The sequence below is a fragment of the Cupressus sempervirens genome, chromosome 11 (genome assembly GCF_028749045.1).
Source record: "Cupressus sempervirens isolate cs-2001-9-10 chromosome 11, ASM2874904v1, whole genome shotgun sequence".
In the NCBI taxonomy this organism is placed as follows: Eukaryota; Viridiplantae; Streptophyta; class Pinopsida; order Cupressales; family Cupressaceae; genus Cupressus; species Cupressus sempervirens.
Genome location: NC_143128.1, coordinates 40314485 through 40386573, shown reverse-complemented (window position 1 = coordinate 40386573; position 72089 = coordinate 40314485). Strand labels below are relative to the sequence as shown.

Genomic DNA, 72089 nt, shown 5'->3' with positions numbered 1-72089 from the left:
TTTTCATGGTAGATACATTCTTCACCTACATAGAGCTAGTAGAACCTGGAATGACATACATGGAGCCACTTGGATATGAATTCACTGAAGATAAAGTTGAAGGGTATGTGTAAATGATTCTCAAATTAGCTAGAGATGAAGAATTAAATAGATTTGGAACCTATGAAGAAATAATGTAGATGACTAATCAAGCTCAACTTGAGAAGTCATCTAAAAAGAAGGTTGAAGCTACCATGAAGAAGATCATGGAAGAATCCCAAATGAATCATGAAGAGGCAATAACTATGAGACAAATAGTGGTTGGAATGAAGAGGAGTGGACAAGAAGGTGTTATATTTGTGACTACACTTGTAGTATTGGGACCCTTGCCTACAAACCCATTGATAGAGAGCATAACATTTGTAGAATCTCAAGCAACAACATTGGAAATACCATATGCAATTGTGTCTCAAGATCAACCACAGAGAGAACCCATAATTCCATTAGTGGAGTCAAGTGAAGAGGAAGAAGAAGTGAGCATTGTAGAAGTAAAGAGGAAATCAACTAGATTAGCTAAGATTAAACAAGAATCAACAGAGACTCACAAGAAAAAAGAGTGGAGATTGAATTAAGGATGTAGGTCGACCAAATACCTAGTGATCATTATAATTACAGGATGTGAAAAAGGATTCCCATGATAAAGTGCGAGCAAAGATCTAAGATGAATGGATACCAGTAGTTTTCAATGTTTGGGGATTTTGTGAATCTCGTGCAAGGCCCACAAGAGAAACGATGTACAATGTGGTGGTAGATTTAAAGTCCCACTCTCCACTACAACATCCATGTTGACCTCCTATATGTGTTGAGTAAAAATGACATGCATGTTATGTAAATGAAGAGTTTGGGTTGTCGGTAGCAAGCAGGGAAATATTTTCAGGAGGCAATCCACGGCATTGAGAAGGAGGGAGCGCCAAGTTTCACACAATCTATTTTGTTTAGAAGCTAGCATAGAGGATGCTATAATGAAATATGGAGCTGAGCTTGATGATTTTTTTTGGGACCTTAAGAATTGCTACTAAAATTAGTTGAAAGCACTAAGAATAGAGGAGACCCAAGAAGACATTTCCAGCTTGGAATCTGAAGACAACCAGTATTTTTCCCTGGCTGAAGATGAATGGTTATTGCCTGTGCATAGGTTCTTTATCCTTAGGAATATGCATAGGATTTTTAATCCCACATTGAACATAAGGTTTCATTCATTTTAATTTTTTTTAAGAAAGACTCACCTCTAACGTTTCTTAAATTAAGGCACCTTTTAGATAGAGGTAGTCACTCAAGTGTGGGACCCTGCTTGATGGAACCATAAAGGTATTTTTATGGAAAATGTAGAATGATATGATGATGTCACCAGATGACATGGCCAGATGACAAATCAAAACATGAAACATGGCAAGGGTCCTCCAGTGTGGCACAGATTATGAGGCAAGTGACATGGATAGAGGTGTCGTGTGTCACGACTCACTATATCGTGATGACATGGCAAGGTACTGAGGTGTCATGCGACATGGTGATGCAATTTGGGAGTGACACATGGCGGTCAATGTTGAAGTGGCAGTTATAGGATAGATCATTCCAAATTGTGCCATGTGGCATAAAATCAATGATTGTCGCTATCTTGTGAAGTGGAAGATGTAGGGAGCTTAATATGGTGACATGGCGACCCAATCAGAGGTCACCACGTGGCAGAGGGCATAGGTAGATGTGGCAAAATGAGGACCAATTTAGTGGTTCCATGTGGCACCCAAGTGGAAGAGGTATTGATAGGTTAGATAATATTGCAGAACCTGACCAATGGCATGTTGACATGTGTCAGGGTTGGTCAAACCTAGTTTGACCCAGATTGGTAATTGAGGGAAAATTCAAAAGTGTTAAAAATTATTTTTTAATGATTTTCTTTAAAATCATGTGCAAGAGGTTTGTCTTTAAATTAAATGGGTTTTATTTTAAAGTTTTGACTATAGAAAAGATTTTATTTTTTGCAAAAAAAAGAATTGCAGACCTAAAAGCCAATCTAGGGACCTGATGTTCAAACTAAGATTTTGGGCATCTCTGATGCACCGACATAGCATTATCATATACCATTGAAACTAGGAGAGAACGAACTTTTCATATTTGAATTATGTTTTAAAATAGGAAGCCATTGGTTTAAGTTATTCAGGGTTTTGTACTAGGTGCCTTTTTTAACCATTTTATGTTAAGGCAGATCAGATCTAATTTGTGGCAAAGTGGCGAACAAGGGGAATGCCAGAGGTAGAAAGAATACAGTTAGGGATGATATTTTCACTTCCAATTTAGTTTCAATGAATGATTTATCAGCATTTCAAATGCATATCTGATAGTTTAGTAGAATAAGGGTTTTTCATCATTTAGGAAGAGATATTTCAAAGTTTGTTACATATAATGATGAGATTCATATCAAATTTTAGTTGTAAAGAGAAGAGAGATGCTTTGCAGTAGCAAGAAATGAAGATTCGAGTGGACACATGTCATTTCTAGATCAAATCTAGGATTTCATTCCTCTTTTATATCTCTCTCTTTCTTTCTCATTATGAGGGTTGGTTGCAATTTGTTTGTGATACCACAAGCTTGGATCCAAAGCTGTATTTCCACCACTTTTCTTCAACATTTTTCTCTTTTGTGAACAACAGTGTTGTAGTTTCTTGTAAGCAATGGATTCTATAGTCATTTGTTGTGTATGTTCTGAGTTTTGGCATATACATTTGATGTATTGGTTTCAAGGAGATTAATACAAAGCTTCATTTTCTTAGTTTCATTTTGATTCTCATCTCCTTTTCTATTGTTTGCAATATTTTGTGTTTAAGAACAAAGAGCTTAAGCTCATTTTCAATCCCTTAAGGTTACATGTTTGGATAGGTTTGCTATTGGAACAAAGAGACAAGTAAATGCTTATTTACCTTGACAGGGTTGTAGGTTTCACCAGGAGGATATTACAATAAGTATGAGAGTTTTTATGAAGATAGATGTATGTTTACAAGGTGAATGGATAGATCAAATATCTGAATATATGAGTATATCTCAGGTATCCATGTGTATGTTTTGATTTAGGTTATGCCCAATGGATAAGGGACTGATCAGCTAGGAGATTGCATGTGTTTGTTGTTGCATATTTGGGTTGTGTTGATATTCAACATCATTGGTCAAAATATTTTCCCTTTCATGTTGAAGAGCTAAAAGGTGTTACTCTCACTCAACTTGTGGATTTCATAGAATTGCAATTTTTATTGCATGTCTTTGTTATTGCATAAGAATAGGAGAAAGAAGGGTTTTATCTTCTTTGTTTAGATTCAGTTGTATGTCTTTTACACTGGTACCCTATGAAAAATCTAATAGGTCCACCCACCTAGGTTTTGCAAAGCCTGAAGTAGAAGAAGGGTCTAGCCTTATAGTTGGCCCGATGTCTGAAAGGGTATGTTGTTAGGATAAACCACAGACAGAAATAAAAACTACATACAAATATAACCAATAACAAAAAAATAATAGAACACACAGAAATGAACACAAAGCACCAAGATTTAACGCGGTTCACCCAATCCCTGGGCTACGTCCACCAAACAGCAAGTTTGATCTTATTACTGTATATGAGCAATGTTAGTATGCTAATAGAAACCAAATTTAAATAAAGCTTCTACAAACTAAACAAAATTCATAAACTTCAAGATAGACTAAGATGAGCTCTCAATTGAGAATATGAGCCATTAATGGGCTCTCTCAATGAGAAGCTCTCTTGTTGAGTAGCTTTGTCTAAATAGATAGGATGTATGCTCAAGCTTATGCTTCAAAAAGGGCTTCAAATGGAGTTAAAATTTGGGTGTGAGTGTATGGTTTTGATGTAAAATGGCTTCTCAAAATGGCATTATGACTTTACTTCATAGATTGTGTTATTTTGCAAAGGGGAAGGATCCAATTTATAGGCAAGAGGCTTGAGGGATTGAGGGCTAAGATGCAAGGATGGGAAAAAGCTCATGGAGGGCTCAGATTGCATGAGAAGAGAGCACATGGATTGTGCTTCCTTATAGCCAATCAAAGAGTGACACATGTCACATGGTGAGAGGATGGAGGAAAGGGGAAGGATGAGTCAACAAAGGAGGCTCAAGGGATAAAATCTTCATAAAGACCCTCATAATGACTTGTAAGAGCAATAAAAGGGCTTGTAAGAGTCATTTATGACCTAGTGGACTTCATAAAGTTTTATGGTTGAGATATTTTGAGGGTGATGAGAGCAATTTCGACTTGGACTTGATTAGGAAGGTTTTAAGCTTGTTTAGGCTTGTGCAAATGTTTAGAGGATGGATTAGGATGGTTTAGGATTAGCTTAGGGATAGGCAAGTGGATGGCATTTAATAAGGGTGGGTGAAAGAGGAGATATTTGTTAACTTTGGCTTGGGTTAGTAAGTTTTAACCCATGTTTAGGGAATGTGACAAGGTTAGGAGGGGATTAGGATTAGGTTTAAAGACATCTTCTAGAAGAGTCTAGACTTTGGATGAGGATAAAGACTTTCTAGAATAGTCTAGAATTTCCTAGGATGAGGATGAAGACTTTCTAGAAGAGTCTAGAACTTCTTAGGATGAGGATAAATTAGATTTTTAGGAAATAAATAAAGTTTTATTTATTTCAAGGGTTTGGGTTGAGGAGATATTTATTAAAACTTTTTTAATAAACATGAGGATTAATATTTAATCTTAATTAAATATTTTGAGTTGGGATTAGGGGTAGGAAATGATGGGATTAGCCTTTAATCGAAATTAAAGAAGGATTAGAAGATTTTGGAAGAGGTTATTGGTCATAAGGAAATTGGCCAAGTTTTGGGCAAAAAATAAATTTTTTATTTATTTTAGGATTTTTGGTCAATTTATTAATTAAATAATTAATAAATAAGGAAATAATGTTTAAATAAGATTTAAACATTTTTGAGAGGGATTCCTTAATTAAATATTTTTAATTAAGATAAAGGGATTTAATGGCATAAAAATTAATTAATTAATAAATGATGATGTCATCAGGTATTTTTTCAAAAAATAAAAATACTTTATTTTTTAAAGGATTTTTAGGTGTCTACAATTACAATCCAATGATTACAACCTAATTACAATCCGTAATCCCTTACAGATCAATACCGCTGCAAGAACCAATTTCGCATCACAACATCATGAAAAATACCCAACCCTAAGCCCTTTTATACAAGTATTAAACCGCTTTAGGGTTATAACATGTCGGCCATAATATGTCAGCTACCATGTCGGCCACGGCCCAAAAAAAATTTTGGGGCGATGCCCTAAACCCCACTATTTATGAAGTATGTACAGTACTTTCCTGATCAGTCACCACAATCTAACAATCTCCCACTTGGGGACTGATCAGGCTCCACACTAAATAACATATGTTGTAGATGAGAAGTAGTTGCCCCTAGATGTATTATGTTCTCATTCAAATAATTTGAAATAATGACGTTTCAAAACACCAACATGGTCAACTTTACAAACATCCTGAAAATGTGTTTTTGGCCTGTTCCTGTGCACTTTTTACTGCAAACATGTACCTGACGACTTTTTTTTCACCAAAATTTGATGAAATGAAAAGGGTTTTTTAATAATGTTCTTATCTTTCCATAAATGTAAGGTTTTTCAAATTACAATTTTAGTAAGTAATTATTAGTTATTTTCCAATGGAGTTATGTATAAAGTGTTGATTGACACAGCTCGAAAAACAACTATAACTTTCAAATAGCAAAACATTTTTGAAATTCAAAAAATGCATCACATTTTATGCTTCTACTATAAGGCGAAAAAAAAATTTAATTATGTAGAGTTTTAAATTAGTTAAGGTGGTCACACACAAGAGTTTTTTATTTGAAAAATACTAAAGTAAGAAATTAATAATTATTTATTTATTTAGAATAAAAATACTCAAAAATATGTGTCACATCCAAACATGAGTCTATTTCTTATATCTAGAATATTACTAAAAAATATTACCATTTGATTTTGATTAAGGTGGTTAGGCATTCGTCTACTTATTTTTGTCCTGAAATTTTTGTACTATTGCATTAAAACTCAAAATTTTGACCAATCAATTTTTATTTTTTTCAAATAAGGCCTAGTATTTTAAAAACTAAATTCAATTTCATAAAGATTCTTTTCTCTCAACGTTTTTATATAAAGTTTATAACAAGTAGAAAATTGCACATCAAATTGACATAACTTTGATTTGCTAATTGTTAATTGCCACTTAAGAGCATAGTTTGGTTGACCATGATCCTGCACATACCCAAAAGTTAATTTTGTATTATGCTAGATTTTATAAAGGCATGAAGGTCAACTAAGTATATATTTGACAATTAGCAAGATATAAAGGAAGATTGCTAAATGTGAATTTATGTTGTGTAATGCAATATTGATGTAATATTTTATGATGTGAATTCTGGTGTATAATCAGAGGAATGTGAATTATGATAGTTTTGAAGAGCAACAAAGGCAACATCAGATATTAAAGATACCAACAACATTGTAAAGAGATTTTGCATCTAACTCTTTGTATTGACGAACTTCATTGTACATTGCATGTTTGGGTAGTGAGCTCATCTTGTATACATTTTGTAATTGTATATAACAACTCTTAACATGGTTGAGGCTTCTAACAAGGTCTAGTCCTCTAATAAATACTGAGACACTATACAAATGTAATAGGCTCTTAACAGGGTCAATATCTTTCACAAGATACTTTTGATTAGTGGATCATTTTGTAGGTATCATCCCCACCAAGACTTTCCCTTGGCCAGGGTTTCCCTAGTTAACAAAATATGGCATTATGAGTTTCTTAATTGTATGATTATATTTACTATTCAACATAGTTATCTTTCTTTCTTATGTAAGTTATAAATTTGTTAAAGATATCCAATTTTGGGCTAAAGTTTTTAAGATGTTGATTCACCCCCTCTCAATATTTCATATTTCTAACAATAAGAAGTGAGCATAGACATGATTAGCTGGATCGACTATGTTGCATCAATATACTTACTTCTCCATCAACACCACCTCTACTTGGATTCAATTGTACGTAAATCATACTAGGAGGGAAGGGGCTTTTGAAAAATTAAAATTAAAAAATGGGTGTCTCATTTGGTAGGATTTATGTTTTAATTTAGGATTTAGACATTTCTTACTTGGATGGTCTATTTTTAGTTAGGTTGATATTGAATTTAAAGCAAACACATTGGAATTTATAAGAAGAGGGCATGAAAAAAGTACTTTATATCTTCCTCAAATTGGAGTGTTCGATCCATGGGCTTAAACATCGCATATTGGAGTGTTAGATCCATGGGCTTAAACATCACATATTAAGGTTTGATTAATAGACTAAAAGTAATAAATAGTTGTTTTGATATTACTAGAAAAATTATTCACATAAACCAAGATGTTTCTCTACTCTTGATTAATAATTTTTAGTAAAATAATAATTAATTAATTAAAAAATAAATAAAATATTCTAGATTGATGATATTCTTAAAATCGAAGCCAGTTTCATTTATTTAAAAAATAAAATTGTAAAATATAATTAATAAAAATAATAATTTTTAAATAAATATAATTAAAATAAATTATTAAAAAATTAAATATCTTTAAAAAATTAAACTATTTAATTTATATAATTTTACATGAATCATACTTAGCAATATATTATGTTTAAATCATTTAAATTTGTTAATTAACATAATTTTCAATAAAAGAAATTTTAAACATTCTTAATGCAATTAAGAAGAATATAGAATAAATTATATCCTCCTCAAATTGGAGTGTTGGATCCATGGGCTTAAACATCGCATATTGGAGTGTTGGATCCATGAGCTTAAATGTCACATATTAAGGTTTGATTAATAGACTAAAAGTAATAAATTGTTGTTTTGATATTATTAGAATATTTATTCAAATAAACCAAGATGTTTCTCTACTCTTGATTAATAATTTTTATTAAATAATAATTATATATATATATATATATATATATATATATATATATATATATATTCTAGATTAATGATATTCTTAAAATTGAAGCCAGTATCATATATTTAAAAAATAAAATTAGAAAATTTAATTAATAAAAAAATAATTCTTAAATAAATATAATTAAAATAAATAATAATAAAATTAAATATCTTAAAAACAGTTAAATAAATTTAAACTATTTATTTTATATAATTTTACATGAATCATAGCAATATGTTAAAATTATTTAAATTTGTTAATTAACATAATTTTCAATAAAAGAAATTTTAAACATTCTTAATGCAATTAAGAAAAATAAAGAATAAATTTCTAACGGAAATTCTTTAATGGAATATTGCCAAGCTATTTACATTCTAGATGTCTCTCCATGTATGCAGAAAATGACATTCATGTAAAACCAGTAGTAATGTCTCTCCGTATATGCTGAAAATCGCACTTTAGTATAAAATTTAATCTCCAACAATAATAGTTATTTGGGGATAATTTAATCCTCAAGACCGAATGCACATTTATTTTCTCTGGATATGAGTATTGTCATATTAAGCAATAAATCATGAATTTTACAACTATTTGTTCACAGATTCAGCTTCCCATACTTCAAGCAAATAGAGAGATTGGCAAGCTGGTCTAAACAATTGCCTATCTTATCGCGCCGAATCAATTGACTGCAACTCAAAGAGCAATTGACTGCAACTCAAAGAGCAAGAATATTATTTTGCAAGAATGATATTTTTTTGATGGAGGTCATGCACAAAGACGTTTTAGGTACTCAGGCTCATGCGTGTCTGAAATCTCTTCGGCTAAGAGCCAAGGACTGAGGAGCATCCACACTGCCAAATTCGCCCAGGGCACGATCCCACCCTCATCCCTTTTTTATGTCTTTGGACGTTGCACTCAGCAAGACTTGATCCCTGGTAGGCTCTTTGTGAGCCATTCAACTTCACCAATAGACCAAGGGCCCGTTGATATTTCATGTAAGCTATTTTACAATTCTTTACTCGCAAATCCTGAAAAGAGTAAGAATATTGTGGAACATTTGCAGAAGCGAATAAACTGAGCAAGAAGAAAAGGAATAAGAATAAGGTGATTGTAGCAATTCTAAAGCTTCTTGGGCACAACATTGGGCACACCATATACCTTCTAATCTAAATTAGTTTGACAGTAAAGGAATAAAACAATCAAAACCTTGCCTTACCCAAAGTAAAGATTAGTAGATTCTTTAATGAAGAATTATAAAAGCATTGCATTGAATAAAATGGCTATGCTTTCTGTTCTTGGAGTGGCATTCCATGGCCACACCTCTCTCTTTGTACATTCACTTTTTCTTTATGCCTTCAGTTTTACATTGGCGAGTTTCTCCAATGGGTATTCTTGTTATCTATGCTGTTCTTTTTCCCTTCCTCCAAAAATATATATTCTTTTCTTTTCTGCATAATGAACAGGGTATACAACTTTAGCCCTCTTACAAAGTGCCCTCGCCTCTCTCACTTACCTATCAATCTACAAATATGTTTTTTTCATTTAATTATATATTGTAAAATTAGCAAAGTCCTTAAGGTTATGAATGCTAGAAATTTCAACACAACAGACTGGTCAGAACGATGTTTTAATGGGTGAAAAACAATGCATTTACAGTATATAAAGGTAGATGATTATTGTATATGTTGCCTCTGAAACTAGGAGGAAATTGACTAATATGCTGAATGTGGATAATATGTTGAATAAGGTAAGGGAATAATATATTTAAGGATTTATAATCTGGAGGTTTTAAGATTAAAGTTAAATTATGATATTGTTACGAAGATTTAACTGTGTAATTTTTGAGTCAAATTTATTGACCTATGATTCATTTAGTGATTCACAAGAGCTTTGGTTGAGTTGGAGTTCCTTTTTTGTGAGTGTTAGAAAGTACAGTTCAAAAGCTCTCATATTGGCATGACATAGCAATATGCTGGCAAATGTTTGATGGACCTTAATTTACAACCACCCCTTACATTTGGTTGAGAGCTTTAAAACATTTTGTAAAATCAATTTTTGCATAACTTACAAACGACATTCCAGTTTGGTAAGGCCAGAGAAGACATTGTGAACTTGCCTTGCATCTTCCAATGATTTTGTGTTGTGAGGAATGACTATAATGAGCGTGAAATTTTTGCAATGGTGTTGACATTGAGGGATGTGGGCAAATAGGTTGTCCAAAACAATGTCAAAGATTGGAGGTCAAATACTTCTAATTGGATTAAGATTCGTCATAATTTTTCTTGATTTTCATTTTGATTAATAAATAAAGAAATACTCTAAGAAACCTTTTCCACCAACAATTATGCATATTTAAAAAAATATGTAAAATATTTTAAAATAAAAAATTATTCTATTTTTTAATAAATTAATATTTAATATTTTTTTAAATAAAAAAGCATACCATTTTCTCTCTAATTCATTACCTTAATAAAAGAAAAAATATCAATATAAAAAAACTTGTAATAATTCTTTAAAAATATAAACAACTTATTCTCAAATATTTTATATTTCAATGAAGTATTTTATGTAGTTTATTAAAAATGTTTCATAATTACAATTCAGTCCATTGTAATATAATTATAATTGAATTTATTGTTTCAAAGAAGATTAAGATTATGATTATGATTAATGTCGATAGGCATTCTACAATGGCAGAATGGGTGGAGTGGGAAGGTGTGAGTGTGTTAATGTTAACATTTACTTTCTAAGTTAAATTTGACAACAATCTACATGTCAAAATCTTAATATTTATTATAAATCGTATAAAAATAATTATATTATATATAGAGATATCAAAAAGAAGGAGATACTGAGGTATCAATCGAAAGTTCAGAAAAGGAGGCGCAGCCTCATCAAAATATTACATTGAAAGAGTTCATATACAAAGATCAACAAAGAGATAATAGGTGAAGCTAATGAAGAACATCCTCAAAAGTGTCAACCCAAGCGGTCCAGCCTAAAGGCCCTTCCATCCAAACGATGTTCTTTCTATACCATGAGGATCTCATCTATGTTGGATTTGGTCTTCTTCTTGATTTCCTAGTTGAGGTGCTTGCAATCTCTCTCGAATATTTGGAAGTCATCAAAAGTCCTCCACTCGAGACCATGTTTCAACTTATAAATATATTTTTTTTAATTAATAAATATTGCACAAAATATTTTCTAAAATCATAAACTTAAGAGATATAAATAATCATTTTTAAAAAATTAAAATTAAAAACTTCAGTAAGTGCAAAAAAAATCAAAAATATTTTTTAAAAAATGAACGGAAACAAAAATGTTTTTAGATGTAATAAATTAAATTTTAATAATGTTTGATTAAGTAAAAACAGGTTTTGAAAGGACCTGAAACCTTGTACAAAGGGGCAAGAAAGATATAACAATGAGAATCTTAAAACAAATGTGGAGAACCACCCGACAAACTAGAGGGATGCACAAAGGTTCCCAACAAGAGGGCAAATAGCTCAAGAGACCATAGACCATCAAAATTTATATTTTGGTCCATTCTTTTGAGAATGTAAAGACATATCAAATGAAGGTTTGAAGGATTTGTCTTTTTTTCCTAATGTTTATAACGGAATTAAATTTTAATAATATTTATAATGGATACGATGTAACCTAATCTCGTCCAAGAATAATTTAAAAAATTGACTCAAGAAAGATGTTTCAGAATGCCATAATTCTTTATTAAAACTTTTGCAACTCTACTCTACCACTACAATGAAAACCAACCCCTACTTAATACAATTCCAAAAATTACCATATTTGGCAGTTTTTTGGGAAAAATGAATTTTTCCATTTTTGGTAATTTTTAAAACTCATCCTAAGAATCTTGATTTTTCCCAAAAAAAGCCCCCAACTAATGCAAGATGAATTGCCAACTAATCAATGAAATCAAAGATATGATTTTGGATTTATTACAAAAATAAATTTCTACAAAAATGGAAAAAACACAAAAACCCACTTTCGGAGGTCAAGATGAGATTTCAGGTTCCCGAAAAAATGTTAAAGCAGCCACCTATTGAGCTAAGCTCGATCAGCAAACCAAATAACTCCTAGTGCAACTACCTCTAAAATTTCAGCCAAAACCCACATCTGAGTCGAAAGTTATGACCCTCGGAAGTAAATCTCGACCAAAACCCACATCTAAGTCAATAGCCTTGACCCCCAAATGCCCCTGCATTAGGATATCTATTGATATTTCTTTAGATAGATTTATCTAAGAAAATATTTTGCCTTCATTAATTATTAGATATTTTTAAATAATTATCTTATCAATTAATTTCATATATATCTACTAACATTAATTCATAATAATGCTGATAGACATTCTACAATGGCAGAAAGGGTGGAGTAGGATGGTGTGTGTAAATGTTAACTTTATCTTTATAGGTTAAATTTGACAACCATCTACACGTCAAAATTATAAAGTTTATTATAAACATAATATACTTTTAAAAGTTAATTTAATAAATGGAAACAAAGAAAATATAAATAGTTTCAGGTGTAGTGAATTATATTTTAATCATTTTGTAGTGGATATCTATCGGCATTTCTTTAAAAAAAAAATTATTTTTTATATCTATACTAGTTACAAATAAATTATGATAATAACTCAATTAGAATTTAAGATTACTATGATGCTTTAAATATAAATAATATTCAAGATTTCAATTAAAATTTGATTTAATATTAAATTTAAAAGTATAATGTAAATCAAGTATAAAATTTTAATTTAATTATAATAATAACATTCAAATAAAACAATTTACATAAATATTCATATTTTTAAATTCTATATTTTTTAATAACAAATGTACCGCCTCTTTTTTTTTTCCTAATTTAGTTGTTAAGAAATACAAATAACCTCAACAAATTTACCATGGGCCAACCAAAAAATCAGAATTACATGTCAAAATTGATTTTTAAAATCAAACATCAGATAAACTTTAGATTATGATATTTGTTTTTTACATAAATTAATTAATGTGATAGAGACTACCAAAGTGATGATAGTCACAGAGGTGAAACACCTAGATCATGTTTTATTTATTCTCATGAGAGATGGATTTGTGTGAATCATTAATCATGAATCATGGGTTTGACTAAAAAACTACACAATTAAATCTTGATAGCAATATTACAATCATCTTATATTTCAAACTTCTAAAAATATGATGTTAAATGGGATGGTACCTATGAATTAGTATTTTTATAAAATGTGAAAGAAAATAGTTCCTATAAGGTTTGATACAAGAACATGGCCATGTTAAATAGGCACCAAAACAATTTCTAAAAAATAATTATTGATTACAATTTTTAAAGTTTAAGAAGGAATTAAATATTATCAAAAGCATATCATATAAGATTTTATATAATATAAAGATGACCATTTTCTAGTGATATTCAATTCCTCTACAAATAGTTCTAATGTTTTTTTCCTTATGTTTCTTTTCTAAATAATTCTAATTTTTTTCTTATGTTTCTTATGGTCAGAGTCTCAAAAATAAACATGATGTTTAACCAAATCTTTAGAAAGAAGTAAATAAGTAAGCTTTGTATTGTGACCATGCCATCTTATGTACATTCATATTCAATTGTAATTCTTGTTTCGGTATTTAGACAAATAAATTGTAATTCTTGTTTTGGTATTTAGACAAATAAAACTTACAATGAAATAGGTATTGTAGCTATAATGTTAAAAATTGTTTTTGTGGGTTGTACAATAACAAATAAATTGTAATTCTTGTTTTGGTATTTAGACAAATAAAACTTACAATGAAATAGTTATTGTAGCTATAATGTTAAAAATTGTTTTTGTGGGTTGTACAATAGCAATTAGAATATGTGCACTTTTGATACTTTGACATGACTTTCTATTATCAGTTCATGCCAAAGGCAGAATACTATTGCTTTCATGCAATTCAATTTTTCAATTAAATTGACCAATCAATTCATAGGATTTAAATATTAAAAAGAATTTCAAATGTTTATATCTTTTTCTAATTTTTCATTATTTTATAAATCATATTTTTCATTCACTCTATTGGACCATTCTATTTTTGGTAAGGAGAAAATTCAATTTTCTCTAACAAAAATACAAATATTTTCTAACAACTTTATCATGCATTAATTCTAAGTTTATCTTTTCCACATTTGTGACATGTTCATTAGATTTTCAAAAAAGTAATATTTTTATGTTCTACGTGGCACCACTTTGAACAAAAATGATGTCTAATCTACAACTTAATATTTTCCACATTTGTACCTGTTCATTAGATTTTCAAAAAATAATATTTTTATCTTCCACCTCACACCACTTTGAACAAAAATAATGTCTAATCAATATTAACTATCACAATTTATTTTTCTTATGTATAGAGTTAAATATTTCTTATTTCTTATTTTAAATATATTTATTAGTTTTACATTGATGTTTATTTTTGCCAATTGTAAAATGTTATTTCTTTAAGTTTAAACTATGTTTTACTAACTACTATTTTACAATCTTGCTCTAATTTTTTTAATATCATTTTACAAATTGTTAAACTAATACTACCTACTTACTAGATATTTTGGTAGTTTGAATTAACTAATCAACATTTTTTTAAAAAATTTAATATTTCAACTTATAATTGAATTGAATTGGTAGAAATAAGTAGTTCATTCATATAATAAAATTTCTATTGTTATTTATATATTTTTTTAAATATTATAATTATTAATATTTTTTAAGTTCCCTTCAACTCTCTCTATTATTCTACCTTTACTTGTCCTTATAATAACATATCATTCTCTCTTTTACCTCTCTCTTTCTATCCTTCCTTTCCATATATAAATCTCTATTTTCCTTCTTTTCCAATTATTGGCAAGAACTTCGACGCATTGCGTCTCTTGTTTAGTTTTTGTTTTGATCTACACTCATGATTTTAACACACACAATTTGAACACTCCAAATAAGATAGAAGATTCCAAATTCAATTTTAAAATCTAATTCAGAATTTTTGGAAAGCTCACATTAATTTGAGGTGTAGAACATTAATTTCATAAGAATATGTCATAATTAGGTGGTTGAGAGATAATTATGCTATGAGGCAAAGTCAAATGAAAACTAGGAAGATGCCAATAAACTCGATTACTTAAAAGATACAAATATTATAGCTATTTTTTATTTGAGAAGTCAAATGAAAAATAGGAAGATAATAGTGAAAGAAACTTGCTTTACTCAAATATTTAATCGATATATATTAGAAATTAGTGACATGGGAACATTAGCATTATATATTAGATAATTGTACATTGTTATTAGACCTAACAAATCAAACAACCTTGTAAGGGTTGTTATTGGATTGAGGTCCTTTCACTGTAATATCTTGTTACGAATTATTAGTAACTCCATAACAAAGTAGGTGGTTATTCTTAGTGAGATAAGCTTAGGTATTATAAAACAACCTATTGATAGCATTGAATTCATGCAAACAAATTGAGTTACATTTGTACCCTTGTTCAATTCAAACATGTATCAAGGTCGTGACTCGTATCAATGTGGTTATGTAAAGTAATATGAAATTTGTTTGAGGGTAGTTCTACATTTTACTTAATTGTGTCCTTCGGATTGTTGTGCTGGTCTATTTGAGGATGTTAGTTTGCCTTCTATATGGGCTGTTGACAGTATCCCTCATTTGACCTGATTCAAAATTTAGTTTAAGTTGCTGCATCTACCTGGTAGGGGAAATCAAACAGAATTTGTTAATGCGTGTTTTGGATAGTTAGAACTGGGGTTTTGGCTTCCAATCACAAATTGATCTTTTGAGAAAAGTTCCATCTGTGTATTATTTGCTTGATTTCTTGTTTCCATTGTGTGAGCAGTTTTTTATTGTCAATGTTTCAGATTGCATTCTATGATCTATCATCAAGATAGAAGATGATAGAAGAGGAGAAGAGTAGGGGAAAAAAAATGAAACATAATATTGTTTTCTTTCTCCTTTCTTCTCTTGCATTCTGATGTTGGATCAATGAGTGTCATCGGAAAAGTTGATGAAAAAGACAGCTCACACAATCACACAATCAAATCCAGAAAACAATCAAATAATCCCTATCAGATGAATCTAAGATCCCGAGACATCATATCTAAGGGGTAGCTTTGCTTATACCTAGATATATTTCAGGTTAGATGGGCACTTAGCAGTTTTATTTTGTATGTTAAGGCTTTAAGCCTCGGTCTTCCAGCTATCTGTTTTGGCATGGGACCCTTCAGGGCCCACGTCTTAGTTGATCCAAAACAACAAATTTAAGAAATTTTTGAAACTTTAAAAAATGCCTGCCGCTGAAAACCGAATGAATATATCTAAACGAACAAAGATTAGATGTAACCAACACATTTCAAAAACAGAAGGAAATAAGTTCCCCAAACTTACATTAGGAAACACCGAGCTATCCAAATAAGTGGTATTCAAGAAATTAAGCAGACATTTTGCCAACATCATACATCTTGCAGTTCGCAACATTCCATATACGTAAAAGGCAAACAGCGAAAATCTTCCACTCAAAACTCACTCTTTTATCAATCTTTGGTTTCCAAAGAATACAGTGTATGTACATCACCTAATGAAGCGCCGTTGTCCCAATCTTGATTAGAACTGTATCAAATACCTGCTTTTGGCACCTCTGGGATGTATGCGAAATCATAGTTGGCCAGAACAATATGAATTTCATATCGCATCTATAAATATATTTTATGCAAACATAAACTGTCAAAGATCTGACAAATGATGAAGAGCGAACTTTATAAAATAGAGGAACTTACACTTAATGAAAAATACTCAGACATTGGTGCAAATTTTTAGCATACTCGTGTACTCACTTAAGTGTCGGAATATGTAGTACGGACGAGCACACAGTGATGCTCAATCTATGTTAAATCTCATCTGTCAAGGGAGATTAGAGAAAGAAAGAATTGATTTAAACAAAATTCTTGTCTCCTTGAAAATGAACTTATAGTATTTACAAACACCGGACAAAACTTTATAGGAACACCAGATAAAAAATATGAAAATACAAAATCCAGCACCTGCTACAGTTAACCACAAGAAAATGAGGAACCCAATTGCAGCAGTCCACCATGCTAACAGTACATGCATGAAGGACATTGGAACAAACAAGAAGACCAATGCTGCAATGCTTGTGAGTTTAACCAGTTCCCAAACCTTTTGCTTGAACAACCTCTGAGATGTCATACCATCTACCCAAACAATGTTGGGAAAGGGAAATAAAATGTGCATGTGTGACAGAAAAATTGAAACCAAATCTGCCATGGATTGCCCTCTGTCTGTATCTGGAAATGAATCCAATGCATGTAGCAGTATATAGTTCTTAGGCAGCTGCTGAACACCCCTCCACACACATGGAATGCGACATTCTGGGCAACGAATCCATCTTTGTCCAAGACTGGTGTCAATTGGGAGGTATTCCAAGCAGAGCTGACATACTGTGTGCCCACAGTATAACAAACGAGGTATATGATTATTGACATCAAACCTGTCCCAACATACTGGACAATCCGGGACTTCCATTGGTGTCGCACATTCAATTTTCTCACAACACCATGATTAGTATGAACATAAATATCACATCTGCAAAAGATAGTAATGCCACACTTAAGCTCCAGAAAAATCCAAGGTTTAAAATTCGTAAGTGACAAAACAAACCTTGTAAGAATTATTTTATAATGCAAGGACTACTCAATTACAAGAGCTGAAAAAATTAATAGGCATACAATATCTTAAAGGCTTGCCCAAGTGAAAGATGAGAGATACTCATGTTTACCTACTCAAAGAAGGTGCATGATAGCATAGTTCTCCAATATCTATTTTATCATAGAATAAATAGAGCATGCAACGATTGTCCAAAAAGCATAAAGCATAATAAGGAAAAATTCAAATTACGGCTTCAGTAGATATTTTTAAGCCTCCATCTAGTAAATAGCAATTATCCATGATGTGATTGAGATTTCCAGTCAATTATAACAATGAAAGCTTCTAAGAAAAACTGTCAGATTTGTTTACATCAACAATTTAGGTCACAGGGACATTATCCTTCATCATTATCTATATAAGGCCAACAGACATGACAGCTGAAATTCCTGCACGTGAGAATAATAATATGAATATAAAATAGTGTATATAAGATTTCCAGTCCATTAGGCTAATGTACGCTTCTAAGAAAAACTGTCAGTTTTGTTTGCATCATCAATTTGGGTCACACTCCATGATCCCATAATCAAGATGATAACAAGTGTGATTTGAAATGTCCATGTAAACAAAACTGACACCGTTTTTTTATCAGAAAAAATTATTAACATTAATGTAAATTGCCCATGTATAACACTAATCAAGAATAGTAAATTCTTGCTGTTCATTCTCTGTGTTTTTCTCGGTAACATTTATTTCCTATGTACTCTGTACTAATAGTAATAATCTGTTTTAAGCTAAGTCACTGGTTCGGACATGAGTACGGATGTGGGTACATTTATTTTATTAACGTAAATGTAAATTGTCCATATACAACGCAAATCAAGAATAGTAAATTCTTGCTGCTGATTTTCATTGCATCCATTACAATTTTGTCATTCTCTGTGTTTTTCTTGGTAAGATTTATCTCCTATGTACTCAACGCACTAATATTAATAATCTGTTTTAAGCTAAGTTATTGGTTCAGATGCAGCTACAGGTGTGTATATAAAAACCCAGTATGTGGATGCATGGAATTTTTATTTTTATTTTTTGGCGGGGCGGGGGGTGGGATGTTTTATCTCTAGTCTCACTTTTAAATCACAACTATTCATTGAGCTTATGCTTTCAAATCGGTCCAATTACAACAGAATGATAGCAGGGTCCAATCAGGGGTTTGTTCCGTACGAGTCATTAGTGCACAAACATATAAATGTCAAAATCACATTGCAAATATATCGTTCCACCATTGCTGTCCACATAATGGTTGGCAGAAGCATACAGCACCTATACACGTGGCTAGCTTCGATTTGTGTTACACATACACAAGTGATTGTGTCTCATACAACTAACAAGTACACATTGGGGTTAGCTCAAGGATATGTCATCAATAATAATGGTAACTAGCTTATAGGAATTTATGATCAGAATGGACCAAATTAAGTATGCATGCAGCTGGTCTGGTTAAGAGTTGATATACATGTTGTTTATTTACTTTGCCTTCAGAACTTCAATAATTTGGGGAAAGACCTAAACTGTACGCTCTTATACAGAGGTAAAAAATAATATGCCGCTGAGATAAGATGAGGTACCTTCATAGTGTGTTGATAATATTATTGTATGCCATGTGACATTCTAATATCCACATAAGGCCCAAGTTGAGCAAAGAATTTATGACTGTGGTAAACAGAATTATTAAAAATTTATGGACAGCCACACCCAAGATCATCAAGGATGACCAAGCATGGTCGAGAGGAAAGGTGCAGGCTGATATCAATGGATTGTGGGAAAATACCTGTAAGTTGAGAAGTGAAAATCAATAACAAACTAAACATTCAAAGAAACATAAGAAACCTAAATGGTAGACTGAGTCAGCCCATGGTGGGCAATAGGGTATAGTCTTGTTTGTCAAGTCAAGCAGTGGGTGATCGGGTACAAAGTGCCCATGTAAATCCCTGGCTAGGGTAGGTTAGTGGCAAACTTGCTGTTGTGATCATTAAAGGTCAGGATAGCTTGCATTTAGATGGATAGGTTGACGGGAAGGACTCCACAGTCTAGTCGGTTGTATAGTTAACACTATAACACCAGGATACTTAGGTGGCACGATGAGGTGGTGTCTTGTGCCTGAATGTTGCTGTTGAACTGAGAAAGTTCATATCCTAAGGGGGAGAATGTTGAAGATGAGAGATGTTGTTGAAGATATAGACTGAATCACAGAGAACCTCTTGTTGAAGATAAAAGAGTTGAAAAGTTGTAATGTTGTCAATGCATACATTTGATTATCTTATGTAATGTTTTGTAATGTAAAATCATATGCTATGCTTCGCCATCAATGCCAAAGGGGGAGATTGTTAGCCCCAAGTGATAATGTAACTGATGATGCTATGAATGTATATAAAAGAGTTATATCAGTTGTTATATTTTCATTGATGTCAAGTCTTAGTTGGCTAGACATTATGCTAACTTAGATGAGTGCTATATCAATATAAATTATGAAGAGGATTTAAAGAAAGTATGTTGAAGATTTTGTTGATAAGGATGGTATTAAATGTGCACTTGACTGAGTTGGACATTGGTCATGTAATGTTGGTTTGATTGTTTTACAATCATGTAATATTTTAATGTAATAAGCAATACAAGCCATATCCTAACTTAAACAATTATTATCATTTTTTCGTTCTTTTAAATGCTAAACATATGCATGAAAACATATTATTGACAAATGAATCAACTATATTTCAGGAAACTTATATCAAAACAAAATCAAACATTGAAACTCCCAACGTGCAAAATGAGGTATCCAAATAGGTCCACTCCCAGGTTTCCATGGACCAGCTGGTCCAAGTATTACTAAACACAAACTAGAATGGAGATAATGGAAAAGAGAATGAATGAACTAGTAACCCAACTTGGGCTAGGGCGAGAAGACACTCATTCTTCACCCCATCCTAGAGCTGATCCAGAACTGTCTGCTCACAATGAACAAGAAAAGAGACCACCCTGCCCACCCACCCTCCCCCCCCTCAATATAGTAGGAAATTCACAAGAAAAAGAAAATACTCAATGAGTTGTCCACTAATATTAAGAAGATCAAGCCCCCTAGGTTTTCAGGATCTGAGTCTGGGGATGCCACTGAGGAGTGGTTGATAGAAATGGAGAAGTATTTCGATATCAAGAGTTTCTTAGGGTCCTCAAAAGCTGTTTGGGGAATCTATCATCTTAGTGGGTAAGTTGCTACATGGTGAGAAAACAGTAAAACAAAATTGAACATTAAGACCACTGACATTGCATGGCATAAGTTTGTCATCATCTTTAAGAACTGATGCTTACCTCAGGCCTTTTATGATCATAAAGTGTTAGATTCTCAAACCCTCAAGCAAGGGAACATGACAGCAAGTGGGTATTGGGAAAGGTTCGCTCGACTTCTGACGTATGTTAATGTCTATCAGCAAGATGGGAGTTTTAAGGTCAAAAACTTTATCATGGGGTTGAATAATAGGATTGGAGGAGCCATAAATGTGCTAGCACTATGAACAAAGGTAAAAAAGGATGATTCCATCCATGAAAACAAGAGGAAGGCCAATTGGAGCGCATCTAGTTCCGAACCAATAACTCATAAAAGGAACTTTAAGGACTTTAAAACCAACAAACCCAACTTCAAGGGAAATAACAGTAGAGATTCGAAGGGAACTCCAACAACAGCAATGACAACAAAGGAAATAAAAAGAAAGGGCCAGCTAAAGGCTGTTTCGTTTGTGGTGGAGACCACTATGCCAACTAGTGTCCTAGTAAGGGTACATCCAACCAGCAAACACGTCCTCCCTTTCCATCTCAGTGAACTGTCTTCCAAGAGAGGATTCATGCAGCCCTGGACAACCGTCAAGCAGAGAAGCAATTGCGCCCCATAGAAACCTTGGGTATGAAATATGGAAGCCCCATTTCTATATAAATTGACAATAGAGCCACAAAGTGTTTTATATCTCCAAAATTACTAAGTAGATTTCCAAAAAGAACTGGATTTACGGAAAATTCATGAATTGTTGAATATGCCAACCAGTTAAAGGCTCAGGTAAACCAAAATTTGTTTGAGGGTTAGGTAGACCTTCCAAACTTCTCTACTAAGGTTAAGCTCTACGTAGCACCTTTGGGGTCCTATGATATTATCATAGGGATAAATAGGCTTAGCAAGCATAAGGTGAAAGTAGACTGATTAGCAAAGACAATAGAATGCTTAGATGACCTAGGAAATCTAGTAAGCATTCAAGGAATATTACATGAAGTAAAAACATGTCAAATATCAACCATGCAACTTAAGAGATGTAGGAGAAGGGTGCGAAATCTATGCAATGAGAATAGAGGATCTAAGGGAAAACCGGGAAAGAGTAAATCAAGATGATTATGTTCTAGAAGATGGTGAGATTAGGAGAGGAACAAAAGAATCCTTTACAGAAAAGTACCCCTATCTTAGGAACTATCAGGATGTGTTTCTAGAAAAACTACCTAGCCTACCACCTTCTAGGATATCTGATTTTACCATAGACTTGGTACCAAGTGAAGAACCCATATCTAGAGCACCTTAAAGAATTACTATTACATAGTTGATGGAGTTGCAAGTTCAATTGGAGTTATTGGATGAAAAGCTCATACGTCCTAGTGTTTCTCTTTGAGGAGTCCTAGTGTTGTTTGTTAAGAAAAAGGATAGAACCATGAGACTATGCATAGACTATAGGATGCTCAACAAGGTCACCATCTAAAATATATACCCACTTCCCCGGATTGATGATTTACTCGATTAGATGAGAGGGGCTGCAATGTTTTCTAAAATTGATCTCAAATCAGGTTACCACTAAGTCTAGATTAAGGAGGAAGACATTCATAAAACTGCTTTTAGAACCTTTGCCTTCCGAGTTGACTAACACCCCTACAACCTTTATGAACCTTATGAATAGTGTATTACAAGATTGTCTTGATAAGTTTGTGTTGGTATCGTTATCTATTCTTGCAATAAGGAGCACCGCCAAAAACACTCAAGAGATAGTTCTACAAAGATTGTGTGAGCACAAGATGTACAAGAATTTGTCTAAGTGCTCTTTTTTATCAAAAGGAAATCCAGTATCTAGGGCATACTATATCGGCGAAAAGAATTGCAATAGATCCCATGGAGATCAAGGCAATCAAGGAATGCTCGGTACCTAGGAATGTGTCCGAAGTCACAAGCTTCATGGGTTTAGCTAGTTTCTATAGGACATTTGTTAGGTACTTCTCTCAGAGAGCATACCCCTTAACTACCTTGCAACAAAAGGGTAAGAAGTTTGTCTGGTCGGAGAAATGCCAAGTAGGATACAAATATTTGAAGGAGAAACTAATACTACACCAATACTCAGAATGCTAGACCTTGAGGGTCACTTTGTGGTTAATATCGACACGTCGGGAGAAGGATTAGGAGGAGTCCTGATGCAAGAAGACCAAGTCATTGCATATGAGTCTAGGAAGTTAAAGAACTATGAGCGAAATTATGCACCACATGACTTAGAATTAGCAACCACCATTTACACTCTACAAATGTGGAGACATTGCCTAATTGGAAAACAATTTGAACTCAGATCAGATCATCACGGATTGGAGTACATATTCACTCAATCGAATCTTAATGCTCACCAAAGAAGATAGATTCTTAGCAGACTGTGATTTTGAGATCCGTTATATCAAGGCAAAAGAAGACCAAGTAGCTAACGCCTTAAGTAGGTGAGGACGTATCCCCGCTATACTAAGAATAAACATCGAACTTAGAGAGAAAGTGCTTCTGAATCTACGAGGAGATGATTTCTATAATCCAATATGCCAAGCCCTCCTAAGGGACCCTCATGAAAACAGATACGAAGGTTTTCAACTCAAAATAGATGGACTCTTAAGGTATAGTGGAAGGATGTACATACTTAAGGATTCTGAAATTTGGAGAATGATTTTGAGAGTAATTCACGCTGCCCCATACTCAGGACACCCAAGAGGAACTAAAATGCTAGCTGATATGAAACCTTTATACTTTTGAAAAGGCATGAAGCAAGAAACAGTTGAGTTTGTAGCAACTTACCTCAAACGTCAGAAGGTCAAGGCTGAGCACAAGTACCCAGCCAGGTTGTTACACCCAAATGAAGTTCCAGAATGGAAATGGCAAATAATCACCATGGATTTTATCCAATGATTACCTATGACCAGAAACAAGCATAACACTATCCTCATGGTAGTAGATCAATTAACTAAGGTAGCCCATTTCATTCTAGGAAATTTAACTAATGGGGCACCAAAAATTGGCCACAAGTTCGTAAAAGAGATTTCCAAATTTCATGGAGTTCAAAAAATGATTATTTCAAGTAGAGATGCTAGAATGACATCCAAGTTTTGGCAAACCCCGTTTTCAGCATTAGGGACAAAACTAAATATTAGTTCAACTTACCATCTAGAAACTGACGGCTAGACAGAAAGAGTGAACCAAGTACTAGAAGACCTTCTAACGGTATACTGCATGGATAAACAATATTGTTGGGAGATGTATCTTCCCTTGGTTGAATCTTCTTACAATAGCTCACAGCAGTCCGCTATTAAGATGGCACCATTTGAGGCCTTGTATGGGTGTAAGTGTAGGACACCTGTAAGTTGGAACATAATTGAGGATCAAGTCATTGTCGGTCCTCAGATGCTTTTTGAAATGGAAGAAAAGGTAGTTCAATTTCATCAAAGGCTAAAAGAGAAAAACGACCGACAAAAGATTTATGTAGATGCTAAGAGGACTCCCAGAGAATTTAAAGTGGGAGAAAAGGTTCTCCTAAATGTAAAACCCAAAAAAAGTACTATCAAGTTCAGTAAGAACACCAAGCTGGCCCCAAGATATGTGGGACCCTTTGAAGTATTGGAAGACGTAAATTTTGTGGCCTACAGAATTTCCCTACCTCCAATCCTTGCCTAGGTGCATAATGTGTTTTCACATATCATATCTTAAGAAGTATATAGCCAATAATGAGCATGTTATTAACTAGAATCTCTTGCAAGTACGAGGCCCAGAGGTGGTGGAAATAGAGCCACTCAAAATACTCAAGATGCGTAAGCTCCGCTTACAAAAATGAGACGTCATGCAAGGTCCAGTGGGACCACTATGCTGAAGAAAATGCTACTTGGGAAGATTATGATGAGATCTTCCAAAAATTCTCCATCTTCTTTTTCAAGAATATGAACTATGGTTGATAATATTATTTTGTAATTTTGTGTCACTATGAAATGACGCTCTTTGGGGTTGCATAACAGCTATTTCTTCATTATGGATATCCTTGTGTATTTAATTGCAATATACATCAAGGACAATGAAACACAAAAAGGGGGGCAAGGGTATGTTACATCCCCTATTTTGTGACCTTGAAATTTTTTATCTAGCCGTTGATTTTTCACACCAACCCAAAATGGTCGGTTAAATTAGTTACTCATTTTTTATTTATGAATGGGAACATCTGTTATTTGTAATGTTCATGAGAAATGGAAGGTGTGCATTAGTTTTTATGCTACTATAAGATTTGGAAATGATTCATTAAATTGGTTATTAAGTATAATAACTAGATTTTTTTTTAACAGTATATCCTATTACCATGATAGATTTCGTCTTGCAAGAGTGCAATGAAAGGGGGAAGCATTGCCAAAGAGGGAATTGGGCACAAGGACACCAACCTATCACTGAGCCAACATGTATGAGTCCTAACCACCATGGCCGTGTGAAAATGAGCTAGGCAAGCAAGCGTATACCACGAATCCACAGATCAACAAATTTACTAAGATATATTAATTTTCACTTGAACATTAAAACAAATTAAGAACAATTTTTACCTTTAAGAAATGGGTCAATCTAAATCCTTCTTGTAATGTTAGACATGTTATAGTATAATAGTACCCATGGTACTTACATATATTTGTACTTGTACATACTGAAGAGCACACGATTATATTAGGGAGGAGTGAATCAGTATAAATAGGAAATTTGCCAATTAAAAACTTTTCTCCAAACTATTAATATCAAATGTTCAAATTAACAACTATGCACATGAACAAGTTGACACAATGTTTTGTGTGGAAACCCAATGCGGGAGAAAACCACGACAATAAATGCTTTTATATAAACTTTGTCCTTTTACAATGTATTTTAGGCTTTGACCTACTAGAGGCTCCAACCCCTATGTTTATGAGCACCGACTCACTCGAAGCTCCAACTCCCACATTTCGCAGGCTCCAACCTACTAGAAGCACCAATCCCCACTATTGTCTTCGTGAGCACCAACCTACTGCACACAACTTCTATTCCACCTCAAAAATGTTGTTTACTTAACTAATGATGGACAATTAAATAACTCCTTTATTCTCTTCTTAATATTTTTTCCTTGCACAAATCCTCTTTACATCTGTTTATACTTTATATATTTAAATTAGCATAAATATCTCCTTTTCAATATTTAAATAATCTTATATTCTCTTCTATCTCATGTTTTTTAATTTATATATATATATATATATATATATATATATATATATATATATCAAATAAATATATACAATATATTCTGCACTCTTTTACTCAAATCGTATAACTTTCACTCTCACATCTGTTCTACCTTCACACGACCACTGACAGTTATCTTCTGCTCATTACATTTCTCATTTTCTTCTTCAAAACTGATTTATTATTTGTACTCCACATATGGGTGTGACTTTTCAAACTGAAAGGTCATAGTTCTTCCAAACAAAAAAAATTAGTTTGAACTTTGATACTATCCTCTTTACACCGTTCACTTATTTTTTAATTGCATTTCTACATTGAAATAATCATGCCTTTTTTTATGATTGTATTTCTTCATAAATATAAATAATAAACATTATTTATATTACTCTATTTTGTGATTGTCTTAACCTTGTCTTTTGTATCTTATCACCGACTCGGACTTTCTAATTTGATTTCTTTCAGTTCAAGTATTTGCCGTTATTACTTGTTGTTTGATGATCATGATACCCTTTACTAATTGCTGTTGATTATCTAATGTTTCTCAATCACATCTTATGAATCTGCCAAGACTTTCTTAATTTATCAATAAATCGGACTCTGTCTTTACTATCCTGATTTTGCTTATAACATAAACTCATTCTGTTCTGGCTTTGTATATATTCAGCCAGCATTACGTGGACTTCTCTGCAGCAGTGAATGAATTATTATTAACACATTAGATGTCTTCATGCTGTAATAAGTTTCAACGCTGGGCGCACACCCTATTCAATTCAACAACTTTAGTCTCCGACGACTCCTTGTCTTTTACAGCTTAGGCATGTGATCCTTCTCAAGCATATTCTATTTCTGATTAAAAACTCTTTGAGACCATGCACAAACTCTATTAACGCTACTTCATTTCAGTTGTTGCTACTGTTTGAAACCCAGTGATGTATGTCTCCTTTTATTTTCAAACCCAATGGCATTTTGATGATGACTGTAGACTTCAAAACCCGATGGTGTTCCTGTAGCATTTGTTCGGTGCTTGTCCATATAATGTCTCTGCCAATGAATATACGTTCTGGTATAGTCGACCTTCACAACCTTACATCCAGATTTCCATCGTTGCTGGGACCACGGCTTTTGTTTCAGGATGGTTGATTATCAGTGCACAAATATTTATTATCATTTTTAATTCCTTTTGGCATGGTCATTTATGTGATAGAACCAGAATAAATTTGCTTCACTATTATTTCATTCCAAGTTGTCACAAATAGTCACTGCTAGCTTTGTTTATGATATACAACCAAGACTCCCAGTGATGTATGTCTCATTCGTAGTCTTTGATGACATGGCAGGTATGTAGGCTGCTTACAGGGTCGTTAGTAGTGTATCTGATGTCCTCTATTATTTCTGATGATTCTGCTAATAGCATTTGAACATATTAGAATCATCTTCTTATTACCGTCTTCACCTCTATACACTCATCGTTTATTTCTTACTCTGTTAAACATAATCACATTTGATAAGTTGCTGACAGAGCACTGCTTAGTCTTAAACCGCTACTTCACATATTATAAATCTCCATGTGTGATCATTGCTCTCAAGATTATCATTGCTGCACAGTCACTCCTTTATATTGAATTGTAGGTACATGTGATGACCAACGTATATGCTTGTATTAAGTATATCCATCATATTTTGTAATGATTTCATCTCTATTATTTTACTTGGTTTTTAATGTATATATGTGCAATCTTCATCTAAACTTCATTTATGACTTTATCTATATACTTCATCCAACCTATATTTAAATCTTCTTTTCTTATTTAGGATTTTCTTAGTTATCTTTTGCATTCTCAGCTCCTCTGGGCATTTATGTATGACATATATCTTTGCCAATAATAATGACTTCACTGATCAATCTTGTGCTGATCAACAATAATCTCATGCTTTCACTTTGACCTCAATGATAACTTCTTTATACCTTTGACATCAATGACAATATTTCATCACATACATGTATATGTATGTATGTGTATATTCAAATATGACGTACATGTATGTATATGTATACTAAGAATACAATGTATACACAAAAATACATATATTTGGTATATATGTATATTTGTATGTTACACACACAAATATATGTAAATATACTAAGTACCGTTATAATAAAACGTAAGGAGTAAATTATTATTTTCATCTTATGTCAATGCATCATTATTTTAGAGTTCATTGGCTTTTTATTTTTGGCCCTTGAATTTACAAATCAAGAATTTAACTTATGCCGCACCATTTCAAGTCACCTTGTACATAACTCCTCTTGGTGGATTATAATTTTAAAGCAAGCATAGCTGGAAGAGAGACTTATCGTGGCCATTCTAAGCGTTGCAACTCTTCTTTCTATCATACCTAATGAATTTAGCAGTAGCAAAGGATCAAAATATTTCAATATGAGGAGCCGCTCAAGGCTAGCTTCAGCAATTTGTATCTGATAGTCGAAATTAGATGCACTCTTGCATTTGCAGTCTGCCAGGTGATACATCTCTCAAGCACTTTTCCATTACGAATTCTTATGATTATGAAGCTCTGCGATTGAGCTAATTTTGAGTGAAAGATTTAAATATGTTTTGAAATTGTTCCAGCCGGATTAGGATCCATGAATGTATGATGTCTAAATATGCTTAAGCTTTCCAGTCTGATAGAATTTATGATCAGAATCGACCAAATTAAATATACATGCAGTCAATCTGATTAAGAGTTGATATACATATTGTTTATTTACTTTGCCTTCAGAACTTAAATAATTTGGGGAAAGACCTATACTGTATGCTCTTATACAGAGGTATAAAATAATATGCCTCTAAGATAAGATGTACCTTCATAGTGTGTTGATAATATTATTGTATGCCGTGTGACATTCTAATATCCACAGAGCAAAGAATTTAGGACTGTGGCAAACAGGATTATTAAAAATTAATGGACAGCCACATCCGAGATCATCAAGGATGACCAAGCATGGTCGAGATGAAAGGTGTAGGCTGATATCAAAGGATTGTGGAAAAATACTTGCAAGTTGAGAAGTGAAAATCAGTAACAAACCGAACATTAAAAGAAACATAAGCAACTTAAATGGTAGACCGAGTCAGCTCATGGTGGGCAATAAGATATAGTCTTGTTTGTCAAGTTGAGCGGTGATCGAGTACAAAGTGCCCATGTAAATCCCTGGCTAGGGTAGGTTAGTGGCAAACTTGCTGCTGCGATCATTAGAGGTCAAGATAGATTTTAGTTAAATGGATGGGATGATGGGAAGGACTCCACAGTCTAGTTGAATGTATAGCTGATACAACACCAGGATGCTCTGGTAGGACGAAATGGTGTCCTGTGACTGATCTCACACAGAGTAGGGCCATTCTCATATGTGAATGAGAAGGGATACATATGGTCCATGGTTGGGAGGTTAAGCCTCTGACAATGATTCTCCTCTCCACCTAATGCCAAGACTCGCACAAGACAGTTCAAGACTGCATTCTTAGCCTTTTTGGTTAGTAGGTACTTTTGCTATATGTGTGTGTGTGTGTGTGTGTGTGTGTGTGTGTGTGTACATGTATATGTACATATATACATGTAGATATATAGACACGTGTATATATATATATATATATATATATATATATATGTACATGTATATATGTACATATACAGGTACATCCATACATACATATATTATGTATGTATGTATGTATGTATGTACATGTATATATACATATATACATATACATGTAAGTATGTATGGATGTACCTGTATATGTACATATATAGATATACATGTACATACACATAAGGTACTTTTGCTCCTTTTATGTGTATTCATCTTTAGTTAGTTATGCAATTATTATGTGATTGTTGCAATTACTTTCTTTCAGATTATATTGAGTAGGAAATGATCTCTCTTTGATTATGTAATGGTTAGTTATGAAGATAGTTTATAAATGCACTCATCAGATTATGTTTTCTCTAATTCATTTGTTAGTTAAGGCAATATCGGAAATTCAGTTAATCTATTATAACTAATAATCCCTTGCATGCAAATATGTAAATTTTGTTTATGTGAATATTAAATGAATGGGTAAATATATGGGTAGAAAAATTTGATGTTACACCCTTCACTTTTTCACTTTTCAATATATTCAAGCTCTCTTGCACTCTTCAAAGCTCTCTACAATCTCTCTTCATTCCTCTTGTCTCTTGTTTGCAATATCTTGCATTCTCTTGCTCCCTCCTTTGCCACAACAATCTCCTATAGTATGTGATGGGACCTAAATTTGTTTTACAAATTAAGGCCTCCATGCCCACATAATAATGACTCATATATCAAGGGGGAATGAAAGCACACTTGACAAATGAGATTTATGAAAAGAGTAGTAATACACAATAAAATCAGTGTTATTATAAAGAGAACTTAGGAGTGAAGGGAGCGTCTAGGGAAGATGAAACTGTTGACTATATATCTAAGTGTATGAAGATATGATACACATGATTCTTCCACAGATATTATGGCCAAGAAATGGTGTCTTCAGAATATCTCAAGGAGTTATAGATGTGATTTATTGGTATAATGGAGCAGTGATGGTGAAGAAAGCCATGATGAAATTCATTGCAGATGTCCAAGCCAACATGGGAGTCTCTGAGTGCCCACTGGGAAGAAACCAAGCACATCCTTGAGTCTTCCGTGGACTTTCCTTATGATTGCCATTTCCGATCCATCAAACTTCAAACACTTCTTTCTGAAACACAAGTAATTGACTATCAGAAAAGCCACGATGTTTGAAGCCATATAAGGAAATGAAATAAATGTTAATAAGAAACAATGATAGGGGACCCATATACAAAGACTAGAAGAAACATCGTCTGAAGAGTATGAAATGTGATTTGAAGAGCCAATCATCAAAGTCATAAATGGTATGGAAGAAAAATTGGAGAAGCCATCAAAGTCTTAAGAAAAATCATGTCACACCACGTGCACGTAACATATGCGGATGAGCTGGTGTCATGAAAACATTCCACCGACTTCAAAAATGTTTGATATAGGTTGCCTCTAATCAAATGCATGAGGATCTATGCGGTTGCATTTTTAAAGTAACTTTCCTCTATGAATGGCATGGTTTCTGTATTATATGATGCAAGAAGAGTTGGGACACGAATATACATCCACTGCCGAAGGTGAGTGAAATCAGAAGCTCTTCCAAGTCATGGGACATGGCAACATCGTTTCATCAATTCTTGATCTGTGCTACCACATATACTGCAGCTATGTCTGAGAGAAATGTAATCATTTACATATCACCCAATCATTCAAACCATGCTCACAGATTTGAAGTCCCTCCCATCAAACAAGCCATGATGAATGGCTAAAACCATAAAGGTCAAATTATAAAATTTAACTGGGACCATGGTTATATGCTCGATTAGTTATATACGAAGAGGTATGATTTATATTTGTGTAAGGTTTTGACTTTTAATTTTGAAAGGTCACATTCTTTTAAAATATTTTTCATATAAATAATAAATGGTAAGATGAAACAGAGACATATTTGGACATCCATATTCGACATTGAGAAGCATTTTATAAAAAGATATTTATTTGTATGGAGGAATAAGGGCTTAAATATGACTAGTAATATAAATTCATTTATTTATAATAAAATAAAATATCTTTTGTTTATTTCTAAATAGAGTGGAGATTTAAACTGCAGTGGATTAGTCCTTTATAACCATTTTTAAAAAAATTGTAAGCAATTTTAATGTCAGATAAGTGGACATGGTCATTTAGCATTTTAAATTTGATCACCACAGATATTGTGAAATATATAATTGTTTTTGTATCTATGTCTAGTTTTTCTCCCTCCCGAAGGAGTTAAAGTTCAATCTGGACTAATTTACGATTGCATATATATTTGATCTATCGCATCTTGATTATTTAATTGTTGGCAGTATAAGTGCGTAGAACTTTATAAAGTTGTATGTGAAAATCTTCATTGAAGTTGACTCTATTGTCTGAATAAGTTGGCAGCATAAGTGCGTGGAACATTATAAAGTTGTACGTGAAAATCTTCCCTGAAGTTGACTCTATTGCCCGAATGAGCAGAGGCACTGGCATTTTTATTATTGAAGTCATAATATCTATATCTTCCTTCCTACAAGCATCAAATCCATTATTTACAAATATTTTACAATTCATTCAATTCAAACACTCAACATTTAGTTTCATTTTACTCAAGTTCAAAGACCTTGCCAATCGGAGAACTCCAAAGCTTAAATTCGCTATAGAAAAAGCCTTGAATTGGGCAATTAGTGTTTGAGGTGAAGGTCTACCCGCCTAGGTGTAGCAGAGCCTGCAGTGCAGGGGAATCAAGGTGATTCTTGTTCGTTGGCCAGAACTGATTGCGAAATCCTATCAGAGAAGTGGCAAGCTCTTGGATCTGCAGTTTTAAGAACCAACAGTATGTACCTGTAGAACACAATAATAATCTTAAGAGGGGGGTGAATTAGGATTATACTGAAATCTTTTGCCAATTTAATTTATTGCTAAACTTGTGTTAAATATTTCATCAGTGTTCCATAATATCAACAACAATAATCAAATAAACACAATCCACAAGAAGAGTACAGAAGATATAACGTGGAAACCCAACTCGGGAAAAACCACCAACACCCAGACTGCTAGGAGCTACTGTCCTAATCCAGTCTCACCAATCTTTCTTCAAATACAACTTTAAGGGCTTCAACCCTTAGGAGCAACAACCCCTTTTTCAGAGCTACAACTCTTTTAAACTGAGCACCCACCTAATCTGTATGAGTATCCAACTCACACCTAATCTGTATGAGTATCCAACTCATTGACAAATTAGAATCCAAAACACAATCCAATTTTCTTTAAAACATTATGTTATCTCTATACAAAGATTGAATTGAATTTCTGAAAGTTTGGCTTTGATCTGATATCACTTTACTGAACATCAAAACATCTCCTTCTTAAAATTCAGACTGTAATTGAACTTCTGATAACTGTCAAACCAGGAACACAATTGTTTCACAGACATTTTCTTCAAAATTTCAACATAAAATTTTCAAATCCTGTGACATGTCAAATTTCAACATACAGCTAAATCAAATATACCTGCCCTTGTACATTGTCACAAATCTTCTTTTGAACTTCTGTGTTGATCTCTGTTCCTGATGTATCTGCTTCTCTGATTTTATACAATCTCAAAAACTTGTTTCCATCTGTATGCTCTTCTAATAATATATATTCTCAATACCTTTTTTGTTCATGTAATTGGCTTCTTCTCCAAAACATATTCTATTTTTCTACCATACTAAATGGACACAATAATACAAAATATATATAGAGGATGATTTAGTTGAAATTCAACTTCCTTTGCTTTGTAATAAAACTGTCCTCTAACCAAATATTAAATATATTAATATGGAACACGTCACCAATAATAAACCAATACACCATTTCAATTATTTTTTTGTGTCACCAAAACTTTAATAGGACGATTTCATTATCATCGGGCTGCCACAACTCATACTAGGAAATATTAAGACAAACTTCTTTTGTCCTTTCACAATTTTGTCTTTTCCCAGTTTTGTCTTTTGTCCTTTCTGAACCTTGTCTTTTATTACTTTCTTTTACGTGACCAAATAAAATTACATCTGCAGTGCCTTGTGAATATATTTATTGGCAATTCTAAACAAAATTTGTTTCCTATAGTTCTTTGTCAAACGTTTTGAAGAATGATTATCACACAAGTTTTATTTTTAAATATTCATGAGGCTGCCAGTGTATCTTTTACTATCCAACTACAATGCAACAGTTGCCGTAAGTTCTTCATTCATAACCAGTCTGTATAACATTGTTCGATCACCTGATATGCAACCCTATGTATAATATCAACAAGATATCTTACAGCCAACGCATATTTGTTTAGATACAAAGCTTGCTGTGAGTCTATACAGAACAGTAATGTGAAGAACAGAGTATTCAGATTCACACAGGTATGTACAAGATAATCATTTCATGGTTTGATATTCATCTAGAAAAGAGTCTATTTGACATCAATGACACTTAACAGTACCATCATAAATTGCAAGCAATCTATAGGTGTGCACAATTTCATGATCGTTTAGCACCCATCTTAGTGATTTTTTTAATCTTAACATCTATATTATGACTTCATATAGCACTTTATGGTCACCTAAACTCGAATTTGAATCCTACGCTATCTCGATGTCATTAAAATTAAAAACTTCTAAGTGTGCTTCTTTATTATTTTCTCCTTTATTATTTTCTCCTATGTTACCATTTCTGGCCTTCATACCCCTTCCCAACCTTCAAATCACCTATACCTTATAAAATGGCATCCTGTAGATATCTGAGGCCCATAGACATCTTTCCCTTCACTTTTTCACTTTTCAATCCATTGAAGCTTTCTTGCACTCTTGACAATTCTCTACAATCTCTCTTGACTCTTCTCGTCTCTTGTTTGCAATATCTTGCATTCTTTTCCTCCCTCATTTGCCACAACAATCTCTTATAGTATGTACTGTCATAAATTGCAAGCATTGTATAGGTGTGCACAATTTCATGATCATTTAGTACCTACCTTAGTGTTTTTTTTATCTTAACATACATAATAGGAGTTCATATGGCACTGAATGGTCACCTAAACTCAAATTTGGATCCTACATCATTTCAATGTCATCAAAACTCAATACTTCTAGATGTGCTCCTTTATTATTTTCTCCTATTCAATCATTTATTAGCCTACATGGGCCCTATGTTACCATTTGTGGCCTTAAGTACCCTTCTCGACCTTGAAATCACTTGTACATTATAATCCACCATGGTTTCAATTTGAGCCTTGGTTGGTGGGTATACAATAACCTAAGCATTCTAAACCCAAGTGGACACTCTATACGCTAGGTTTTGGGCTGAGATTTGAATCAGGGACCCACATTGGTATTCTAGTGGGATACTTGGATTTTTTATTGGCCCTCCAAAGTTTAAACCATTGAAATGTTGTAAGAGATAAATAAGTGGCCTATCTTTACTCATTTTATTAACCATGATCAAGATTTCACCTAATCTACTACCATTTTGCATTCAAGATCAAGTTTTAAGCCTTCTAATTGTTTTCAAGACAATCTTCTTCGTGGATCTATGCTCTTTTCCTCATTGAAGGCCAAGAAAAAGAGTCAACCATCAAAGAAGACCATTCATCTACGTACTTCATTCTTTCCCTTCTCCGAAGCAATGTTGAAAACTGCAACATCCACAACAAAAGGTTTTGATTTTCATGATTTCCTTTTAGGTTTTTGCGTTAAGTCAAAGCTATTGCATTGACCTATTTGATAACCTTTAAAGAAGCATTTGTTTCTCAAGCTATGATATACTTTATTTTTTAGATCTAACCTCTATTACATGAAAACACACTCTCATTATCTTATTTTGTTTCAAGGTTGATTCCAAACAAGGGTATGACTAAGGCAAACCCCTCTATACAACTTTATTCCCTAATTTGTGTAGGAGGAGTTGAACCTTCTATTGCAGATTTGGAAAAAGAGTTTTGAAGTTGCAAGGTATACAATGAGAAAGGCATCCTATACCCTCCAAATCAACTTTAGACTCAAACCACATATTAGTCTTAGTCATGTGTATTTATTGTTTTCAGTCATTACAAGTTTCTGTTTGACTTCATTCTATTTGTTTCTGCCAACAGTTGCCATTTAAGCATATTTAGCCTTCTACCCTGCATTATCCTATCACATAATCTTATTATCATATCATCTTTAATCAATTCATTATCAACAAATGACCATTGCGCCTGATTAGCACTTAAGTCCTACTTCTTCCTAGTGGGTCATCTTCCTTCCAATTGCACATTAGGCAATATGAGCAATCCCATGTTGATACAGAGTGACAAGTGTTCCTAAAATATCCTTAGGGTCTCCCTTATTGGGTATGTTTCTAGGCACCAAATAATGGTCCTTACACCAACAACCTTGCCAAGCTTGATCTCACCTTTCAGCCTTCCTCTTAGGCCCTCCTTAGAGTCCCTTCCCAATTAGAGTGTTACATCCCAAATTTTTGCCCTAAATTTTTATTTTGATCATAACCGTTGGTTTAACTAATTATTATCATGTGAAGTGAGTTAGTTAATTATAGATTGCATCAATTTATTTCTTCCTGATCATGTGAAGTGAGTTAGTTAATTATAGCTGTTGTATCAATTAATTTCTTCCTGATCATGTGAAGTGAGTTAGTTAATCATAGCCATTGTATCAATTTATTTCTTCCTAATCATGTGAAATGAGTTAGTTATTTAGACGTTGATAAAATCTCTCACGGTCATTAAATGATCGACAATGGTTTTTAATTAACAATTAAATATATCTTGAATTAATGTCTTCGCGAGAATGTTTGTTTGAATGATTGTAGGAAGAAGACTAAAGAGAGGGGCAGCATTGCTAAAGAAGATCATCAGAAGGGGATGGTCGAATAGTCTAGTCATCTAAATTGACAGGTTTGACCTAAGACTACCCTAGCAAGGATACTAGGATTTGACAACATGTTGCATTACAGAACCGCATGAGCTATTAAAGGAACAATACAATAATCAATAAAAATTTAAAACTATAATTCATACCTTTGAAGAAATTATTAATGAATTCATTATTTAATCATTATTATTCACACTCAAATACGAACATATGTATATAAAAATAAGGTGACATCAATAAATTGTAAGTTATAATCTAATGATGCCACTTTATCAATACTTACACATGAACATATATAAGAATGAACAATAATAATTAAATAATAAAATCAAACTTTTCAACTTCTTATTCTTTCCCTCTATTTTCTTCCTTCTTTTAAAAATCCGAATTGATTTGCATTCGAAAAGTCTGGCAACCGAAGAACCAAAAAAATTCTTTTTATAGACTCATGATCGTGTCTCAACACATCTTTTACCTTTCTTCCTTCTCTGCTATCGAGCTCTCTGCGTTTACATAGAGTGGAAAGACTAAATTTTTAATCCAACTGAAACCATTACTATTCTGTCTTTTCCCATAACACCTTCACATTCATATCTGCGGGTTACCGAGCAAGGAGCGGAGCCCTCTTCTTCAAACCACAAAGAATCTGAACTAAACAAAGGAGTCACGTAAGATACTGCCGAGCATTACTTCTTTATTTCTTATATTCTTTCTTAGTGCCAAGTCTATCATGGTTCAAGTACAATATAAAGACCAATTTCAAAAGCCGTCAAACCATGTATGTAAATCTTCCTTGTTGTTGCACCAATTAGGTATTCCTTTGAACATAAAGTCCCATATACTGATATCTAATTCTGATTGGCCGAATTCAAGGGGATGTTAAATAGATTATCAAATATGGACTCTGCCATCTATATCATTGATGTCACTTAATCAAGATAGTGTATCAATCATGCATGAACAATTATCTTAGCTCAGAATTTATTACACTCAGGAATGAAAATGATATCATGAAATCCAAACACCGAGGAATTCACCAGGAAATGATGCCACTATAGGTGAAGAGGTGTAAAGAAAATATAATGGATACAACTCTAAAGCACCTAGGAATCACCGGCATGGTAGCCTGAGAAGGTGAGGAGGTGTAGAGAGTCTACACAAACAAAAATGGAATCAAAACAAATGAATAATAATAAACAAAACTACAATAGCTCATGCATGTTCCAGTTATGAAATGTGTTCTCGAGTGGTGGAGATCAGGTTTGCAAACCCAACTTGAAATCTTTGGCCAGGGTAGAAATTAGGCAAATGTGTCGAACATGTGATCTTTGTTGTTTGTCCAAACGCTTCAGTTATTTTAAAGAATAACTGTTGTGACACTCAACCCACCTAATTACTCAGATGGCTGGGCTTATGAACATCCTAAGCCTGATCCCGAGTTAGGAAGGGCCATTCTATTAAATTAGCATGTGTGGGGATAAGCAATGCTTCTCCTCTCACCAATGCCAAGGCTTGAACAACGAATAAAAGGATTCTATGTTAATACTGTATGTTCTTTTACTTTTAACCCTGAGAAGAATAGATAGATATTTTTTAAACATTTACTTTTATGAATAAGCATTTCATATGATATAATTAGCCGTTACTTATTTCCAGTTGAATATGTTAGAAGTAGTTAAATTGTTAGCAATGCATATACATATTTCCTTTTAATTTCTATGAATTTAGTTGAATATGAAAGACTGTTAGATTGAAAAGTTTATTCTTTCAATTATAATCAATTAGTAGAAATCATTGTCATGTGAAATGGAATAAGTTACTTATTAAGTTAGATTAATATGAGATTAAAAATTGGTTATGAAAATTCGTATGTCGCATAGAGTACTCTATTAATCAATAGGAGTCACAACTCCTTGTATCAATACCCTAGTCCCTAAGACTTTCTTAGGCAACTTCTTTCACTTGCAACCTAGGATCTTAACACCAAGTCATAGGTGACATGTGTTTGTTTCTTCCAATATCCCCACAAATCATACCATCCAACCTGACCCTCTTGGTGGAATTAACAATGATCCATAATGTATTTTGTGCAAACAGGCCTAATAGAAGACCTAAAACAATTAGCCCTCCAATTCAACTAATTGGTCTTTTCTCCAAAATTTCCTTAACAAGCCCCAAATAAATCATAGGTCCTAACACCCTTTTGGACCTTCTATGAATTATAACAAAATGGGAGATGGGTTTTGCATCTGATTGGGTCTACTAGAATTGGGCCCAAATAGGCTTATTAGGCTTAACTGGTGAGGGTTTGTTCAATCCCCATCCAAATGGATTAAACAATGCAAAATGACACTTGATCCAATCCTATCTATGATTAGGGACTCTGAATCAACAAGAACTTGACACCCACACACTTCATTCTTCTTTGCAACACTCCTTTTCCTCTATGCCAAGCTTGTCAGATCCAAATGCCAAGCCTAGGGCATCATGGCAAAAATCAAGGGTTGATTAGTTTGCTCCAAAACTAAATGCATCTAGTAGAATACGAGTAAACCTAACACTCCCCCAAGAATTGACCACTTTTCACAATGGAATGTCAGCTTAGGGCCATGAGTATTCAAAATCCTCGATTGCACTGCTCTCCTGAACCAGTTTACACAAAGTTGCTTATAACTTTCTTCAACATTCACCAAATATTCTCTAACAAATTGCAATAGAAAGCTAATTCACAAGGTTGACCAACCATGCTCATTGATCCAATGGCCCAATCAATATTCGTTACTACAATCATAGGAAACAACAAAAATAGCGAAATTTTGATGGAACAACAGATCAATCACCTCTATTACTTGTCAAACTTCATTGTTACATCTTAAATCAACACCAAGGCCCTTAAACATGTCTCCTCTAATTGTTCCAACTGAAGTTTGAACTAATTGACCATTGGTGTGCAACAAATAGGAGTTGTTGCGAAAGATGTCAAAGTTACACTTTTACACTTTGACAACATTGCAACTTTATGACAACTTTTTACATTTTAATGAATTTCTAGCATTTGTCACATCCAAATGACCCAAAACTCCCTAAAAACATCCAAAAGGACACTTTGGGACCCTAAGACTCCTCTAAACAATATTTCGCATTATTTCACCCAATTTTTACCATAATTGCCCTATCAGGAATAATTAGGCCATTACAACTAAAGAGATCATAAACTTATTACGAATCATAGAAATTCAACTTCAATGGCTTTTACAATGCCTTATTACAATTGCAAAACAAAAAATAGAGGGTTGGCCCTTGATCAAACTTGGTTAGGGTGCTCCTGTACCACATGTTGCCTCTATTTTTTTACTATGCATTTTGGTGAACCCGGATTATAACATTTTCAGTTTTGATTTCATGTTTAGATCTCATTTATATGCATTTCATTTTTTCATTTCATGTATTTATTAGACTCACTAAAAAGGACATAAAAATTGCATATTGCTATCTCATAAGATATAGTTTGCTCTTGCATTGCATGTTGAAAATAAATAATAAAAAGGTACAAAATATTTTCTTTCTTATATAGAAACATTTCATCTATCTCAATTTGGTTTGTATGGATGGAGTTGTTATCTTCTTTTGCTAGTTCAATTTCAATATTTCTTCAAGATCTTTAAGATATTCCATTTCAAGCATATGATGATAATTTAGTTTTTCCTTTCATTTATTCCAATAATATACACTCCCTCAAACTTGATCCCACCCCTAAGGGACCTTCAAAGAAAGAAGAGATAATCACCACTTCTTTTCAGGATCTCCCTCCTAATAAAGAGGCCTTCAAAAACAATGATGATCTTTCTTATGGGGATTATTTGGTGCAAGAAAAAGATATCGTGACTATTTCTCCTAATGATACCCCACTTTCTATGTATACCCTTGACATTCAGAATATGGACGAGGCCTTAATGCATTATGTTTGTCCATCTCCTAAGGATCCTATTCCTCATAAGAATATTTTGAAGCAAGATAAAGATACTGCCTCTCTTAAGGACAATCTACCCTCGCTACTTATCATGACCATCAATCTCTAGAATCAAGATAATGTTATGCGTTTCATTCATTATTATCTATCTCCTAATACACCATTGAGTGAAAGGCCAAGATAAGAACACTTCTAGTCAATCTACTAAAGTGAATGTGAACAATGCTGATGGGACTAATCATCTCCATATAGAGATCAATCCCCCCATTATACTACACAACAACTTTTCATCAACTTCATGATAAGTCCTTCCACATTCCAAATCAAATACATCTCATGAGATTGGTTATGAAATGATTTTTAAATGGACAAAATCTTGGAATGATAGACCAAGTCCCTATAAATCCTCCTTTACAAGCCACTACATTTACACCTCAAGAAAACATTGTTCACAATCTTTTTCAAAACTTTATCACTCATTTCTTGTCTAGACAAAACAATGACAGTATACTGGGAATATAAGTGTAACACCTTAGCGTTTCTCTTTCATAATATGTTGTTTCCCATCATGTAATCCTAGTGGCTTACTTTACTAGGGGCTCTTTGTTTTGCATGGTATCCATTGTGAGGAAGATAATAGATCTTTCCCCTTGTCTTCCTCTTTACTAAAGGCAAGGTTTTAAGGCCCTACCAATTCTTCTTCATAGTATCATACCAACTAGCATATTTCAATTATTTATTGCTAGAAGATAAAATCCTTGAATTAAAAACCTCCACTATGGAAGCCCTACTAGTCAACACTTCCATTCTAATTTCTCCCCTTGAAATATTCTACGATTTATTTCCTTTTGAATCTCTCATAGCACCAAGGGGAGATGATCCAAAGACTAGCAAACAAGCTTGAAGAATATTAGTCGTCCTTAAAATAGTGCTATAATATCATTAGAAAGTGTTGAAATCCATCTTCTTGAGCACATAACCACTACCAGCATGTATGCACAAAGAGGCAATTAAGTAGAATATGGTTAATAAATTCTTCATTATTCTCACATGGTGAGCATAGTGATGGTCCATAAAAAACAATTTTCTGAAACCATTACATAGTTAATATTCTCCCCTGAAAAGTTGCCCAAGAGAAGATACTTGCCTTTGGGAGACAACTTATTCTAACATAGATTAATAGGGACTTTTGTATTTCGAAATCTGTGTTTCTCAATAATGGTCTTGTATCCATCTTTGGAGTTGTAACATCCTGTTTTGGTTCCATTCCATATTAATTCATCTTCTCCTTCCCTACATGTAATTTATTTGCTTTCCAATATTCTTTTTAGTCCAAATCTTCAAATGACAGATTCAGATGTTCAAATACCCTCCAATGCCATCTAAGAGTATTATTTAGGTCAAATATAACATAATATCTTACATAATGTCCCCAATATTGTTCACAAATTTCACTTATTCTACTTGTATCCATTTGATTATTGATAATTGAGTACTCTCAAAAGGCTTTGTGTCCATCCACTATATTCCATGAAATCTGATCTGATATAAGATCTCTACATGACATCATAATTCCGTATAGTAGTCCTCTAGAAAAATTCGATATCTTCAAGATTTATGGCCTAAATTCATCTGACATCATAGCCTTCTCCTTCTTTGGGATTAACACAATGAATCTATTATTAATTTCACTAAAGAATCTCCACGCATTTCTTGCTGCCTCCAAAGCATTTTTCATCTCTACTCCTAAAATTTGCCAACAATTTTGGAAAAACACTGCAGGAAATCCATCAGGTCTTAGTGCTTTATCTGGGTGAAGCTGATTAAGAGCCGCAATAATTTCTTGTTTGGAAATTTTTGACATGAATAGTCTATTATGATCCTCCTACACCAAACTTAGAATATTTTCTAGCAACTTTCTTTGGGATTAACGCAATGAATCCATTATTAATTTCACTAAAGAATCTCCACGCATTTCTTGCTGCCTCCAAAGCATTTTTCATCTCTACTCCTAAAATTTGCCAACAATTTTGGAAAAACACTGCAGGAAATCCATCAGGTCTTAGTGCTTTATCTGGGTGAAGCTGACTAAGAGCCGCAAGAATTTCTTGTTTGGAAATTTTTGACATGAATAGTCTATTATGATCCTCCTACACCAAACTTAGAATATTTTCTAGCAACTTTCTCTGTGAATTATAATCTGATCGTTCTCAGTTACTCAAAACGTTGATTAAAAAAATTACTACTTTCTTTGCTATTTGTCTGGATCTTCAATCATGATATCATTTCTGTCATTTAATTTGTGGATCCTATTTATACCTTCATCTGATCGTTCCTAGTTACTCAAAACGTTGATTAAAAAAATTACTATTTTCTTTTCTATTTGTCTGGATCTTCAATCATGATACCATTTTTGCCATTTAACTTGTGGATCCTATTTATACCTCTTCTTTAAATGTGCTATTGTGAAATAACTTCGAGTTCATGTCTCCTTTCAACCATACCTCTTTAGATTTTTGTCTTGAAAAGATTTCTTCCTTTGCCAAAATCTCCACATATTCTGTAACTTTTTTTCTTTAATATACCTGTTTGAATCCATTCAAACTATTGAATCATCTCTTCAAGAAGTCCTTTAAATTTTGTTCAATATTAATCTTAGAAGCAAAGATAATCTTGAAATGTTCCCTATTCCATTTTAGCAGATTACTTTTAACCATCTTTAGTTTAGATATGAAACAGAATAATTTTAAACCATCAAATTAAGCTTCTTTCCACCATTTGTCCACTAGATTCAAAACTCTTCGCTCTTTATCTGCATGTTTTCAAATTTGAAGGGGCACTGTAGTGGTTTGCTTTCACCCAAAATTTCTAGCTGAACTGGAAAATGATTTGAACCTGAGATTGGGACTATATAAGATTTCAAATCAAGGGGAATGAGCTGAGATCTCCTTTAAAAAAGAATCTACCAAGTTTCTCTACTATATGGCTAAAGCCTAATCTCCTATTATTCCAAGTAAATATCCCACTCTCCATTTCAATTTCCATAGGGTTAATCCTCAATACCCAAATTCTAAAATCCACCTATGATTGAAATTCCTTTTGAATACCTCCCCCAACTCTGATAGATACAAAATTGCATTAAAATGTCCCCCTAATATAATATTCTCATTTGGATAATTCTAAAAGAACTCAACTCACTCCATAATTCCAACTTTCTCTTTGTTGAGATTGGCTCATAAACATTGATGATTATAAACTTTTAGAGTATTGCAAAATGCTAACCAATCCCCCTTCCCAATTATGATTACCACCCAAGCTTTGAAAATAAATTTTGTTTGGATTCCAGATTGTGCCTACCTCCTCTGAGGCTCTTGTTGATCTTAACCCATCAATTTGCATTATGTTTGGTTTCTTAAAGCATAACGATTTCTACTTTAATTGAAAAGCTGCAGTGTTTGATCATATGCTACTTGTAGGGGCATTCATACCCCTAATGTTCCACAATATAAATGTCATGGCCCATGGGAAGGACCTTCCCTTTCCCTACATTCCAATAAGATGTAATTTTAGCTTTATCAGAAGCTTCTCCATCCAAGAACTTGAGTTTTGATATTGGCTTCTTCCCTTGTTTTTCTTTGAGTTATTCCCACAATCTGGTTTGTCTTAGGCCAACTTGGATTACCATTTACCTAAAACTTGTTTCCTTGTGTCAATAAACTCCTCTAATTCAGCATGACTCAAATCACCAAAAATGTTATTTGCATTTCCTCCTCCTTTCTATCGATTTCCAAAATCTTCTGAATTAAAGTGTTTTATAAAACCCCTCCTTACCTCCCTATCAGGGTCAATTAGACCAAAAGGGTCATATACTGCCTCTAGTTCCATTGACATATTTCTATCCTCCTCCCTTGTCCAATATTAGCTACCTTCATCTAATAATCTTCACTTATTTTCCTTTGATCTCTTCTTTTCCATCATATTCAATGGGATTAGCCTTGTTTTACAAGAGCTACTTTTCTACACTTCCCAATGTCATTTAGAATATCTCAGCTCTTCCCTATATCAGGTGAAATTACATTTACATTTTTGCATTTAAGTTTGAAATTCTCCTTCTATAGAACCAATTTTTCATTAAATTTGAATCCTTATCCCTCTTGTTATTCTAAAGAACTTCTCATAAGATGCCCCTTTTGTTGAGATTATTAGAATTGCTTTTGCAAATGCAACATTGCCAATGTTATAGATGTCTTTCAAATGCAGATTTATATGTCATATAAATATGGGAGGAGACATGTCTCTATGGTTTAATCATCATTTAATTAATAATAATATATTTTTTTTTAAAATAGTATGTATAACTATATATATGTCATAAATATGAGAGGAGACATGTCTCTATGGTTTAATCATCATTTAATTAATAATAATATATTTGAAATATATATATATATAATTTAACATGGATAAGAATATATAGGAAATGATGATTTGCCAATAATAATAAAATATCTCAGATCAAATCAATCCAACTGAAGCTACAACCTTAACACTCCCTCTTAGCTAGGGAGGATTTATAGAACGAATTATGCTCTCAAGTATATGAAGAGATGTCATCTCAGTATGATATTCTTGGAGTGGCATATTTAAGGATATCAACATAAATCCATCAACTTAGATGTTATCTTAAAATATAATCCGTAGTATGATTTAACAAGAAATATCAATCGTATGATATTCATCATACATAATATTCTTTTGGTATGTGCACTAGCATCAAATCCTTGACGCCTACCAAAAGAATATGTTTTTAGATTAAGGTAAAAATAGGTTTTGAAGGGGCCCCGAAACCCTATACATAAAAGAAAAAGATAAACCACGAAGCACTACCAAGTTTTACTAGGACCTGAAACCAATTAAAAAACCAAAAACCAGGTTTTACAAGGACCTATAACCAAAAGATAAGACCAAAAAAAGCAACTAGATTTTACAGGGACCTGGAACCTAGAGACTAAACCAACTGGTAAGCAAAAACCAGCAACTAGCACACCAGTACCACAACCAGCACACCTGCACAGCGGCCAGCACTCTATGAGAACTTGGTCGTTGCTTCTGTGCAGGTGCCATTGATTCAAAAGCACCATCAGGTATTGGAGTTGCTCTTGGTAATTTTGACACTCTTCTTGCTGCCTTAGGTCCATGACCTCTCCCCCCTATAGCTCTTTGCCATCTGGCTTCTTCAGCACGGATTTTTGCATCAAACTCTTTGCTTGGGGGGTACTTAGGCAAGCTTGATGGATCACAAGGAAGTGGCTTTGTAGTGAAGAACTCACTCTGAAGAGCTGCATCTGCATGTCCACGATCTGCAGGTTCTATTGCAAGGAGTGTTTCTAACAAGACCAATGTTGATGGAGGAAAATCTTTGAAAGCCTCTGCAATGCAACATTTATAGGGGTGTTGTGGTTTGAATATGGTTGCATGTGGTAATTTAGACTTCCTCCAATATTCTTCAGATGGTGAGCCCCATAGCTTAAATATTTTATGCAACTACTCCACCTCTGTTCTTCCAAGCATAATGGGCTTGCCAGAAAGCAATTCTGCAAGTATGCAACCTGTACTCCATAGGTCAATAGAGACTCCATAGTCTGTAGCACTAAGTAAGAGTTCTGGAGGCCGATACCAAAGTGTTACAACACGGCTAGTTAGAGCCTGCCTCTGGTTAGGATGAAAGAAAGTCGCTAGACCGAAGTCAACTATCTTCAAAATTCCTCCATTGTCAACTAAGAGGTTTGAACCCTTGATGTCACAATGGAGTACACCACGACTACGACAATGATCAAGCCCCAAAAGTAATTGTTGCATGTAACATTTAACCTGTGGTTTAGTAAACTTAATCCCAGGGCATGCAGCAAGTCCAGCAAGATCATGTTCCATGTACTCAAAAACAAGATACAGACTGCAAGACACTCCAAAAGTAACCAAAACCTCCAAATTCACAACATTTGGATGATCAAGTTTGCGTAACACTTGAATCTCTCGTGTCATAAACCAAACACTTTCAAGCTCCAAATTATCAAATCATACCTTCTTCAGAGCAACAATCTTACCCATATCAAGATCACGAGCTTTATAAACATTACTGTAAGTTCCTTGCCCAATCTTATACAGCTTCTCAAAAGAATCGGCCTTCCGCAGGATCCAACCCCTAATGGCTTCCCCTGCGAGAGCTGTGAGCCAGGCAGGCCATCCAGCAGCCACCTGTTCAGCCTCCGTATGCTTAGGCAAATTGCCAGCCAAAAAAGTTTCGATCATCACATCAAATTCTGCTAGAAGAAGATCAAGCAAATTCCCCTCCTCATCCTTCTTCTTCTTCCTCCTCCTGGCAATCTTGCTCTTCTCCTTGCCAAATGATCCACCGAGACTCTTCCCCATCAATTTCTAGGCCTCCACAGAAGCAACATTGCTTCCATTACCGGCACTTTTTACATCTTCTTTTACGTGCCATCTGGTGGAGTTGCGATTCGAACTCTTGCCCTTGGGAGAATCTTCAGTGTAGTCCAGAACATATGCCTGCTTTGTACAAACGCACCCCATGAACACCAAAAGAATATGTTATATCTTAGAAGGATATGAGTTATCTGATTTCCGGCACTCTGGGACAACAACTTAACAAGAAATCACAATATATAGTCTCTATCATGACAAGTATCATGATCTCCAGCACTCCCAGACAACAACATAATAAAGTCTGATCATGATACGTTTGTTATCATAACTTCCAGCACCCTAGGACAACAATTTAATGAAGTCTGTCATGATAACAGATCTACCATTTATAAGATCGTCACCTTACAATGGTTACCTTATGTTTATATATGTTAATGAAAGATCGTCATCTTTCATTACATATCATTAGCAAAATAGTAACCACCATGAACCAAGCCAGAGGGTGGTACAAGGGCTTTCACCTCAATTCTCTCTCACAAAGAAGAATGCATTACAAGGAATTTCACTTCGAACTTTTCCCTTAAAGAGAAGATATCACACTTCAAATTTCTCCCTCTGAATGATGATCCTGGGAAGTCAGGCCCTATAGTTACTCCCTTAGAGGCTCTCTTTGTCCAAGGGTGCCTATGATAAGCTATCAAACTCCCTCTAAATCTGATATCAATCTTCCTTCTTTCTGATGATAAATCGTTACTTCATGATGTACACAGGGGTAGGCCTATCAAAATCATGCAGTCACACACGTGTTTCTATGAATATCAATCTTGAAGAGTACCCATAATCTCAATCATCAAGTATATTCACTCAAGAGCCTCACTTTATCTAGCCTGATCATCAGATGACTAATGAATCTAGATCACAACTTCTTTAGAGCTACTACCATAAGATTAAGTCTACACAATATTTTGTAGCATGTATAAAATCGTAGCCTTCTTTTCTTGCGAGAACATCCTCAGAGATAAAGGAAAAGAATCAAGGCAAATAACTCTTATAGTATGTATATAATTAAGAGAGAGACTACAATGAGTAGATAAATGTAAAAAACAAGAATACTTATCTACATATGAAGGTTCATTGACAAAACATCTCCTTTCTAAGGATGATTCAAGTGGGAATGGAACATTGGTTATTGTTATTCCCCCAACAATGTAAAATTCCCACTCATTCTAGTTTATAGCATCAGAACATTTCTTCCAAGTTTTCTTTTAGGAGTAAGCCTATAATCCGTCTGTGATCTCGATGCATATGATCATTTCCATCTCTATTAGAAAAACATTTTTCAACTAGATCACATATTTCCTATCAATCTTTGTCAAGTAGACATGCTTTGATGCAGCGAACAAATATGAAGAAGTTTCTACGAAGCTATAGTGATCATTGATACTAAGGATTTGGTGACATCCATAAGAAATCTAAACATTGCATTCGTCAATTTGATACTTGCAATATGGTGGCTTCATTAATCGTATGTACAAATATACCATTATCACCAATATCGGTTTGAGAATCATGTTTCAAAGCATGCTTGATAGTTGTATTGTCAAATGCATAAGCTTTTGCCCTTTCCTTCGATGATCAAGCGAATGCTTATCGATATGATGTCAAGTAGAAGATTTCAACCTCCAGTTAGTAAGGCTATTATCAATGTTGTAGAAGAATGGATCATTCAATCCAATAATAGCTGCCCAAAATTTAAACTTTAGAACTTGATCAATAATATATTCATTCCATATTAGTATCTCCACTGCTAATGTACAAATATATATCTCTGACAACAGAAATATTGTGCTTGGATATTCTTCAGATGAAGTGTTTGTTATTAGTCACATTGATATCAGATATAGAAATATTGCCAGAGAAATAGTGATCTATATTCACCAATAGCTCCCATGGCTTATTTAAAATAAGAAGCCATAAAAAAATGAACATGCCATACTTATTTGAATCCATTTTTCCATATTTGTCTCATCTGTCATTATATTCAATGATATCTTTGTGTAGTCAATAAATGAATGACGATGAATCTCGGATAACTCACGGTTTTAAGGAAACTTGTCACCATATCCACAAGATTCCAATAGTCAATGATATCAAATGTTATATCTCAAGTGCTTCTAATGAATTGATGCAATTCCCTTGAACTCATCGATTCACTTGAGTGAGATTAGTTGATGTTTCATCTAAATAGAAGAAGTCATAATGTCAAATATGAATGTTAAGGAGATTTGAGAAACTCTCAAGAGTTAATGACCTACCTTCATATCCTAAGCCTTAGCGTGTCTTTCCAAATACACTCACCGCCCAAATTGGTATAATGAAATCATACTTTATTGATTGATGTCTTTGATCCACTTAGTTTTAATTCACTTTCTCACCATAACTTATTCGATGATTGGGATTCTATACTTTAGTTGTTAAGTGTAAAGTAATACCATGCTTAGAAAGGTCCATATCTTGAATAGACGATGACAATATATTATAACGAAGAAGTTGAGGTTCAACACTTCATAGACTTCTTCAACCATGGTGTCTTTACTCTTCACAGCCTTCTTCATGTTTGACATGCATACTATGCATTCAGTAGAAGGTGTAGATATTCAATTTCATAAATTTGTTCTCTAGACCAATGTGTCTTCTTTATTGAAGAGAGCACCATGATTTCTCCCCATTCTTCATCGATGTTAAATTACGAGCTCCATGTTCCGTGTTTTGCTCCCTGTTGATCGTTACTACCAAATTCCTTCTTATACTACTATCTGTGTTTAGTGATACTGCTACATCTATTCCTTTCTCCATTGCTAGGAAACTGGGGGACAGATTTAGTTATTGTTTCCTGCCTATATTCTTATCAGGTTGAATACTTGTTTCTCCTTGTTGAGATGGACCCTAACTCTGCTCTGTGCTCAATCTGCTATAATTTTGACTTTCACACCAAGGAAACTGACTGCGGGTGACGTTGAGTCTTTCTCTGGTCCTAATGGATTCTTCAAACCTTCGATGCCTCCAAATATCGTTGAATGAAGCTTTATTCTGATTGGTGGTAATGATGGCCGAAGACTCCCTTTTTGTTGACTACTACTTTGAGTCAATGGCATGAGAAATGATGGTTGCATTAATGCCAATTGTAATCGCAGGTATATAGGTCTATGGAAATTGATGTCTTCAATAATCCTTAATGTGTTCCTTATTTAGTTTATATTATAACGTGTATAACTGATTGGATTCTCTGATTTTCCATTGTGGAAAGTTTTCTAACCTCCTTTTATCCTTGTTGAATCTCCTTCTATATCTTTTTCTATTTCTTTCTTCAATGCCCATTCACAGGAATGCACTTTACTATGCCTTCTTCCTTCTCATTTATTGTATTCACTCACAGGGTAGTCGGGCACTAAGAGGAAATATCATGGCTTGAACCACCGCTTGTAATTTTGCTTTGTAATGCGGCTTGTAATGTCACTCGATATGGAGATGTACCACTCGACTAAGTTCTTCAATGACATCCAATGGTTATCTTCTGCAGAGCCGTATTTGGATTATATTTTTGCAGTTTAATTGCAAATTTATTGTTTTGGTAGGAAAGCCTTTCAAAGCTTTTCTTTTTCTTTTTTCTTTAATAGAGGGTTGATTTTTCTTGATATGGAAGATTTCTGATTTTGTCGCGACCTCTATTATTACTGTCAATACTCAATACTTACCATCCTTTCTCCCGTCTAGTTCGCTTGTGTTTTTTTTTTTTTGTCATTTGCAGCCTAGCTCTGATACCATGTTGAGATTATTAGAATCACTTCTACAAATGTACTAACATTGTCATTTTTATAGATGTCTTTCAAATGCAGATTTGAATTTCATATAAATATGAGGGAAGAAGACATGTCTCATTTCTATGGTTTAATCATCAATTAATTTTTAATAATATATTAACAAAAATAATAGTATGTATAACTATGTATGTATGTATATATATATATATATATATATATATATATATAATTTAACATGGATAAGTATATATAGGAAATGATGATTTACCAATAACAATAATATATCTCAAATCAAATCAATCCGACTGAAGCTACAACCTTAACACTTTCCACCTTTTTTTGCAGTTTTTTCCTTTATTCTTTCCTTTCACTTAATTAACATTTTTTTTCTTTTGCCTTGTTCACTGGCATTGATTTTAAGCCCTTAAGATTTTCATTCTCTATCAATCTAACCAATTTACTCCAACCCAAATTTAGGCTCCTTATTTCTGGTGAATACTGATTCTGTATATAGAATGTTTGTCTACCTCTTTCATTTTAGAACTTCTTGGAGGTATTCCTCTGTAGAATTTGATCGGAGTTGCCTCCCACTCCTTTGTGTCAATCTAATTCTGAATGGACTATTAAATGCTTCTGATTGTCTCTCTTACACCGCTGACTGTTTAGTTGCATATCTTCAGCTAAAACTTAATTTGCAATTTCCTCTCTTAAAGACAACATTAACCAAAGTTTTCCATCTCCTCTAAGGGGATATTATTTTGAGACAACTCATCATCTTTTACTATATGTTCATTACTATTTGAAGATCTGCAAATTTATCCTTCTGAGTTAAACCTTCACCGCTGAATATTATTGGGTCTAGGTTCTTCTTCATCCATTCCCCACTTAACCCCCCCCCCCCCCCCCCCCCCCTCTCTTGTCTCTTCTTTAAAAAATCCTTCCTTTGTGAAGTCCCTAACAGATCCATGATCATCTGGTGCAGCATTCTTTTCACCCTCCTTTTCATAATCCCTGACCAATCCATTATCATCTAGTGAAGCATCCCTATCTTTCCATTCCTGTGAGCTTTCTATTACCATGCCACCACTAGTCTCAAGGTCAAGGTTTATCTTTCTATTGATAAACCTATTTCCATAAAGAATATATGTATTTATGATGCCCCATTATTTATCTCTGGATTGTCATTCCTTATATTTCTCCAACTAGATCTAGTCCTTTTCTTCCTCTTTGCAAATGGGCCATGAATCTGATAATCATCAGGCTAAGCAAATTGTATTATCTCATCAACCATATGAGAATTTGATGACTACATTGATAGCAAGGTTTTCTTCATATTTTTGACCTTATTATTCACCACCAGTCAATTTTCCAATCTTCTGTTCGCCCCTGCTGTTAATTTCACTTCCTTCTCACGTCTATTTCATTGGTTAAAAGATTGCCTAGTCCCTTTCTTTGATAATAATATATAACCCAAAAAAATCTCCATAAGAAGATCAAGATATATTCCTTTTGTAGAATCTTAACTATAAAAAGCCCTTCAGCATTCCTCTAGAAAATCTGCCTCATTAAAATCTTTCCAATTTTCATCATTCCATATAGACAACGCCTTTATAGAAATGGATAAGTTCCAGAACTTATAGATCACAGCGTGTTGGTTAAGATCTTTGACATAAGGATTCAGTGTTTCTTCTAAGAACATAATGCAGAGGTCTTCATTTATAGATTAAATCAATGGCTCTATTTGGTTAATAGTTTATATGCTTCATGGGGCCAATCTTTGAGGTTCTACTGTTGATGTTTTTGCTATTGCCTCTAGAAATACCCTCCCCTGCATACCAGAATCTTCCTCCTCAGGAATCTCCTTATTCTTCTGTTTAATCAGTAGATTTGATTATTATCAAGATTTCCTTGAATCTTCCTAATCCACCTCTTTCTAATATAAGTATTATTTGCTTGATTTCTGATATTTATCTTGCGAATTTTCCATCTAGTCTCAATTTTTTCTAGATTATGAGGATATCCCATTGGTCAAAAGTTAAAACCCTAAAATATCTCTTTGGGAAATTATTCCAAAAAGAGTTGGTCTTACCTATATCTCTTTGAGATTTATAAATAGGCAATTCCCTTCAGAGATATTTGCAAATTGGATATGCAAAACCTTTTCCTTGGTTTGGCCAAATTTTATTTTGAAACAATGTAACACGGGCACAAAGGGACATTGGGACAGGTTTCCAAGATGAAGAAAAAAGGGCTTTAATTTGGGGACAATGGGGAAAGGGCAATGGGGGATGCTGTAAATACTATACATATAGTACTTGAAATTCTAGTTATGAAAGGACGTATAATACTATAAGAACTAATAAGTTATAATATCAATACTGGTAAATAGCAAAATTGCAACATGAATATCAAAAGCATCATAAAGATGATTATAATAAGTAGCATGATATCAAAACATGTACAAAATCAAGTGTATACATTCATAAATATGCATATGTTGTGTGTGTGTACCAGCGACCTTTACAATAGCCAGTAAACTCCATTTCTATCAGAAGTGCTGCACCAACAGCTTTTGCTTGCAGAATCCCCCATTGCAAGATGGTGGCATGAAGGCGGCAGTGGGGGGACTTGGGAATGCCAAGTCCTTGACGTGAGGACATCTCCAACTCGGGTGTGTGGGGGTGGGGGCGGGGGTGAGTGTTATACTGTTTTGAAATCTCCTCATTTGATATTTCCTTCCAAATGTTGTGTTTGTATATTCTCTTCCTGAGTGAATGATCTTATCTCTTTTCTTAAAAGTTATCCTGTTTTGTAATGTACACAATTTTTTGGTAGAGGGGGTTTAATTAAAACCCTGAACCTAGCACTGGCAAAATTAATATCTTATTGGAAAAAGTTGCAAAGGCTTTCCTTCCAAATCCTTCATCAGTATTTCGTCTCCTTTGTCCCCTTGAATTTTCTTCCTAAATCCCATTAAATCTAGGTCCACAAAGCACTGTATTTTGACGTCTGTCATCTCTAAACATCCTCCAAAGGTTTTCAAAAGCTCCAAAATTTTGTCTGATGTATATTAATTGATCAAGGCCCTCTCTGAAATGCCTCACCTTTCTTGATCAATCGAAGCCCTCTCTTTGTTCCACATCTCTCATCTTCTTCCTTGTAAAGAGACAATAATTGAGATATTATATTTTATTATTATTTATCTATTTGTAATTTAATATTATTATTATTTATTAGCAGTATAACACAAGAACTTGCACCCCCCTCCCAAAACTCGAAGTAACCGTCCCCGAGACATCCCTACACCGAGTACTTGAGTACCCAAGTACCCCCACCTCTAGCATTCCCTACCGATGCCGCTGCTAGGATTGAACACTTGAATTTCCATTTGAATTTTCATTATGGAATGTTACTATTGGGTATGCAATATGTTACTATGTTGAATGTTCAATGATTCTAGTTCATGTTGCAATTTTGCTATGTTTCAAGTATTTTAATTTCGTATGTTCTACTGAAACATCATTTCATAACTAGCATTCCATGTTCTATATGTATATTATACAACACCCATCCATGTCACTGTCCCCAGGTTGTCCCCTCATCATCCCAACAATGAGGCCCATTTTCCCCCGTCTTGAAAACTCATTCCAACATCCCGCCGTCCTGACGTACCCCAGTTCCGGTGTAACACTGTTTATTATTTAGTCCTATTTTAGAAAGGAGACATTATAGGACAAGCAATCTTGGGCAAGGGAGGCTGTAATGTGCCGTTTTGAAATGGATTTAATAATAAATTTAAAATTTAAAAGAATTAAAGCAAATTTCACATCAAAGATATAAAAGAATAAAATTAGATTATAACATAGCTAAAATTTAGTTAAGTTTAATGAATGGTCAGAAGGTGTGAAATGAAAAGTTGTGACCACCTAAATGTAGAAGGGAGAAAAGAACTTTATTCGAAAGGGGATATGAAGGAAGGAAGAGCGGAGGAGCATGTGAATCAAAAAAAAGTTTATAAGAGGGAAGGAATGGGAAGAAAATAAGGAAGTGACTACTTCAAAAGGCAATAATTATGAAGGGTTGTGGCCTTTCTGAGGGTGGCAATTATACAAGGTTGTGCTCTTTCAAAGGATGGCAATTGTAAAAAGTCACACAACTTCAAAGGGGTGGTAATTGTGAAAGGTTGTGAATCTTCCAAAGGGCGGAAATGATGAAGAATTCTACTCTTTCAAAGGGTGATAACTATGAACATGAAGAGAGTCGAGTAATTTCAAAAGGGTGGCAATTGTGGAAGGTGTCAGAAGCATGAATGCTGATGATACTTCTATGGGGGAGTATTGAAGAAACATGATTAGATCATTCTCATGATGATATATTGATTGTGTTTGTCATTGATGTCAACATAGTAGTTTTCTGTGGTATCTAACAGAAGAACAGCGGTAAAGATCAAGTTGGTACGGATAGCTAGTTAAGCATTTCCACTAAGCGAGATTAAAGGGAGATTATACCAAGTGTCTAGTATATGTAGCTAACCTTCGAAGCATAAGATATTAAGTCTGAAAGAAGTTATGCCAATTTCAGTGAAGACTGTTCTGAGATAGAGTTTATAGAGGCCCGTTTTGGTAAACTTGTTATATCTCTTAGTAGAGTTGTTATTCTGAGAAGTCGAAGTTAAAGATGTGAAGAAGACATCCTGGAGATGACGTAGCTAAGCTCACTCATCATAATGTCACATGTACAGAAAGTTATTCAAGTTACAAGGCAGTAGATTAATGTTATTGCTAAGTGTAACATGTTCTTAATAAGATCCTATACTAATTAATTGAGAAGGTGCAATAGCTGACTCAAGGAACTGTTTTATGGATTCGGTATAACGGAAGGACATTTTCCTTTATTATGAAGAGATGTATGTGATGTACGAATGATTGCAAGAAGCACGAAGAGTGGAATGCAAAGATAAGCAGAGCAGAGCGAATGTGAAGGAAACTTCATTGCGAAGGTTTTATTATGAGATCCAAAGTTTGATACTTGGATCCGAGGTTCGTGACTTGATCTACAAGGTCTGACAATGTTTGGTCCGGTTGACAAGACAAAGTAAACAAGTTAAAAAGTAGTATAGACAATTATTCTGCAAGGAATAATTGAAAGATCAATTGGACAATGAGTTCAGTGATCTTGCCCCAGTGCGTACTTCTGTCTTCCACAACTCCTAACAAGGTTGGAATCTCCTAACAGGGATTCAAAGTCTCCCAATAGGGACTCATATGCGCTAAATGTTGCAATAGATTCCTAATAGAGTCCATCCTCTAACAAGGAATATTTATATTAGTACATCATCTTGTGGGCATCATTTCCACTAGGGTTTTCCCTCTAATCAAGGGTTTCCCTAGTTAACATATCTGGTGTAATTGTGTATGTGCATCTTTGTATGGTTGTTGTTTACTTTGATTGAATGGTTAAGATTATTTAAAGTTGATGATTATTGGATAACTGATTCACCCCCCCCTGCAAGTTATATTGGTGGACTATTGTTTCTAACAATTGGTATCAGAGCATCAGGTCCTTGAAGATAAAGTTTAACAACTTTGAGAGATCAATGGCAAACATATTCATAAAGGATAGTCCGAAGTTCAATGGAACAAATTACGACAACTGGTAAGAAAAGATGAAGACACATCTGTTGTGTATGGGTCCAGGATATTGGATCTTGACAAAATCAGAAAAGACAATCATTGCTGAAAAGGATTTAGAATCTTGTACCGAGGAAGAAAGGGAACTTTTCATGTGCAAAATGAGAGTTAGAGAAGCACTATTGTCTGTACTTCCTAAAATTGAGTACAACCAAGTAAGATCACTTAATACTTCTCATGAGAATTGGAAAAATTTGGAAAATAGTTTTGAAGGTGATGAACATTCTAAGAAATTGAGGTTACAGAGTTGGATTTGTGCATTTCAAGATGCTAAGATGATGGAAGATGAATCTATAGAACATATGTAGGCAGGATATCAAAAATTGAAACCAAGCAAGATGATGAGGTGATCTGGAAGATATTGAAGAGCTTAACACCACCACTTAAGCAAGCAGTTCAAATGATACAGTTGTTGATCTCTTGTACCAAAGATTTCACAAAGGAAACATTACTTGGGAGACTTGAAGCAATTGAGAATGAGCTTAGACAGTCTGGAGAATTGACCAAAATAGAAACAACTTTCAATGCCCTAAATATTCGACCTAACTTATCGAGGAGCACAAGCGCTAGAGGAGACTTTGCTAGCAATAACAGATCTCATTGGGACAGAAAGATAGGAGTAGCCCTTCTAGTAAGAAGAGAAAAAGATGATAAGAAAAAATTTTAATGTTGGACTTGTAATGAGTTTGGTCATTATGCATTTAAGTGTCCTAAAAGAGAGAAAAGGTATAAAGGAAGGTTCAAAGCTAGAAGAGATAGAGAGTGTTTGTATGCAAATGAAGAAGATGATTCTGATGAACAAGTGCTAAGTGCTAGTGATGATGAAATAAGATTTGGCGATATTAAAGGAGAAAGTCCAGAGAAGATGGCTTTGGTATCATAGGTTGAAAAGAAATCTAACTAGATATTTGACAGTGGTTGTTCACATCATATGACTGGTGATATGTACAAGTTTGTTGACTTCAAAAGTCATGACAGAGGCATTGTTAGAGTTGGAAACAATGCAAATTGCCATGTTAAATGCATTGGATCTATAACTCTTGATGGTAAGATTAACACCGAGGATGTATATTTTGTTGATGGTTTGAAACACAATCTTCAAGAGTGTTGGACAACTAGTGGATAAAGGTTATTAGCTACAATTCACACAGAAGGCATGCATGATCAAAGACAAAGATGGAAAGGTAATTGGAACAGGAACCAAATCTAGAGGTAATGTATTTCAATTGAATCCAACTGAAATGACATATTTTGTTGCTAAGGTAGATGATAATTGTTACAACATAAGAGATTTTGTCATATAAACTTTGACAGTATTGTGAAAACTAGTAGTATGGTTGCAGTTAGAGATTTGCCTAAGATTGTTAAGCCTTCTAACACAATTTGCAAGGAGTGTGTATTGGCAAAGCATACTAGAACTTATTTTCCTAGCAAGAAGTTTACTACTACAGCTTAGTTGGAGATTGTACATACAGATCTTAGTGGTCCTATGAAGACTAAAGGATTCTATGGTAAAAGGTATTTCATGATCTTAGCTGATGATTTTTCTAGAATGATGTGGGTTGCATTTCTTAAAGAAAAATCTGAGGCATTTAATAAGATCAAGATATTCAAGAATAGAGTTGAGAATGAATGAATCTAGCATGAAGATTAAATGTTTAAGATCAAATAGAGGAGGAGAATTTACTACAAATGAATTTAACATCTTTTGTGAAGTTAATGGAATCAAAAGACAGTTATCAGCTCTGAGAACCCCTAAACAAAATGGCATTGCAGAGAGAAGAAACAGGTCAGTAACAAAAGCAACAAGAGCTATGTTAGCTGAGAATGATGCATCCAAGATGTTTTGGAGAGAAGCTATGAATATAGCAATTTACACTATGAACAGAGTGCAAGTCAAGAAAGACACGAACAAGACCCCTTATGAACTATTGTTTGGTCACTCATCTACAGTTAAGTATTTCAGAATTTTTTATAGTAAATGTTACATTAAAAGAGACAATGATATTGGTAAGTTTGATGCTAGAAGTGATGAAGGTATGTTTCTTGGTTATTCATTAAAAAGCAGAGCCTATAGATGTTATAATCTGAGAATTAAAACTATTGTGGAAAGTACAAATGTAAGACTTGATGAGAAATTCAAGATACAAGAGAGAGTAGTTGATTACAATTTTGATGATGAGAATGTTGTTACTAAAACAAGGAATGATGAAGTATTCTTTGAGACTAACAATGATTTGCAGAATGAAGGAGAGCAAAGGCAGGAACAAAGCTCGAAACCTTCAATAGAGCTAAGAGTTGAGATAACAACTCCTACTTTCGGTAAGAATATGACAGAGAATCATCCACCAAAGCAAATCATTGGAAGTAGAGATAAAGGTGTGATGAGAATAAGCAGAATCAGTGAAGAACTATGTCTGATATCTCAAGTTGAACCAAAGACTGCAAATGAAGCATGTAAAGATGACTATTGGAGGCAAGCTATGAAAGAGAAATTGGATCAAATAGTGAAGAATGAGACATGGGAATTGGTGAATTTAGGAACAAGATAAAGGAACAAGGTGAAGTTGTACGGAACAAAGCAAGATTGGTACGTAAAGGTTACTCACAGCAAGAAGGAATGGGCTATGGCAAAACCTATGTTCCTGTGGCAAGAATAGAAGCAGTAAGGTTATTCTTAGCCTATGCAGAGCATAAGAAATTCAAAGTGCATCAAATGGATGTCAAGTTAGCATTTCTCAATGGAGAACTTGAAGAAAAGGTATACATAGAACAACCTGAAGGTTGCCCTTTAACAGATGACAAGGACATAGTATGCAAATTGAAGAAAACATTGTATGGCTTGAAGCAAGCACCCAAGACATGGTATGCAAGGTTGGACAAGCATTTAACAAAGCTTCGATGTAGCAAAGGTATGGCAGACAGTAATCTATACTGGAAAGAAATAGATGATGAATTGATGATTTTGGTAATATATGTTGATGATATCATATTTGGAGAAAATGATGATGAAAGTGACAAGTTTGCAGAAGAAATGAAGAACGAATTTGAAATAAACATGATAAGAGAAATGAAATATTTCCTAGGATTATAGATTGTGCAGGACAATGAAGGAATCTTTCTTTCTTAAACTAAGTATTTGAAAAATTTGCTAAAAAGGTTTGGTTTGGAAACATGTAAACCAGTTGGAACACCTATGGTAAGTGGACACAAGTTATCTACAAAGGATCAGACACCTACTGTTGAGCAGAAGAAGTACAGATCTATGATCGGAAGGTTGCAATATCTGACTCACACAAGGCCAGATATAGCAAATGCAGTTGGAATTGTTGCGAGATTTCAAGCTGATCCTAGAGAAGCACATTATGCAACAGTCAAAAGAATATTTAGATATCTTAAAGGAACACCAGAGTTCGGATTGTGGTATGACAAATCTAATGAATTTACTTTATATGCTTATACTAATGCTGATTGGGCAGGCAATATGCATGACAGAAAGAGCACCAGTGGTGGAGCCTTCTTTCTTGGAGGAAGATTGGTTTCTTGGTTAAGCAAGAAGCAGGATTGTACCTCACAAAGTACAGCTGAAGTGGAATGTGTTGCAGCAGCAAACAATTGTAATCAAGTTGTTTGGATGAAGCAAATGCTGAAGGATATAAGGATAGAACGCAGTGAACCTGTTGACATACATTGTAATAACACAAGCACAATGAATATGTCTAAGAATCCAGTGTTGCATTCTAAGAGAAAGTTGCAAAAAAGGAAATTAGATTGGAGTATGTAAGCACCAAAGAGCAAATTGCAGATATTTTCACCAAGCCTCTTCCCAAAGAGACTTTTTAGTATTTGCGAGGTACGCTAGGGGTTATGCCCCTTCCTACATCAAAGTAGATGACGCAAGAATGCATCAATACAACATAACAAAGCACTATTGTTTGTCTGGACTAAATGCTGATGCTTCCCGTATGGGGGAGTATCTGTAATGGACAGAGTCATCTAAGACTCTTGTTGGATGTTATTTTGAATAGTATCTTTTGACACTTGAGCTAGTCAGAGACAGTTGTTGCAGAGGTTGATGGTTGTTGAAACCTTTCACATTGATGTCAATGGGGAAGAATTTACAGCATGAAAAACAGTTTGAGCATGGAAAAATAGTTTGATACAAAGCACATTGAAGTATATCAATGAAGGAGATTGATTGATGAAGGGGATTTGAAAAGAAAGGTCAACAATCTTTTAATGTTGGTATTTTTGGAACTAGATGTTTTTCATCTATGTTGCCATCAATGCCAAAAGGGGAGATTGTTGGAAGCATGAATGTTAATGATACTTCTATGGGGAGTATTGTAAAAACATGATTAGATCATTATCATGATGATATGTTATAACTGTATTTGTCACTAATGTCAACATAGCAGTTTTTTGTGGTATCTGACAGAAGAACAACGGTAAAGATCAAGTTGGTATGGACAGCTAGTTGAGCATTTTCACTAAGCGAGGTTAAAGGGAGATTATACTAAGTGTCTAGTATATGCAGCTAACCTCAGAAGCATGAGATATTAAGTTTGAAAGAAGTTATGCAAGTTTTGGTGAAGACTGTTCTGAGATAAAGTTTACAGAGGCATGTTCTGGTAAACTTGTTATATCTCTTAGCAGAGTTGTTATTCTGAGAAGCCGAAGTTAAAGATGTGAAGAAGACATTCTAAAGATGACGTAGCTAAGCTCGCTCGTCATAATGTCACATGTACGGAAAGTTATTCAAGTTACAAGGTGGAAGATTAATGTCCTTGCTCAGTGTAGCGTGTTCTTTATGAGGTCCTATAATAATTAATTGAGGAGGTGCAATAGTTGACTTAGGGAATTGTTTTATGGATTTGTGAAGGACATTTTCCTTTATCATGAAGAGATATATGTGATGTATGATTGCAAGAAGCACGAAGAGCAGAATGCAAAGATAAGAAAAGCAGAGCAAATGTGAAGGAAACTTCATTGCCAAGGTTTTATTATGAGATCTAAAGTTTGATACTTGGATCCGAGGTTCATGACCTAGTCTACAAGTTCTGATAGTGATTGGTCTAGTTAACAGGACAAAGAAAAGAAGTTAAAGAATAGTACAGACAATTATTTTGCAAGGAATAGTTGAAAGATCAGTTGGACAGTGAGTTTGGTGATCTTGCCCCAGAAGCTGTTTGAACAATGGGTCATTTTGTCTTCCACAACTCCTAAAATGGTTGGCACAACTCCTAACAGGGTTGGAATCTCCTAACAGGGATTCAAAATCTCCATGTTGTAATAAACTCCTAACAGGGTCCATCCTCTAACAAGGAATATTTATATTAGTACATCATCTTGTGGGCATCATTCCCACCGGGGTTTTCCTTCTAATCAAGAGTTTCCCTAGTGAACATATCTAGTGTAATTGTGTATGTGCATCTTTGTATGATTGTTGTTTACTTTGATTGAATGGTTAAGATTATTTAAGGTTGATAATTATTGGAAAACTGATTCACCCCCACCCCCCGTCCCCCATCTTAATTATATTGGTGGACTATTGTTTCTAACAGAAGGTTGATCTTTCAAAGGGAAGAAATGATGAACTCTGATCTTTCAAAGGGTTCTAATTTTGAAAGGATGTGACTCTTGTAAAGGACAAATATGATGAAGAGGTGTAACCTTTCAAAGTAGAAGCTATAAAGGGGAGGAGGTTTCATTTGAGGACAATGAAGAGAGATCACTTCGGGAAATAATTCATTACACTCAAAGGGCAGAGCAATTGAAAGTGGTCACTCAAACCTTATAAAAGAGATCATTCAAGGATCACTTATCAATCATCACTGTAATGTCCCCTCTTATGTGATTTATTAGGGTTTTCTCTAATTTCTTAAATTGCAAGAAACTTCTTTTCCTCTACAGCCTGGATATTACTGAAGCCTAATCTACAAGGATTATATTGCCAAACAATTCTTCTGATATAATTCTCAAGTCAATGATGGTATACTTGCTATATGAAGGAGATTGTCTTTGATCAACAATATTGAGTATGTAAACCTTATATGTGTGCAAGATAATAGGTATTGATCTGCAAATATAAAGGGCATAGATATTGATCTGCAAATATATGGATCGAATGAACAGCTGTCATGTCTGAATTGACTTTTGGTAGAAATGTTGTTAATGGAGATCCTCCTGATTCAACCAATGCAAGATGAATGCTGATGCAATAAGAATTGATCTGATATTACAAGAGATCGTATTGATCTAAGTTTCGAACACTACGGTTATGACCCAAAGATGTGGATGAATAGTGAAAATTATATATGATATTGATTACACAGAGTTTATATCAGTCTGAAATAATATGCTGATTGTTGTCTCTGATAACTTGTCTTTATGTGTATGTGATTGGCCTGAAAGACCTTGAGTTATTATCTGGATCACTTGCCTGATAAAGTATTTTTCTTGAATAATCAGTTTAGGCCACTGATAAGTCAAAACAAAAAAACTGTTTGCATAACTTCTTTGGCAAAAAACTTCTGACTTCAGTTCAGTTAAAAACAGGGTAGAACAATGCCGAACTCTAACAAGCATTCAATTAAGAGTAGAGAAAGAGTGGATCAATTGATAAGTAGGAGATAATTTCCACAGCAAGTCAAATTGTGATATTGCTATCAGGATTTAACTATGTGATTTTTGAGTCAAACTCATTGGCCCATGTTTCATGAGTAGTGATTCAATATGAATCCATCTCTCATGAGAATAGCTAAGTTACCAGATTCGTGCATATACCCCCGGATCCCGATTCGGGTCTAATTCAGGTCCAAATCTACGCGTGGATCCGTGAGGACCCGGGCAAGATCCATAATCTTGACAGATCCACAGGTAGGATTACGGATCCTGCTCAGATCCTCGAGGATCCACACACGGATCCATGCAAATCCGCAGCAAGGCCCAATAAAAAATGAAAAAAAGTGAGCCCAAGTTTGTTTTTTTATGTTTTTTTTCCTAAAGGCCCTAAACCCTAAAAACGACCCTCTAAGTCACAATGCAAGTTCATTTACTCTCTATTTTGCTCTCTATTTTGCTCTCTCATACTTGCTAGTTTGAAGTAAAGTGCTTAGATTTGAAGGAGATTGGTTGTGGAGCTCCAAATACCTTGCAAGAAGTGTTTAAGGTATGCATTTCAGCCATATTCTTGAGTTCTTTCATAGATTATTGATTTATTTTTAGTTTTCCAAATTTTCAAGTTTTTGTGTAAGTGTGAAGCATGGTTTTCTTTTATTTTTTTTTTTCTAGATTGCAAGAATAAAACAATGAGTAGTCAAGGCTCAGTGGGTGGGGGTGGGGCTGCATCACCAAGCTTCAAAATTGATTAGGGGTCTCCTTTATGGAGACACACAACAAGAGTCGCACAATGTCCTGCGGGTGGGGCATACATATGGAAATGTAATTATTGCAACATACAATATAGAAGCTCCTATTCCCAAGTGAAACTACATTTTTTGGGCCCCGCGGGTGAAGGAATTAACATGTGTCAGGATAGTGATAAGAAAGGATTACCAACTGCACAAATAGCACCGTTAGCAAAAGAGCAAGATGATGTTGATAGAGCAGTTGCAAAAGCAAAACATGGTGCTTCCAAAAGAACAAATACACCAACACCATCATCCGATCAAACAAACACAAGAACACATCCTTTTTTGCCTATGCCAACTACAAATGATGAAAATGAAGACCCATCTCCACTCACCCGAAAGAGAGGCCCACTAGATAGGGCATTCCAAAATGAAATGAGAGACATTGCTGATCACAAAATTGGACGTTGTTTAATTGCAAATGATGTTTCATTTAATTTTGTGAGATCACCTTATTTTAGGGAGATGGTGGAAGCAATAAATGATGCACCCCATGGTTACAAACCGCCTGGTTATGACAAGTTGCGCACTACCATATTACATGATGAGAGGAAATATGTAGAGGCTCAACTTCAACCAATAAGAGATTTTTAGGTTCAATCGAGTGTGTCTATTATTTCGGATGGGTGGAAAGATTGTAGAAACCATCCACTGATCAATGTTATTGATGTATGCCCTAAGGGGGCAATGTTCTTAGAGGCAATTGATTGTGAAGGGCAAGTGAAAGATGCAGAATTTATTTCATGCATTCTCACTGATGCCATAGAGTCAATGGGTCTTGATAATGTTGTCCAAGTGGTCACGAACAATGCAAAAGTTTGCAGGGCTGCAGGGATAATTATAGAGTCTAGATATGATCATATCTTTTGGACACCATGCACTGTCCACTCTCTCATTTTAGTGATGAAAGCAATTGGCACCTAAATAGATTGGGTGAAAAGGATATATGAGGAAGCTAAAGAGATTCAAATGTTTGTGACAAATCACCACATGTCACAAGCAATTTTTAGGAGTTTCTCGGGTTTGGAATTATTGAAGGTAAATTTGTATATTTAATAAATAATTGAATATTATTGTATTCCATAATTTTTGTTGTTGTTTACATTAACATGTTTTAATTTTTAAATGTATTACTAACTTGAGTTTAACATGTTCTTAGGTTGCTGAAACCCGCTTTGCCTCTCACACAATCGTCTCGAGACGACTTGTGAAGGTAAAAGAAGCATTGAAACATATGGTCATTAGCCCCCAATGGGGCATTTGGAAGAATTTCAATACAGCAAGGGCCTTAAATGTGAGAAGAATGATACTAGATGAGGATTGGTGCGGTCTTGGGAGTTATGTGTTGGAAATCGCCAATTCAATAATGGCAATGCTTCACTTCACAGACAGTGATGAGCCATACCTTGGGGATATTTATGATTCCATGGATAGTATGCTGGAAAAAATTAAAATGGTAAGTTTTACGCTCTTTTACAACAATTTTTTATTTGAGAAATATCTAGATTCTAAAGTTTAAATTGACATATTCACTAATTATAATTATTATTCATATTTCATATCCTAGGTCATACAGAGGAGGGAGAATGATCCTAAGGACACCCTTTACAAGGAGGTGGAAAAAATTGTTCATCGTCAATGGAACAAGATGACCACACCTTTGCACCTCCTTGCATATGCTCTATCCCCGAGGTACTGTAATTCTTATCAAATGCTTGTGCTTATTTTATCCAATGTTTGTGCTATTGATATTTGATAGTGTTCAATTGTCTTTTGTTATCCCCAGGTACTATAGTGCAGATGTACTTCGCCTTCCAGGTAGAATGCCATCATTTAGAGATGCAGACGTTGCAGATGGGAATAAGAGGGCACTAGCTAAGATATTCCAAGATCCAGAGATTGGGGCAATTGTGAGGAATGAATCTACTGCCTTCAACTCAGGTGAGGATTTCCACCCTATTGCCATAGCAGACCGAAGCAGGATGGGTACCATCAAATGGTGGTACCTTCATGGGCAAGCCTTCATGTACCTCCAACCTCTTGCCATAAAGGTCCTATCCCAAGTTTGTAAAATTAAGCTTAAGGTTAACACTTTCAATTCCTTGAATTTATTATTTAATTTACTTATCTTGATTGTTGTATTGATAATTTTTAATTTCTCTTTAGGTTGCCAGCTCTTCTGCAACTGAGCGAAATTCGAGTACTTACTCCTTTATCCATTCAGTCAAATGCAACCGATTGGCTCCAAAAAAATCAGAAGACCTTGTGTTCATTCACAACAATTTGTGCTTGTTGTCACGGAAGGATCCTAAGTACAAGAAGGGGCCTAAAAAGCTTTAGGATGTAGCACCCGAGACTCCTAATTTAGATATGACCATCTGGGATCTTGCTAGGTCCACTTTGATTGATGTGGATGATGAGGAGGAGGATAATTAGTTAACAATCCCCTCTACTACTAGTGGTTTGGGTTCCTCTAATGATACAGATGCAGCACTTGCAGCTCATCAGTACCCCTCTAATGCGGATTTTTCTTGAAAATCCATTTGATGATTAAATTAAAAACTTTAGTTTTGACTCTTGACTCTTTTATGAGTAAATCATGTTACAAACTTTAGGTTTAATGATCCATAGTTTGAATGTTACAAACTTTCACTTTCAGTAATTCAATGTGAATGTGTTGACTTTCTTTATAATCATGAAAATAGATTAATTATCAATGTCATTGATCAAGCATACTAGATTCATCGATTCATACTATGAAATGATTTAGTTTTAGAATTATGTATATTTCTCTTATTTTTTAGTGTGTGTGTGTGTGTGTATGCACGAATCCTCCACGAATCATAATTGGGGAAAAAAATCCCGAATCCACGAATCCGATTCACGTGCCCAAATCAGATTCGTGTCACGAATCAGCAACTAAGGAGAATAGTGGATCAATGTCTTTAAGTCCAGAAATATAGTACTTTTAATAGTCTGACTGAAAAAAAAAAATGAGCATGAAAAGCATCGTTCCCATAAATTTGTGGATCAGCTGAAGTATATATGAGAAATGAGGAACACATAAAAAAAAAAAAAAATTTCCAAGAGTTGAGAGGTTTTTTGCTATTATCAGTTAAAATTGAAAACTTTAAAACAAAACAATAATTAGATTCCCTTATTTTCAAAGATAGAAAACATTTTTAATGGGTTTCTTAGCAAAAACATGCCAGCGTTTTTTTACTCCAAGAAACATTACTCCTCAAAAAATGCAGAAGCTACAAGTGCAGATCAAAAAACATATTATGGAAAACAGGAAAACCCCTGTAATACTTCATTCAATTGCCATAAAACTTAGGACCCTAAATTCCTCAATTACATGAATTCCTCAACAATTCAAAAACCCTAAATTCTGTATTAACGAAAATCATAAAATTCCTGAATAATTCAGACAAAAACCAACTTGTCAAATTCCAAAAAAAGCACTAAATTCCTAAATAGTCCATAAACCACTCAATCCTTCAATTATCCAAAGAAACCCTGAATTCCTCAACAATCCAATCATTCAAAAAACCAATCTTGTTGCAATTCAAAACAATCTTAAATTCCTCATTAATCCAGAGAAACGCATAAATTGCTCATAATAAAATTTTTAAAAACTAGAAAAGCCCAACTTCCGCAAAAATCGAAAGAATTCATCTGTAATCTAAAGAGACCCAATTTTCTCAATGTTAAGAAATAATCGTCAAACTGCTCAAGATCAATAATCCGAGAAACTCAGACCCATGTGATAATAAATTTTAAGCAAACAAAAAATTAAAAAATCCTCAATAATCAGAAGGGAACCAAATTTGCCAAAGATACAAAAACAGACAACAACAAATCTAGAGTTTCTGAATAATCCAAACGAGCACAAATTCCTCGATAAACCAAAGAAATCCAAGCTCCTCAATGCTAAAATAGATAACCTGTTCGATAAAAATAAAAAAAATACAATTTATTTTCTCCACTAACATATAAATACATCCGAAATGAACGAACAGGGATTTACTTACTTCTATACTATAGTATTGTCTCTATGTTTCCCTTCGCTTGGGTGTATTTGAATCAAAGCTGTCCTCGGCAACAATCTACTACGATGAAACAGACAGAAAACATAAAAACATAAAAAGGAAAAGGGTTAGGACACAGATGAGGTGTTTTATTCCAGGCTTGACAAGTGTAATCCATGCCACGGTAATAAGCATTATAGTCAAGATTATCTCGGATAAAGAGTTATTAAAATGATAAACGGGAAAAAATCCAGAGGAAATCGACTCCGTCAATGGGCAGATAATTTAACAAGAGCTACGTTATAGCATGAGTCCCGCCTTATGCAAAAACTATAATTTTCAAATATTGGAAGTATGGTGGGTCTCACCTCTCAACTAAATTAGTGTAAAAATGTTTTAGTTTTTTACTCAAACTCATTAACCATGTTTGATGAAGTATAATATAGTTAAATTTTTTAGTATAATATAGTTAAATTTTTTTGTGAATGGGATAACAAGTGGGCTTACCATTGAGAAATTTTCTTGAGTTGGATAGTACTACAATTGTGACTTTTGAAGAAGGTCCAATGCTACATCTCTCCTAGAGTGTTAATTGTCAATGTTATAATTTGACTATGGAGGGGAATGCTTATGGATGCATTAAAATAGTGCATGACATAATATTTTACTACATTTAATAATTAAATTAGAATTCAAAACATAATTAATATTTTAAATTTTAAATTTTTTTAATGCAATCACTCGCAAAGTAATATTGCAACAAAAAAAAATTATTACATAAATAGTAACCATTTATTATTAATATAAATATAATGTTTCACCATTAAAAAAAATATTAATTGTGAAGGAAAAAAATAAATAATATATAATGTGTATCACAATAATACTTTTCTTTAAATATTTAATATAATATAAATATTAAATAAATGTTTTAATCTAAATATATGATCTTTAAAAATTGTTTAGTAACAATTTTATATATCATATTTACTTTTAAAAAGTGTAAGTGTCAAAATTAAGAGTCAATGCTTGATTGGCACAATACTATAAAACTAGCAATCACACTCTCGTGTGCAATGGATAAAGTCAATTAAGAATTATTTTTTAGATAATGTAAATATACGTAATTACTTCACTATTTTAAAAAAAATTAAATTAAATTAACAAAAATATACATAAATTTATTTTCCTTTTTCAAATAATACTAAATTGATTGGAATAAAAGATTGAAATAGTGAACAAATTGCTTATGTTATCCCTAATCAATGAGCATAAAATACATTTCAATTTTTAAAGATTCTTTTTTAATCTTTGTAATAATGGAGGAGTTATTTTTATTTTTGATACTCCTTATTTTTATGTTTCAAAATAAATTACCATAATTATTATGTATAAGATTGTTGCACATTCCATCATATTAATTATATATTACATTTTCGAAAAAATAATATTAGCATACGAAAAAAGAAAGAAATTAAAATATGAAAATGTTTATCTACAATTAAAAAATTTAATAACTAGTTAAAATGTAATGAAACTATTATGTAAAAAAATAAATAGTATATCATGACAAATACTAATAAGTTATAACTTAAATTTAAATTTAAAAATTAAATATATTATTAATTAGTTAATTTAATTTAAAATATATAAATCTAAATATCAAATAAAATATAACATAACTTTATAATTATGTATGTATGTATGTATGTATGTATGTATGTATGTATGTATGTATGTATGTATGTATATATATATGTATATATATATATATATATATATATATATATATATATATAATAGAATGTATAATATAAAGTAAATAAATATTTAATCCAAATGTACAAGAGAATTAGTTTATTAGATTAGTTTATTTTACTCTTTTTTGTGCTTCACTGCAGAAAATAAGGTCATGATTGGCCATTTTAGAGGTCCAAGATCTATTTTTTCCAGATTAAATACCCTCAACACCCATTACGATCAAAGCACACAAGGTTTTAGAGAGGAAGATGGGTTCATGATGATTCACACCCACTTTATCCCAATGGAGAATGCACCTGAGCTAGGATTATCTATCTCAGATATTATAATTATAATAAAATTAAATAATGCAAAGATATAAGGTCCATATGCCCATCCCCAAACAGAGTGCATGCATGTCTTCCATGTTTTTTTATTGCACCAACCCATTTGACATTTGGCAACATCAGTGAACTGCAAATGTTAAATGCCAGTTGTGCAGAAAATTGTGTTAAACTTGTGGACGAAAAAAGCAAAAGCAGGGTCTTCAAGATAGTTGCAGGGGTGGAGTCTGTGATATAATCTGTAAGAGTCCATAGTTAGAACTACACCACTTACTCACATTGCTTCTTCCATCATTCCTGAGTCAGGTATGTTATGAAAAAATCATGAATTGGGTATGTTATGGAAAATTTATGAATGGTTTCATAAATATATAATCCATGTTCTCTTTATATACATGGTGTTTTTGGGGGAACACGTTTTTATTTTCTTTTTCCATCCTTCGTGTGGTGACTTGCAAAAGGTGGTTCCAACATATGCGAGTGGGAATTATAAAAAATGAGAGGCATTATTGCAAAACGCATCGCACTATATGAAAATGATCAATTTTTAATTGATTGTCTGTCTTGTTCCACGTGGCTTTGTAGTGGAAAGGTGATTATATTGAGCAAGTAAAAAAATGTAGGAGACATGCATGCACTCTGTTTGGGGATCGGCATATGGACCTTATATCTTTGTATTGGGGGTATGGCATGGTTTATTAAAAGGATTGATAGGTGGTTTTGCAAAAGTGGCATTAATTTTTCTAGGTAGTGCTTTTTAAATTTTTCAATTTGTCGTGTTTTCTTAAGGTGATATAATTTTTTTTAAGCCTAGCGAGATTCAATGGTCTTGCAACTACTAGTCGGCTATCATGATTAGATTTTGTTACAAATACTATTTTCAATTTCTTTGTTGAAATTTGTTACTAGCATCCACTATTAGCCACTTTTAACATTTCACTAGCACTATAGAATGAATATGGAGGCTGGCAAATCACTCAGCAATCATGATTTTGCAAATTATGCAGAGATCTGTTTCAACTTATTTGAGGACAAAACTGAAGCACTAGCTCACACTTAATGAACCTAATCTAGAGGTAAGCATAGGATCAAAAGAATTCTCATCAAAATATAGTGCTCTACAGAACAACCACATTCGCTCAAAGGCTGAAAGCTAAAAACATGAAATAAAACCACATTAAAAGGCAATATTTCAAAGTTCGAGGCCCTTCTTTGCTGAGTGTAGGGGATATGAAAATGTTTAATTGCACGCAACAAATAATATTGCTATTAAAGGTATATTCAAGGATATTGACAAAGGTGCTGACAAATCCCTATTGGGAAAATATTAGATATGTAGCTAAGTAGATTGATATAACAATCTCTGCACTATTTTTAATTAATACTTAATACTAGTTTTTGTCTTTTTAAAATCTATGGTTAAATGTAACCTAAGCTTTTCTAATTCTAAGATTTTAAAAAAAATCATAATTAGAAGTGAGATATATAATGGAATGCTAATATGATTGTAGGCATGAAATTTGTTTCGATGAGAAAAGTGGTTGAATTCGATGAAAGCTAAGCTTGAAATTAACCCTGAAGATATACACAAGGTATTAGAAATTTGGAACAATTAGAATCCAAGGTCTTCCCTGCAATTGCTTTTCTGGATACTACAACATTGGCCTGAGCATAGTGTGAGTGATCCACTAAAACTAATTTTCAAGGAAAGCACCTCAAAGAGGCAAAAATAGA

General features: G+C 33.7%; 1 protein-coding gene and 1 pseudogene across 1 annotated transcript; both read right to left on the bottom strand.

The window, feature by feature from the left end:
* Positions 1 to 16854: 16854 nt before the first annotated feature.
* Positions 16855 to 68399, bottom strand: LOC149528150 (uncharacterized). The gene is made up of 2 exons (XM_089810848.1): positions 68275 to 68399; positions 16855 to 17717 (listed from the first exon to the last, which is right to left on the bottom strand). The coding sequence occupies exon 2, from the start codon at positions 17655 to 17657 to the stop codon at positions 17016 to 17018; it is 642 nt and encodes a 213-aa protein (XP_089666974.1). The 5' UTR covers positions 17658 to 17717; positions 68275 to 68399; the 3' UTR covers positions 16855 to 17015.
* Positions 45875 to 47512, bottom strand: LOC149528151 (putative serine/threonine-protein kinase At1g54610 pseudogene; annotated as a pseudogene).
* Positions 68400 to 72089: the final 3690 nt, after the last annotated feature.

Coding starts and splice junctions, on each gene's coding strand:
- LOC149528150 (XM_089810848.1), bottom strand. CDS start 17,657: ATGGAAGTCCCGGATTGTCCAGTATGTTGGGACAGGTTTGATGTCAAT.